Below are 72,089 nucleotides of genomic sequence, written 5' to 3' on the forward strand. Positions count from 1 at the left end.
TGACAGAACGCAATATGCCTTTCCATTATTCTGTAGTAAATGCTTAATCTCAGAAGTGATACTTGATTGTTTCTGAGAACGCATCCCCTGTGAACAACTGTGCGCTGATCTGATTAGCTTAAGTGAGTGTGTAACATCAGAGGTATAATCAAATGAAACAGCCATCTTTGAGTAATTATGTGAGCAAACTGATTCTGAACTGTTTAGAATAATTATAGATAGTATCCAAAACAAACACATTTTAATCTCTTCATTTAACAGGACTCTGAAGATTGACATTTTAGGGAAAGGACTGGAAGTTTGGTTGGGAATGTCGTGGATTCTGAAGAGCTTTCCGGCACTGCTCTTATTGGTGTACTCACGCGCCGCAGAGGACCATGACATTCGAGCGGGTATTGACAGTTTATTAACCCTTTGAGCGATGCATCTGATGTATTAAGAACTAAGAAATAGCCAGTTCATATTTTGAAATAGAATGTTAAATTATTATCAAAAAATGTTTCTATGCATATAATAATTTTTTTATTAATGTGCCCTCGTAATCTTTATTAAAAACATATCCCACCTTCACAATGACTGGGCAATATTCCCTTCTCTCCAGCAGCATGTATTTCGCAAAACGTTCATTTTTTTCCTCGTTTGAGAAGCCGTTTCAAATATAAGCCACAATAGAGGAGAGTGGATTGCAATTCCGGTTTCATGATGACTTTAAGGTTTTCGAAACCTTGTGAGGTGCCAAAATAGGCAGCATTTTAAAGCATCATATTTGAGCAAAGACTCCATATTTGGTCCAAAACTGTAAATGATGCTCCAAAAGAGAGATACTTCGGCAGGGTAGAATGCATGTATTCTTCACAGAGAATCCAATCCATTAATGCATTTCAATGAGCTTAGTAAAATAAATCTATGAAAAATAGTAAACAGATAAAGTGAAACGTGACAATTCTTGTCCTCATCTTGCAGGCTGCAGCACTGCTGTGAATGACCTGGTCTACATCATGGATGGCTCCTGGAGTGTGGGAAGTGACGACTTTGAGACAGCCAAGCTCTGGCTAGTCAATGTCACCAGTGGCTTCGACGTGAGTTCACACTACTCACAGGTGGGTGTAGTACAATACAGCGACACCCCCAGGTTGGAGATCCCTCTCGGTCTCCACAAGACCACTCGAGATCTCATTAAAGCCATTGAGGACATCAGCTATTTAGGTGGCAACACGCAGACGGGCCGTGCCATCAAGTTTGCCGTGGACCACGTCTTTGCATCTTCGCAACGAAGTGACGTGAAGAACCGCATTGCTGTAGTGGTGACTGATGGAAAGTCGCAGGACGATGTTATGGATGCTAGCATTGATGCGCGAGCACAAGGGATTAAAGTGTTTGCGGTGGGTGTCGGGACGGAGATCACCACATCAGAGCTAGTGACCATCGCCAACAAGCCAGAGGGTGAATACGTGCTGTATGCGGAGGACTACACCAATATCGACCGTATCCGTGATGCTATGGAACAGAAGCTGTGTGAGGGTGAGATTTGCATGCGTGTGAGCCTACCCATAAACATTTACCACATTAAAACTAGGTTTTGGCATTACCAGTCCACTCCTGGGCGTGCAGTTCTATCAGTGAACCACCAAAACACCACAGTCCATTCATGCCCAGTGACAGGGAAAGCCACAAAGCTCGTGGGCCAAACCAGCGGCATGATGCCATGGCAGGGAGGAACTGAAGGGGAGTGGTAACAGGAACCAGATGTGGCTTTGCCCAATGTTAACCATAAAGAAGCTGGCAGCTCTGGTTTGGACAGAGAGTTGACACTAGTAGCAGGCGTGTAGTTTCTCTACACAAGTAGAAAAAGCTTTTGAAAAAGTAAAAAAAAAAAGAAAGTTTTCCTGTGAGCAAGCTTATTGTTTGGCTACAGAGGACTTTGACTATAGCATAGCAGACATATGGACTACTTTCTTGGTGCTTTTCTTTTGGAGCAGGACATCTCTTCATACTTACACTTTATACTTTAATTGAATGGAAAAGACCAGGTCAAACAATTTTCAAAATATCTTATTTTGCAATCCACAGAAGAAAGTAGGTCAGTTTGAAGAACTTTCATGTTCAGTCCCTTGGATTATTTTGGCACTTTTTGCTTCGAAATAAGCTTTTAACCATTCCTATGAATTGGGTGGATTATCACATTTAGTGAGGCCACATGAAATATGGATTGAAATAAATGTGAGACAGCATTATTTTATTTTTTATAAATGCTGGTTCTGAAAGCTTAAGATGCAATGTGTGTGGTAATGTTTTTGAAATAGCATCCATGTTGAATGTGTTCTCATGCAGAATCGGTTTGCCCCACTCGTATTCCTGTGGCTTCCCGTGATGAGAAAGGCTTTGAGCTGATATTGGGCATGAAGATCCATCAGAAAGCCAAGAAGATCCAGGGCTCATTAGTGTCGGAGACAGCGTATCTGCTGGACAAGAGCACCGACATCACTGAAAACACCAGGCTGGTTTTAATCTAATCATAAATATTTAACATATGTTTAATAATGCAATTATCTGTGATTCTGCATCTTTTGAATCACTTTCTAGAGCTCCCATAAATGTATGTTTTTTTATTGTGAAAATGTATTCATCTGTTTTAAATGTGTTTTAAAGGGAGATTTTTCCCGAAGGTCTTCCTCCCTCCTATGTGTTTGTGTCGACTCTGAGGCTGAGAGGGTCTTCAAGAAGGGAAAAGCTGGACCTGTGGAGGGTCCTGTCTAAAGACGGACAGATCCAGGCGGCTGTCACACTCAACGGACTGGACAAATCTGTCATCTTCACTTCCACAGACACAGTTAACGAGGAACAGAGAGTTGCTTTTGATGCACAAGACATTGAGGTGAGTGAAATCTACCAGCAACTTGTCGACTGAGTGGAGCATTTGTCATGAATCGTCCTTACACTAATATAACAGATCTATTTAAACAGAAGTTGTCCGTTTAGACAGCAGAATGTAGAAATAAGCTGCTTTATGACAGCTCCTTTCAGATCTGGGACTTGGCTGTATTTGTTCAGTAAAAGCAATTTCCTTTTCAAAATCCCATGTCACTTTTTCCACTAATGCTCCTCACTTATTCACTTAGTACACATTCTCAGAAATGTTTTCACCATCCCTGTTCCAGCAATTATCATCCTGTACCTGTTCCATGTCTTCTTTTGCTCTTAATGCCAACAGTAGTTCTGTGAGCTGTTTTTCTTGCTCAATTGTGTCTTGCCAAGAGCCATTTTCCTCCATCACGGCCCCTCATTCATGTAGAACCGCTTGTTTTGGAAAATTGTCAGACTCCTGTGACATTTACGTTCATGGAAATATTTTTTTTGTACACACCTTTAGACGTTATTTATCTTCTCGGTGCATCTTTAATCAGCACAGACCCATTTCTCAGAGTCTGAAATGTCCTGCAGGCTCTTTTCGATGGAGGCTGGCACCAGCTGAAGGTTCTGGTTAGACCCAGACGTGTCTCCTGTTTTCTGGATGACCAGCAGATCCAGGATGAGGCTCTGGAGACTGTGGTTCCCATCTTCATCAACGGGAAGACTCAGATCTCCAAACGCTCTGGCTCTGACGCCACACTTCCTGTAAGTAGCTTCCTGTAGTGTACCTGAACACTGGATATAGCTGCAGCCAGAGTCATTTCTCAACGGCTGTGGTTGGGCTGCTTTTCTTAGTTTCTCTTTGACCTCCACAGACAGAAATCCAGAAACTGAGGCTTTACTGCGACCCCCAGCAAAGCGAGAGAGAGACGGCATGTGAGATCTACTCTGTGGTGAGAGAACAGAACACAAGGCGGCTTCTGACCAACAAATCCCTATTGAAAACTGAACAATCTGTTAAATATCTGGAAAAATGTGATGGCAAATTAGACACACACACTCCCACACACACGCACACACACACACACACACACACACGCACACAGACACACACGCACACACACTCACGCACGCGCATGCACACGCACACACTCACACACACACTCCCACGCATGCACACACACACACAAACACACACTTTTTTCTTGAATAAATTGCTGTAATGTTTTGATTCATCTCTAATTTGGCTGATGTGGTTCAAGACTCTGTATTAAATAAATGCATAATGCAAAAATACAAAACTACAGAAGCAATGCCCCTGATCAGTGTTTACGAGCGACTGCAAGCTCAAAGACTCGATTGAATCTCCAATCTGCAGACAGATCAGACAAACTAACTCTTCTTATTCTGCTTGTTGTCCTGCAGGATGATGAACGGGTGAGTTAACGTTTGACTCTTACTCTCGTGAATTCACTGTCATTGGAAAGAATGTAAGTGAAAGCAGTTTATGTCGTTGTTTCTAGTGTCCTCTGGATCGTGAGCCCACCGATGAGACTGAAGAGGTGTGCGACTGCAACCACGGCCCGCCGGGGCCAGCAGGACCTCCAGGACCCAGGGTCAGTCCGGATCATTCCTCTTTACATACACACAGTCAGATATTTACAGTCAGGGTCTGATCTCAACAGGGTGTGCGCGGAGAGAGAGGAGGGGAAGGACCTCCGGGCCCAGATGGTACACCTGTGAGTAAAACCCATGTATTCAGGATACGAGTCTTTTCTGGCCAATCTGTGTGAACTGTACGGCTCTGAAATCTGTGTTTTTTTCAATAAAGGGACTCCCAGGTTCAAGAGGAGAGCCAGGAGATCCAGGTATACCTGGAGAGAAGGTGAGATGTTGGGTTTAATACTGTCAAACTGAAGGGCATGTGTGTTCATACACATAAACACATGAACATCTCCAGAACTGCTCTGAGAGTCACTTTATCAGCATTTCTTTTGAGAAAAACTATCACCGTAGCATTCACACAGAGAAACTTAAAGGTCTTCACAGCCACCCGTCAAAATAAAAGTTCAGTTTCAATTTGTGACAGGAATACATTACTAAAGTACAGTACAATGTATATCTTGATGTAATACTAGTCATACTGTGAATAATCACACAGTTTTCTTCCGTGTTTTAATTTTAAACCGTAAACCTCTGTTGTGCAGCACTTGTTTTACAAAAAAGTTATTTAATATTAATTTGATTAAAAACTAAATTAAATGAATGTTTTATTGTCTTCATCTCGTTACCAGAAACACTGATTCAGAAAAAAAAAAAAAAAAAAAAAAATTATATATATATATATATATATATATATATATATATATGTATAATAAAGATTAGGGCCCTATTATTGTAAATAATAATAATAATAATAATAATAATAATATGTTAGATGCCATTACAATGGAATCTAGAAAAAATAAAACTGAAAACAGAATTTGGTACATAAAAAAGGAAATTGATATTAAAAAAGGGGAAAAAAGGGGAGAACTAATTATACTAACTTCTTTTAATACATAACAGACCTGGAAATGTAAAATGACATGAAATAAAATAACTTTCAGAAAAAAATAAATGGGAAACTTTATGATTTCATAGCGCCCATTGCTAAGCATGTGTTTTTATCTCTCTTGAAGAAAATGATTGCTCTGTGTTTTTTGTTCTCCTCTCACTTAGGGCGACCTGGGTCCAGCGGGGCCGAGAGGCCATCCAGGACTTCAAGGGTTAAAAGTAATTTCACACCCTTCCTCACAAAATAATCATCAGATTCTTTGAGATGCTCATCCTCAAATTTAGATGAAACAAGCCTTTGGCAGGAACACAGCCTCTTCTCACTTTAGTGAAGCGTGATGCTCTCATTACCAGCTCTTAGATGCTTTCCTTTCCTTTACTGCGAGTCACATCGGGTCTATTTTATTTCCAGGGTGATCGAGGAGAGCAAGGGCTGCCAGGGAAACCGGGGCCGCCAGGACCCATGGTAAGAGCTGAAAGAACGGTTTCCTCTTTCCAATCCCTCTGACGTCTGACAGAAGTGTGTAGAGAGAACACACACTGGCCAGAGACGAACAACCTGCTTTAAACTAGACAGAGGAAGTGAAGAAGAGCTGGAGACAAACACAAAGACTTGAGGAAAATCTGCTTTGGTGTGCGCTGACATGCACCTGTTATGGTTTGGTGTGCATTTAATCATGCTTCTTGTCTTTTTGTTTCAGGGAGCATCAAAATCAAACATTGGGACAGTTGGACTGCCAGGAAAAAAGGTAATTATATTTATTAATAATATTTCAATTCAAATCAAACAGATTATGGGCAAGCTTTTCTGAAAATTGGTAATACAATGGGAATCAGCATTTAGAATAATACAAGTCGAATGTCAAGATGCATTACAGCCAAGACAAACTGAGAGAAAGTGTTCTTAAAGGGACAGTCCAGCCCAAAATAAAAAATCTGCTAAAAAAGAAGTCAGCAGAAACAAAAACTGTTTGGTTACCAACATTCCTCAAAATATCTTCTACTATGTTCCACAGAATAAAGAGAGGTTTTTCAACGATTTGGCTGGACTATCTCTTTAAATGTACTTTTAAATTATCCAATGTATTAATGTATTATTTCTGTTTTATTTATTTATTTGTAAATGACCATGTACTATATAAAGAAACGAGCAGTGAAAAGGCCTTATTCATAAATTGTTAGTTGTCATAACAAGCTTGATGGAAATAAACTTGACATGTATTTTATTAAACAGGGAGAGAAGGGAGGAAAAGGAGAACAAGGACCTCCTGGAGAGCCTGGTCCAATGGTAATATACTGCTACATGACGGCACAAAATAATAATCCAGAAATTATCTTTGTCCAGCGATGTCCTCTAACAATTAGTCCTTCATCTGCTCTGTTACTTAAAACACAAAAGCAGATATAAAGATATAATGTATTTAAACATGATGCAATGGTAAATCCTCCTGTTAGATTCTTCACTGTGATTAAGATTTAGAAATGTGCACAGAACTGGAGATTAGAGCATGTGCACATAAATACACAATAAAGAGCACGAGAAGTACTGTTCGGCTTCAGACCATCTTCTTACTGAGCATAATCTGTCTTGAGCTGCTGTGATCCGATGTTTCTGTGTTTTTCAGGGAAAACCAGGACTCGCTGGGAATGACGGAGCGACCGGCGCTGCTGGAGCAAAGGTCAGTCAATCCAGAAAGTATATTAACTGCATCCAGCGGTGTAAAGAAACATAAACGTGTGTACTGTCACTCACAGTTCTGTATGATAGTAATTTCCCATCAGCCCATGTCTCGAGACACTGAGATTCGACCCATCGTTACTGTCACAGGCTGATTGAATGCATGTCATGTGATTAATACACAGATGTTTATAGGTCGACAGTAAAGGCATGGACGTTAGGAGAGGTTGGCCATGAATTACAGTTAAAGTCTAAGCGTATAACTACTGTCATGTTCAGTTAATCCACCTGACACTTCTGCGTTATAAAAACAGAGCTTTTCAGCATTAATAAACAGGAAAAACATCAAAGAACAGAGAAAACCTGGCAACAGTGTGACATGCATATCTGTATTTGTGTATATTTATGTTTGTGGCATTTATCCTTTTTTAAACACAGACCAGCATTTAATAAAAAAAATCATCATGCTCTTTTCACAAAACAAGAATGACAATGTTTCAAATTACATTTAAATTCAATGAATACACTTTTAAAAATAAAAACTCAAATATCAGAAAGTATCATTTTTAATGAAAAAAAAAAAAAAACTTTTTAAACTGATTCATTTAACTTGCTAGAGTTTATAAACAAGCTTTTTCACAAGACCGGTGGTTTTTCTGTCTGTTTGGATGCAGATAAAGCAGAATCATCTGCATCTCCTAATATCATACAGGTGAAAACTGGCCAAGAGCTGATCTGATTGGCTCAGATTTCTGCTTAATAACGGAGGATAAGACTTCACCACATACATGACTGTCAAAAGTATTTTGGCACTATTTTTAAAATCAGATTTGAAAAGAAATAAATGAAGAGATTGCCGAAAGCTTTATTTTACCCAAAGGTGGCTGAAACATTTTAGCGAAGGCTGTAAAATGTGCCAGAGCGAACTCTCAGCAAGCGTAATGCTACCCAAAACAGTGACTTCAGACTCTTTACCCTTCTCATTATCTCTCTCAGCGGTCAAGTGTATAAAGACAGATTGTCCTTAACACTCTTCCTGTGTCTGTAATGAGGAGATCGGAAGTGTTTTCAGAGAAGTGCTAGTGCAGTAATAGCTCTCTTTTGTTGAGCTGGAGTTCACAGCTGGTGTTGTTAATGTTAAGCGTGCTAGTTTCTGTTTGTGGGCATTGAAATCATGCCAGCTTTCTGTGCAGCTATACATCAACAGTTGCTTTTTATTCCATAAAGATTTGCCTCCGTTTTTGAGTGTCTAGATTAACCAAAGAGCCCAAGCTTGTTACCCATCATCTGGTCTTGAGGCTCTACTTAGATGCCACTGGGATAATAAATAAAGTGGATTTGCCTTGGTATAGTTTCAAGGAACATTGCAGCGGTTAATAGTTTACAGGAACTACGCAGCTGCTCATGTGTAGAGTCCAAACTGTGTCCACTGCTTGTCTGTAAAGTTATGCAATCTTGATTAAGCAAGACTAATGACCCTCATCTGCAAATTAGACAGAGAGGCCTTAAATCATCAGTGTTTTGTGAAGGAAACAGGAAACATGTATTTCAACTGCTGCAGAACGGAAATAAATAAATAAATAAAATGAAGTGAAAAATGTTCTCCACATGGCACCATTTAGAAATGTATATGAAAATTAATCACTAAACCTAAAGAAATTGTCTGGAAAGCTGTGGAATTTAGACAAAGTCATTCATCATCTTTAGCTTTTTATTTTATATTCTGTCTTGTTTGCCAAAACATATCTCATGTACACTGCTGTTCAAAAGCTGTAAGAAGTTAATACTTTTATTCAGCAATGATACTCTGATCAAAAGTGACAGTAAAGACGTTTATAATTAAATAAAAGGTTTCTATTTCAAATAAAAGCTTTCCTTCTGAACTTTCGGTTCATCTGTGAATCCTGAAAAATTTAATTTATCAGTTTCCACAGAAATATTGAGCAGCACAACTGTGTTCAACATTGATAATAATCAGAAATGTTTCTTGAACAGTAAATCATCATATTATTCTGATTTCTGAAGATCATGTGACACTGAAGACTGGAGGAATGATGCTGAAAATACATCGGAGCATCACAGAAATACATTACACTTTAACACAGATTCACATAGAAGATGGCTATTTGAAATTATAGTAATATTTTATAATTTAAATCATAATTTAAATCACAATTTATTGATCAGAGCAAAAAATAAAAAAAAATAATAAAAAAAATTAAATAAAAACAAACCTTGACCTGATCCCATGGTAGGAAAATACACGATTGAGGAGTTATTAAATCTTTAATGGTTTGCTTTTTTTTTTTTTCAATGTGACATTACTGCTATTATTTTAGGTTAAGTCCGACTACGCCACCCGGAAATAGTCCAGGAACACACAGATTGTCCGGATACACAAAGCACGCAGATACGTAGTGGCTGAGTAAGATAACAGACAACAATGATAATACAAAACTGTCTCAGGTTACGTATGTAACCATAGTTCCCTGAGTAGGGAACGAGACACTGCGTCCTCTAGGGGCTGCTTTGGGGAACACCTCGTCGTGACCCGTGTCTGAAGCATACATTGAAAAAACACCAACTTGTTGGCCAGCGACAGCCTCTGACGTCACCACCGGTGCGACTATAAATAAGCACCGGGAGAGCACGTCATTCACTTCTTCGACTGAAGCTTGTGTCTGAAGCATGGCAGGGAGCTAGAGGATGCAGTTTCTCGTTCCCTACTGGTTACATATGTAATCTGAGACAGTTCCCTTTCGAGGGAACTTCGAACTGCATCCTCTAGGGGCCGCTTTGGGGAACACGCCGCCATGCTGAGGGGAGTGCAGGCCAGAATCATGGCGAGCACTAAGTACCAACTCTACCATTTCCATAGGAGTTGCCCCTGGGACGTTTAGACGGCTGTCTGTGACAGTACCCATTACAGCCAAAAGGCCAAGCTACATACCCAACTTACTTGTTAGGGCCTCAGCCCAGGGTAGAGCTGAAGGCTTGGAATCAGGAAAGATTCCTTTAAAGGAATACGGCTAGGAACCTAGCATTTGTACCAAGTCTTGCCTGTCACACAGGGGCTACCGCTAGCTTTCGCATAAGCTTGCTGAAGAAACTGTCTCAACAGATCCTAGTAGCAATACCCTGTTTAGATAGGTATCCGAGGATACATAGGTGGAGTGGCGCCAAAGATGAACGGGGCTTTACCAACTCAAGAAAGGGCACAAAGCAACCGCGCAAAGCCCTCACAATATAGGATTTTAGAAAGAATGCAGAATAGTAGCGTGCGAACTTACCACAGTGTGGATTTCAGAAAGTGTGCAAAGACTTCACATGCACACTTACCATAGCATGGATTTTCAAATACTGTTCTAAGGAGGGGCTCTCGTGGCACTCTGATAGAGCAGCTCATAGATGGAATGGTGCATCTCAAAACAGTATGATTGAGAGTCATCAACTCAATCTGTGGAAACAATACTGGAGCGATCTGGGGAAAAACAGAGAACTCGGTCTCATATGAAAGGAGAACTCCGAGCTCAGAGTTACGACCGTAGGCGACCGTTTTTTGGAAAAAGGGGAGCGCTGCTAAGTTACCATGAGAATCACCCAAATAGCCCCTCATGTTGAGGGAGGCGATGCTTGAGGTGTATAAACAAATATACACTGGCTGAATGGAGCTCAAAGAACCAAGGTCTAATCATCTCAAGAAAGGGAACGAAGCGGAGCGTGTAACCCTTATTGTACAAGATTTCAGAGTCTTGCGTGCAAACTTACCACTTGTAGATTTTTAGAAAGTGCGCAAAGTGTTCACGTGCACACTGACCACCATGTGGTTTTGAGAAAGTACACAAAGTTTAGCATGTGTACTTAAAGGTTCCTAAGCATTGCAGAGGCGCTGAATCTCACGGGAGAGGCACGCTCAATTTTACAAACCTCGGGAGAGGGGAGCATCACCTGAGGCAGCATATACAAGAAGACTTCTGTAACTGCCACCTCCACTTCCCGCTAGATGCGGCATCACCCCTAAGCAGCCAGGAGACCCCTCGGGGGACCTGGCCAAACATCCATGAAATTCCCTGCAGTGCTGTGCCAGGCCTGATGATCAAGGAGGCTCCCTCAGATACCTGTGATCTCAGCCACCTAATACCGGAACATGAAGCCGGATGGCTGGTGCTGGCGAGGAAACTCACAGAATTTATTAGTAGACACGTAACCACCAGCAATTAAATACACATAAGTATATACAGAGAGGGGTTACATTCACTCACCCACCCTCCTGTGCTGGAGCCCCGCTCAAGGGGCACCTCCTTTTAGTCTGGACCATCAGTCAGGTGGTTGCTATGAACATAGAACCATAAAAACATTATAGGTCCAGCATAGGAGACTGTTATGCAAGAGGTTTCTACCTAACCTCGATCAGGTGGAGAGCTGGTGGTTACAGGGGAATTAGGAAGAGAAGGATAAAAGCAGAAGTTAACCCTCCGAAGTCGATTAACGCATATACGCATTATGAGGCTATTTTTTCCTGATAACCTTTTAGACTCCAGAGGGTTAAAAATCCCCAAAGGGAACGAGTAGATACCTCGGTATCACACTGATTCGGACGAGAACGTAGCCTCGTCTAGATCATACCCCTTAGGTTCTGCTTACCTCCTCGTGACCCACGATTCCTCTAACCCCTGCCCGCACTAGCCTTCTGTGCCCGTCTTTGATCCTCAGATCGAGACAGGCCAGGACCCCTATGTTGTTCGGGCTCAGACCTGGACCTTTGTGGAACTAAGGATCTGAAAGCAGCAGAGTGCGCCTTCGTCTCCCTGAACTTCTCAAATTGCCGTCTCAATGGAAATACCGAAAAGCTCAGAAGGCATTGAGAAGAAAGCATTTTCTTTTCTCCCGATGTCTCCCAGGTTCATCCACAGATGTTTCTCCGCTTTCATCATGGCCGCCATAGTCCTGCCCATGGCGGAGGCAGCCTGCTTGGTAGCACGGAGAGAGATCCGTGGTGCGGCGCATCACCAGCATTGTGCTGTAATAAAGCCACAGCCTGACCTGCTACTGCGTATGCCTTGCCATTTACGCGAGATGATTTTCTGAAGGGGCTTAAAGGGCAAGGAGAGAGATTAAGAGAGGAGGTTTCCCCTGCAGAAAAAAAAAAAAAAATCACAGATAAAAATTATTTATAAATTATTTATAAAAATATTGCTCTTTCTACAGGGGGCATTCCCTCATAGCCACTTTCGCGCATCACTTCGATGTCGGCAGATTCATTTAATGCTGAAACCGATGGATGCGAGAAGAAAACAGCATCTTTCATTTCTTTTAAATCTCTGTATGGAGATCAATCAGAAATAAAAGGCTCACCTGAGCTGGAGGGCTATGGTCAAAAGGTAATTTTCGCTCAATAACCTCCAACAGCTCTACATACGCAGGGCAGGAGAATTGAGAAGGCTCGGCCTCAGCTTTTTCACCATCCTCAAATATCTCCTGCTTTTCCTGGGTAAAAACCCAGCAGAGCACTAACCTCAGTATCAGAAAGTGTTAAAGATATAACATCATCCTCCCACGGCTCTCTCTCATCCACCTCCCTTCTTTCTTTTTTTTTTTCTTTTTTTTACCCCAGAGCGTGAAAGGGAAAGTCCTTCTTTAAACCATTAAGACAGATCCACCTGTATTCTCACGAGCTCATTCTCTTCCAGGCCTCAGCGCAGACATATCCTGAACCGCGGAAAGCAGATGGCTGTCTTTTTTTCCCCTTTTCTTTCAGAAGAAAGACGAACGAGAGCAGAGCTTTTTCCATTGAAAAAATGCTCACAATGCAAGCAAATTGCCTCCTCAAAGACATCACGTGCGTGCTCTTCACCCAAACAAATGACGTTTTTATTAACAAGATTCGGGAGGAGCGCGTCAGATACTTAGCCTAATCGACACAGGTGGACCATAATCAAGTAATCAATCCCATAGTATAAATATCGCTGACTTACCTCTATCCATTCACGGTTTATCAGCATCCCTCCTCCACCCCATCTCCTCACTCTGAGTTCACTTTATGAATAGAGGGGGAAGGGAGATACTTTAGGTTCGGGCAAACTGAGCTCGGAGCCCTTCCCCGGACAGCATGCCAAATATCCGCAGACACGGATGCACACATCGTCTAAACGCTTGCTAGTTGTCGCCATGATAAACAGAGAAAGATCGCCCTTACTGGTTCTTTCAGATGCACGCTTCAAACAAAACAGTCAGTGAAGATGAAGAAGATAATGACGTGCTCTCCCACATGCAATAACAGATAATACTTTTGCTTATTGACAAGCAGATAAACCCAAAATCACAAACAGAAAAAGTACAAAACCCAAACACTCTTCATAACATCCAAACATAAGGGATGACATCCATAGATGTTCGTTGTTGTAAGATTACCCCCCGTCCACCGTCCACCAATCGAGGAACAGCGTCACAGTACCGAGTTTGATGAATCCTGGCAGGCTTTACACCGAGGCGTGTTTTGATCCACTTGGACATCATCTTACCGGATGGAGACCGTCACATTGTAAGTGAAACACCATCTAATCGGTCCATAGTTGTTCAGTGTCAGACGCCGATCAGGTTTAACGTTCAGGAAATAGCACGGGCCGACAGAGTCTTCAAAGCCTCGTAAGTCTGCTAAGCCTGCTCCAACACTTCCACGCCTTGTACCACGGCGATAGATATCTCACACCGCGCAGTGCACTCAAGAACGTGCTAATAAAACGGTTCGCCATGATAAGCTTTCACTCCACGTATTTTTTTTCTAAACCGGTGCCCCATTATGACGTCACTTACCGGAACCGGAATAGCACGCCCTTAGATGCCTGTCGAGTCTCTTTTTATACTCACGGAACGCCATATTTAGGAATTAACCCTATGATGGCTGATTACATCACCACATAATAATTAATCACATAAAGGAATGCTCTAAATGGGACAGTTCTAGTAATTAGTGAGGAATATATCTGAGCAGTAAATTCAGCTGCGGTTGACACTGAAGTGAGTTTGTGGAGCGTGTTTGACTCTGAGACTTCATCAGCGCAGTCATTAATCAGTCTGACTGACAGAGTAAACCTCTGATGCCAGCTGATTCAGCGCCATGCACGCTCCAAACCTGGACTCTTGTCTGGAGTCCATGAATAGATGTATACTTAGACATACCTTGAATTATAAATGATGCTTTTAGATGAAATGAATCGGCCTCTCAGTGCTCAAGTGGATGAGAGCAGTTGGATGGCCATCGAGGGGTCAGAGCATAGACATCTTGTTTAAACAAAAAGCATTCTGTTATTGAGCTCTGAAAGCATTAATGGCTCATGCTCATCTTGTAATCTTCATTCACGGCTACATCCTCGGCCAAACCCATTTCAGCTAAAGTGTTTTACCTAGAGCTGCTGAGCGCCGTCTGTTTTCTGTGTGAGCTTCAGCTGAACTACACGTTCAGGAGTTATGACGTAACGCTGGTGTTTGTTCAGCTCTGAGTGTCCAGCCTGCTGTCCAATCCTGTAGATTTCATATGCACTCGATTGGTAAAAAAAACGAATCTGTCAACACATTTTCCACTGGGCTGACAAATGAATCTAAATATTAGTTCTGCTAGCACAAGCTGGAATGGCTTGGTTAGATGATGCGGAGTGACCTGGTTTTCATTGGGAACGGTTCAAGCACTCGTTTATTCTCTATGTGCAGAATGTCATGTATGTTCTTACAGTCTAAATAACCCACAGACAATACATCATAAGCTCAAGGCTTTTGATGTTTTAAACAACATTATGGATAGATAATTTGTGTCATAGATGTACACTCCATAATGTGACTGTGTTCTGTTGTTGTTTTTTTTTACACTGTTTTAGGTTAACAACCCTAACCCTAACCCTAACCCTAAGCAAGAGTCAACAGTATAATAACAGTAGATTCTATCCATAAACTTCCCAGATTAAGGGTGTTTTTCTTATATAGTATAATAATTATTCATGATGTCAGTTATTTATGATTGTTAGATTTATAACCAGTTTTAACTTAAAAGCAGGTAAAGCTAATTTCAGCTGAAAAGTACCTTTAAAAATCAGACTTTGTTCAGATTTTGAGCTAGTTTCTCAAACAAACCTCTGAGATTTTATTTCTGACCTTCATCTTTTTGATGTTGAACACTTCCAAGATTTTAAGTCTTAAACTCTGTTAAATCTTCCTCAGATGCATGTACAGTAGAAACTATGATGAATGTCATGTTAGGCCACCCTCAATACAATCAAATCTAAATAAACTAAATAGACTTTAGATTCTCCCTTCTGTCCTTTTACTCCTCTTCTTCTGTTCCTGATTAGTTCTTAGAAATATGCAACTTGCTGTTTATGAGACCATTCAAAGAAAACTAAAGTTTACGTACAAATGTCTTTTATGTTCAGTCAGCATCAGCTTGTGTAATTCTGCACGCTGCTATAAAGTTTAACACTCCAGTCTAACAAACACAGGACTTCGCACTTTTTTAGATTTTTAAGAATTATTCTGTGGTGTAACTCTTTAAAACAAGCTCCTAACTTTAGTAGAAGAAATAAAGTCCCCAGATAACCCCAAACTGGGTCAAAAAACCTCCTCTTTTAGGATTTGAGGACTGTTAAAAGACCACAGAAGCCTCCCCAGATCCATATAAAGCGTCAGTCCCTGCGAGGTCCTCTTCTACCGAGCCGCAGATAACCAGTCCTCTCTGCTGACTTTCTTGTGGCCTTTGAGTTTTACTGCAGAGGTTTTACAGTTTCAGAGCGTCTCGAGTCCATTTCAGAATTAAATCACATGCTGCATGTACGCAAACACATGCGTTTATGAGTCGTGAACGTCCACAGCCCTCACACACGCTAAGACCTTATTCTGAAGGACTCGTGTCACAGCAAAACAAATACAAAATAATTTTTTTCTTAATCAGTACTTTTGTCTTGTTTTCTTGTTTGTGGTCCTCAAATTTGATTGGCGGCTTGTCTGTGTTTGTGCATTAGTGATGGGGATTTTTTCACTGACTCTTACTGCAAAACACAAAACTACATTTCTAGAGATTGGCTCCATTAAATGATAGACATGAGCAAATGCTTTTCTCAAACGCCTAACGCTTTATGTTTTCAGTTTTAATGTAAACCCTAGAGCTCTGTAAAGAAGCATCCATCTTGTTTTCCTGCATGGTAAACCATCTTGCTGAATGAAATAACTTTTAGTTAATGCTCTTTATTATGTTCTCAATCTCTTCAATTAAAAGTCACAGACAAGCAGAAGGCTTGAAAGGACCCTGATTTCCAAACCACTGACTGCAGCACTGGCCGAAAACTACAAATAAACAAACAGGATTCCTTAAAGTAGAGAAAGAGCCTTTGTCCAAGGGTGATTTTCCAATTACTGTGGGGGGAAATTAGTTTTAGGGATATGTTTGTCTATGCTTATGAATGGTATTTCTGGCACATACTGTCAGTATTTATTATCCTACAAATAATGTTGACCAGCCCTTCTGTTGAAGAACAGAAAACATGTTTACAGGAATACATTTGCAGGCCACAGGGTGTAAACGGAAACGTGAAGCTTGTTCTTCAGTGAAACGTTTGATTTTTGAGCCTGTAAGTCTTTATTCTGATGTGCGGCTATCCTTTCCAAGGTGGATGAACATCTGGTTATGTGATACAGATGTGATTCCTGTGGGAAACTGTAGTAGTGAACAAGCAAAATCACATCAATGTGAAGCTCAGCCGGTGTTTTACTTCACACTGTCTGCTTCTAGACTGTTTTCAGCAGATTTTTAGAATAGATTTTGCAGTTGTGTATTTTGCACATTATTAGTGATGTTTACTGATGCATATTCAAAACATCTTTTACTGCTATATTGTTTCTAAAATGGTATTTTATTGTAATATAAAAACATTTCTGTCAATTACATTCTGTTTTATATATCCTTTTATATTGTTTATAAAATGGTTATGTTTAGGTTTGGATCTTAATATCTAAGTCATAAAATTATAAATTTGCATCTATACAAATATCTTACATATTTGACCATCTTTAGTTATAAATATGTTATAATGTTATTTTTGTATATGTGCAAATTGTATGCTTCAGCATCAATCAAAACATAAAAATTAATATTTTTTTACGTGTAAATGTTACCTATTAATACCTGTGTAACAGTGAAACCAGACATTTCAACATAGCATAACACCAGCCTCTTATATTTATTTTTGCACCAATTAAAATGACAGATTATTGGTTATTTAAGCCTTATTTTTGTGCAGTTTCTTGCAAAATACTGTGTTATGAGTTCAAAAGACATTTACCATAGTGCATGGTTTATAAACTAATACATTTTGATGTTTGTATCACATAACAGCTCCATATATTTTCTGATGTAGTAAACTTGCTCGGTAGCGCATCCGGTGCAGCACTGAACTTGTGATGTGAAGTAATAACACTTAATAAAACATTGTCACAGATTGATGTTTTCAATTAAAATAAATGTGCCACTCTTTGGCCATCTCATTTTGAAAATGTTGCAAAACGTGCAAAAAGTAACATAATATCATTTTGCAGAAATTTTGCACAGGCACATTTTTCCAAGAAGCCTGTGCTTGAAATGCACGATACCTTAATAGCAGAAAGGCAGTATTTATAGAACATATATAGTTTGGACATTCTGCATGTGTTAAAACTGAACATACATGAGTGAGACGGACTGTGCAGTTTATGTCTGAGACATCTTTTCCACAAACTGTGTGCTTTGAGTGTTTTCTCACCATAGAACATGTTTTATTTAGCCAAACACACCTACAGATGTCAGGCCAGAGTCAGAGTAGTTATTGGGTCCAGCTCCACAGGCCGCCGCAGTCCACATTCATGTTTTCTCTAACAGACTCGCTTCTCTTCTAATGAAAGGTTTGCTTGCTTAGATGTTTATATGTCCTGGAATGCCAAACTTGAAACAAAAAAACCCAACTCTCAGTTTCTCTTTCTCCTGGCCTTTCTTCTTTAAAGTGCTTCACAAAGCTGAAGTGTTAGTGAGTCTGCTTAAAGCTTTCATGGAAGGCAAACATTTGTTCTTTGCTTAAGGCAATGACTCTTGAATGGGACGCCTGCCTCCTCTCCACCTGTGGCTCTGATCAAAGTCTGCTTGAAACTCTTCATCTCACACACTTTTTAGACTCCAGCCCGTTATTGTCTTCTGCTGGATGTATCTCAACACTGCTGGAGCTCCAGTAGTGCCAAGATCTACAAATAAGAGGAAAAAAAGCATATAGTAATTACAATAACTATGTAATAACTAGGAACTAACCCTGAACCTACCCCTAAACCTAACCCTACCCTATGTAGTTACCTTGTGTTACCAGAACTATCTTAGATAAATACACTGTAAGTACACTATAATATAAATAATAATATAAATAAAGTACAACCACAATTTTTATACATGTTGCTGTTTTTGATAATGAACATGAATTTACATCTGCATCCAAACTCAAGCTACTACTGTCAAATGTGTGTTTCTAACAGAAATAAATAAATACATTTTAAAATAACATTATTAATACTGCAGCCTGCTGTGCTGAAGATACTTGTCATCAAACCTGCTTCATGATTTGAAACAATATCAAGAACATGCAGAAACTAAGAAATTAATTCTATTAAGATATTTATTTTTGTCAAGGAAAAGCGAACACCTTTGCTTTTAAACATGAAATAAATACAGATCTGAAATTTTATTGTGATAATTTTTTTCGGCCATACAGCATGCTTTAAGTTCCTCAATAGTGATGGAAAACACATGCTACGTGACCACTCATGCACACTGTAGCATCATGCTACATACGACTTTTTCACTTTTTAAAATGTTTGTAATAACTTCTGATTGCAATCTAATGAGGGATTTGGTCATGTAAATGTTTCAGAAATATGTTATTTGTAGCCCTTTATATCAAGCTAATCGCTACACCTGCTTAGCATTTCTCATGTAAACACCATGTATTATGAAAACAGGCATGATTTCAATCTCCCTTTAAATGTTTTTCTTGTAGACACGGCAGTTATATGTAATGACGTAATATGAGCGACATACGAGCAGCGAATGATTCTTAGTGGCACAATCTGAAGAAGGTGATATGTTGGTCAATCCGTCTGTGTTTGTTTCTCAGGGAGAGAAAGGAGACTCGGGGCTGCCGGGCGCTGACGGACCACGAGGAGTTCCTGTGAGTCACTTCCTCTTTTAATAAAAGATGCATCTGTTAAATATCTGTCAGATGTATGTAAATGCATATCTAAAGTGATCCCACCAGTTTAGTACTACACTTTTAATCTAGACAAACATCATTTGCACATGTTGACTGTAAAACTTTGAAGCTCTTCATAATTAGCCGTGTCAGAAATCTGACAGTCGTCTAGCAAGGGTGTCATGAAGTAAAAACGACTGAATGAAGAATGATCTGCTGTAGACCGCAGGGTTTATAAGTGTACGGGCACGATGAGAGCCAGCATGTCAACAGAAGAATCAGATGTTCCCATCGCTCTCGCTCTACACCTGCCGTCTACAGCAGGGAGCTGTGTTTCCATGTCAAAACATCCTGTGCATGTGACCAAAAAGAAGGAGATTTGATCTAAATCTTTACAATCTGGAGTGTACCACTAAAATCTTTCACTTTCTGAGGCCAGGAGAGGGACGTTCTCACAAGAGCAGTTGTCACTAATTTAATTGGCCTCATGGCCACAGGATTAAAGAGAGAGAAAAAAGTTAATTGCAACTTTTTCTCTCTCACAATTTTTCAATCTGGAATGCATTATATAGAGTCAGAAGCGTGCAACTGAAAATGTTGCAATTCAGTTTTATTTTTCTGCCACAGAATATAAAATATATGTAATACGGTAACTGTCAGTTTTTATTACAATTCAAACAATTCAATTCACTTCAATTATTATTATTTTTTTGCAATTGCATTTGCAAGTTTATATCTCACAATTATAAACTATAAATCTCACATTTCTGAATATATACAATTTTACAATTCTTAGTTTATATTTCATATTTCTCAGTTTATATCTCACAATGCTTAGTTTTTATCTCTTAATTCTGAAAAAAAAGAACTGAGAAATAAACTTGAGTAGCAAGTAGTCAGAAGAGAAATATGAACTGTGAGATAAACTTATTATTCGATTAAAAGTTGCAATTGAATTGTTTTATTCTGTGTTTGACAGAGTTGCATGCACTTGAGTCATATCTATGAACAGAATATCATAGAAACTAGCACAGACAAGAGCCACTCGCTTGTACCTTTATTTACACATTACAGCTGTAATGAATTATCATTAGCTCTGTTTGCCTCCTTGATTGAGAGCACTACACAGTAACAAGAGAAAAATGGATTTCATATTTGATCTACATGTGGGTTAAATCCATACACACAGTCAAGATGAAATAATTGCATTTTCATGAGCTGCTCGTCAAATGAACACGAGTCTCGGTGGAGAACAGAGACTGGCATCCGGACACAAAAATATACAAGTCTGTTCTCCTTCTTAATGTGGCCCACACACTTAAAAACCGAGTCTGAAGGAAGCGCTGCTACTCTCATTCAGGAGTAAGGGTGAATGTCATGGAGAAAACATTAGATCTTTACATGTATGTTTTTATGCCTTTGTTGCAGTGTAATGTTAGTCCTGACATTTTTGTGTTTTTGTGTTTATTTGTAAATTTAGTTAAGGTTTTATTTTTTTTTGCACTAGAAGGTGCTTATTTTTTCCTTTAAAGGTCTATTTTATTCATGCAGTGCTAGTTTGCTAGTTTTTCTAGTCAGGTGTGACTCATTTAATCTTTTAATGTAATTACTTTTACAGTCTCTCTTCCTGCTCTTACATTTCTGCGCTGTTTCCTCTCAAATTAAACCAGGGAAGGCTTTTTCTTTTCGATGTAGTTCAGCTTTTCTGAAAGAAGAAGAGTCTTTGAGTGAAACGCGATCGATGGAGCCACTCACTATAATATGACTCATTAATGCCAGATAATATGCAGGCATCTTCCGCTGGTTCCTACTCTTGTTTCTGTAGTCTCTGAGGATGGTGGAATCGCTGTTTCAGGTGTTTTTCTGCGACACACAGGGGGCTGTGATGCCTCGCTGAAGTCTGTGTCCGGTCGCACGCTTGTTGTTGTTGAGTTCTGAAGCTGCAACAGAAGATGTGTCTCCTGAATGCAAACACTGAGGCAGGTGCTGAGAGATCTGGGTGTAATGCGGGACCCTCGTCTGAGTCCCAGTAACAGACAGACATCAGCACACAGCTGTGGGAACTTATTACTCAGTTTGTGGCAGGAAGGAAGAGGTGTTTGTTCTCACATTTCATATTTGGAGAAAATAGTGGTACTTCATAGTTTACGGTCACTCGGCTGTTAAGATATTTTCATTTTCATTGTACAAATGCACAAAAAGAAGTAATGCAGCATTTTTTAAGGGGAGCAGCTGGTGCATGTTATTTAAACATTTCAGTTTTAATTTTGTTAAGAATCTGTTTATATCTGTAAAATATGACGTATTTTAAAGTTTTCGTGGTCCTGTATTAAAAGGAATTAGCCCCCCCCCCCATTATTTATTTATTGCTAATTCCAGTTATTTTTATGATTCTCTTTATATTATCAAAAATACTGCTAGAGTAATGACTAATAAATAAAATAACAGTTTTTATAAAAATAAAATATTTTAATGAAAAAAATAAATGTATATAAATAATATATTTGAAATAATAATAATAATAATAATAATAAATTCATTATTTTGGAACTTTTTAGATAATTCATATTATTATTATTTTTCATATAAATAATAAAGATCTATACATCATATTTTTTATTTTAAGGTATTAAACCTTGGGGCACTTTTTAGGCAATTTGTATCTTATTACTGTAGTATATTTCTTCTGATAAACACATGAATAAATAATAATAATAATAATGTAATTAAAAGTCTGTGGTATTACTGGCATTAGACTCTTGATGTTAAAACAGAGCAGGATCTAATGCAGTCAGATTTTTGAGGATGTTTGAGATGATGGTGCTAACAGAGCTAGCTAATTTTAACACATTATAATGTTCTTGACTTCTTGTTCTCTCATCACACGGGGTTCATCGCTGCCACGCACCGGAGCCTCAGAGGAAGCAGATGGATGGAGGACGTTTTTAATGGATCTCAATTAAAGTAATTTAGCGGGCTAGAAAAACAGACAGTAGAAATGTGTGAATGTCAGAGAGTCAATTGTGTTCTTTTTCTTGGCAGGCTACTATTTGAGCAATAGGTTTGCCAGAGCGTAGATTAATTGAGTGGCATCCTGGTAATGCTGTAATAACAGTAACCGGAGAAGAAGAACGTGATGAATGATGGAATAACAGCGAGGCCTTGATGTGTGAAACACACTTGTCCCGTCTGTCAGAGTGACCCATGCGAATCACATCTCATGTTCTTTCCAGGGAATGCGTGGTCTTCCCGGTGAGGAGGGAGCGAGCGGAGCGCAGGTATGGACTCACACACACACACACACACACATACTGTAGACTACTACACACTCGGTTAAGTCAGATCCGACTCCTCAGCTCCTGTCCGGTGCAGGGATGTCAGGTCTACTTCTTTTCTTCTTTACTTTACTTTTAAAATCTCATGGATTGAGTTTCCCACATGGGTTACAGGTTTGAAATGTCGCATAAATTAATTTAGCATTCTACCTCTGATGAGGTTTTGTGAAGGAGGGCCACTGGTAGGACGCTTTTTAGCTCGTTTATGATCAATATGCATATCAGTGGCTGTAAAATATGTGTTTTAGGTATGGAGACGGCATATTGGGAGTTTTGAGATTTGCTTGTGCTACTTTAGAAACTACTTTAACCACCAACCAATGCACATACACACACATGCACACACATGCACTCTTACATACTGTACATAAATGTTATTATTATTATTATTACATTTATTTTTGCAGTTTAATAAATAGGTGTGTTTTTTTTGTTAAATATATAATTGTATATTATATTGTATTGAATTTGGATAATAATAATAAAACGTATTTATTTAAAATTAATAATTTCACAACAATTCATGTTAATGGTGCTCAATTTATTTTATTTATGAATGAAATGTGACCAGGTTTTGTGAAGTTCACCCATGTGCAGCCAGATTCAGTCAGTGTAAGATGAGTAAATGAGGTTAAAAACCTACAGTAACACATGCATCATCTTTAATTGTCACATGGCGTATCACAAACCCATGCTATCCGTCTTGTGTTTCATGAGTTTAGGGTGCGAGGGGAGCACCTGGACAGAAAGGATCACCTGGGCCAAGAGGATCTCCTGTGAGTAAACGTCCCTTACCATCTGTGCACTGACCTGTTCAAATGGGACACTTCAGAGAATCTGGACTGGATGGAGTCCCAGGCAGCTGTAGAGCTGGACAGGGGTCAAACACTCACCAGCGCTCGCTCCAGGACGGGGGGAACACAATGTTAGGGTGACCTCTGATGGAGAGAGCCAAACATTGAGTCTGTGTTTGCTGTGGTCTGCTGCCATCTAGTGCTGGATGAGATCTGAACACAGGCTTTCTGGAGCTACATTTAAGACAGGACCATTCAACGACTAAGTGTAAATGGAACAGAATATGTCAGTACGGTCTCTGATGTCTTGCATTCGCAATGCTTCAAAGTTTACAAAGAAAGCTTCCAACTTCAATTACTTTTCTATTATTAAATAATAATAATAGAAATACATGCATACATACAACTTTTACAGTACTCTACCTTCACTGATCACACTGCAAAAAAATGACAAAGATTCCTAAATCAAGATACATTTACTCGAGAAGCGATATAACAAAATAAGATGCTGTGTTTTCTGACAAACTGATCAAAATTAAGTGAGTTGGGCTCAGAAACACCGGCTCAATTCAAAGCTAAAAAGTTTTCCCTTCCCTTGTTATAAACATAAACTCACTTTTTGTTCAATTTCCCAGAATCTTCATATCGTAATTTTGTATCTCCAGTACATGTGCCTCGATGTAAAGATGTTTTAGATAACTGTACTAGAAAACAAGACAAAATAAAAAAAAATGTTAATAATAATAATAAAAATGAGGAAGATAATCTTTTTTTTTTTTTTTTTTTTTTGGCTCATGCAACATTTAATCCCTGCTCTGATTTTGTAGGCCTTTATTTGTCAAAACGTGAATTAAGACATTTTAAGGCCTGCAGAAACCTGTGTATTAAAATCATTTTCAAAAAGTCATTTTTATATCTTTTTTTTTGCACATCATAATTTCTTAAATGTATGTTATTTCTTACTGTGTATTTAGGTTTAAGTTCATTTTCCTATTCTGGTCAAATAAGTATCTCCTGGAGTTTTTCTGAAGCTGTATTTGCAGTGCGCGAGCGAGCCGCTGTGTGTTATCAGCGTCCTGTGTGTTATTCAGGCAGAGTTTAACTCTGAATCCTGTCTGATTGAATCCTTCAGGGCACGCCGGGGCCTTCAGGGCCCTCTGGAGCAGACGGACTCCGTGGACCCAAGGTTGGTCTGCTCCAAACATCACCTTTAGCAATTATGCTAATACCTTGCCTTGAATCAGGTGGGAAAAGCCGTGCTAAGATTACATTTACTCTGTTCCTGGATTTGTGCTCTTATCAAATGGATTATAGAAGCACGCTGAACAAAACCATTTAGATTGCTGGGTTTGCAACAGTATTTCATTTAATATTTAGAGTGATTAATAGTCTTTTTTTATCTGTCTATGGAAACAAATGGCTTCTTCTAGCTAGGTTTTAGTGGAGGAATTATATAAGTGTGTTTCTAAATGTGTTGTGTGTGTTCAGGGTAACGCAGGAGAAAAGGGAGATGCAGGAACTCCTGGAGCCGCAGGTCAAAAGGTAAGAGTCTCGTCTTTTGTAGTTTAGATTTGTGCATTAAGTCACTCAGTTGTGAAGTTCGCCTTCAGAGCTGTGTGGATAAGTGAGGTGAAGAGGTTATTCTCAGAGGTTTGGTGAATCTCTCAGGGTGTCCAGGGTGAGCCGGGATTTCCAGGACTTCAGGGAGCCATGGGCCTTCCTGGATTTAAAGGACACAAGGTGACGCTGCCGTCCTCATTAAACACCTGCATGCCCTAGTGCTCAAAATACAGTCTCTTCTGCTCACCAGGGCCGTGTTTATTTGATCAAAAAATGTTAATATTTTTTGCAATTTAAAACAGCGGTTTTCTGTGTGAATCTGTGTTAAAGTGTAATGTATTTCTGTGATGCTCCGCTGTATTTTCAGCATCATTCCTCCAGTCTTCAGTGTCACATGATCTTCAGAAATCAGAATAATATGATGATTTACTGCTCAAGAAACATTTCTGATTATCATCAATGTTGAACACAGTTGTGCTGCTCAATATTTCTGTGGAAACTGTGATGCATTTTATTTTTCAGGATTCACAGATGAACAGAAAGTTCAGAAGAACAGCTTTTATCTGAAATAGAAATCTACTGTAACATTATAACTGTCTTTACTGTCACTTTTGATCAATTTAATGCATCACTGATGAATCAGAGTTCAGACTTTCTCGTGTTTTAAAACACTTAGCTGTAGTGTCCATCAGGGATGTGCTTGTCTTGAGGTTGAACACGCTACTCACTGTATGTTTTATATGTCTATACATGCATGTTCATTCTGTAAATGCAGTATTAAGATGCATAGAGAAGTGCCAGTGCTGTCTCTGCCATACATCTATTAAGTCACTTTGGATAAAGCATCTGATTGTAAGGAAGATAAGCCTAATCTCCTGGCGTTTCAGCTCATTAAATGTAGTTTTTGATATACTGATATGCTAGAGAACTGAAGGTACAGAAGTGAGTCGATGTTTCTCTTTTATTTTCAGGGAGAGAGAGGAGAACCGGGAGCCAAAGGCATTCAGGTGGATCCCAGTCATTTCCTTCACATTTAAACAATGCTTTTGACTAATACTGTATGATTTATCAAAGGTTTAGATTTGGCTTCAATACAAATTCAGATTCGTTTCTGATCTCAGATGTATCTCTAAACTAGATGTTTGAGTCGTAATGATAAGCTTAGTGCGGAATTAGTGTTAACTTTATCACTCTTAAAACTGATATGTGTCATTTTTTGGAAGATCAAATCAAATCTCATCTCTATAGACCGAGATTAGTAGAAATGAGACATCAGAGGCAGAGCAGACATTGCTGTGTCTGTTTGATGAGCAATGGCCAACGAAACCTGTTTGGAAATATTACTTTTTGAAATTGTGTTTGGTGTTGCTAGTGATGCAAAAATGACACACAAGTCCAAGAAACCAAAATGTTTGAGCTTCAAAAAGAACAGCAAGATGCAATAAAAGAAAGTCATTTTTGTACATGTCTCCTGATGAGATTAATATGATAAACAGATTTAATTTAATGACATTAATACAAGTAAAACATTGCTGAACATCTCGTTTACGTTCGTAACCCTCGTTCCCTGATGGAGAGAACGGAGACGTTATGTCGAACGACATATGGGGTCTCACTTGGGAGTCCAATCATCTCTGAGTTTAAGAGAAAACACCAATTAAAATTGGCTAGTGGATTTAAGATACCTGAGCCACTCCCCGTGCCAACGGGTATAAATAGGGCGATAGGTGCCTCCACTCATTAGGTTTTACGCTGAGGAGCCGTGAACGTGTCCCGGCAACAGCAACCGGTTCAAGGTTGTGGCATGGGGACATAACGTCTCCGTTCCCTCCATCAGGGAACGAGGGTTACGTACGTAAACAAGACGTTCCCTATCTGTCGGTCACTATGAGTTATGTCGAACGACATATGGGGTCTTATCGAAAACGACACAACCTGAACACCGTCACAACCCTGTGGCGCTGCAATTGTCGACAAGCCTGGCGTGCCTCAAAAGATACGCTTAAGGTCGCAACCTTCCCAAAGCCCCAGCACAAATTCACTGACCTTGGTACCGAAGGGGCCAAAGGGAGAGTACATCGCAGCTGGAGGAGGCCATGTTGCTGTTCCGCCCACACAAAGTTAGTGGAAGGGATTTCAACCTTCGGAGAAAGATTGCTTCAAATCTTCCCTATTTGTTCTTTCAGCTTGGCAGGATGATGGGGAAGCGAGCCGTAGGAAAAGGTCGCTACGGAGACCACATCCTACCTGTAGGGAGGTGACATGTGGAGATACTGATATGGACTGGCCTGGGGGCAGTACTACATATGAAATGGGTCTCTGAGGCAGGTCCTACCTTAGAGTAGGGATGGAACAGCTGCCAGAAGAGACTGACAGAGCAGGTCTGTCAAGGGAAGACACAGGTTTGCCAAGAGGGAAACCTTACCGTGGAAGAATACACATATGGGATTGCCTGTAGGGATGTGGATAGCGCGCAGCGACTTGAGACTCCAGAGGAGGAGATGACGGGCGAGTTGAGACATGCGACATGATCATAGACCACCCTGCCGGTTGATGTATGAAACAGCCACAGTGTTGTCCGTGCGGACCAACACGTGCCTGTCTAGCAACAGAGGCCGGAACCACTGTAAGGCTAGATGCACTGCCAGCAACTCCAGACAGTTGATGTGCCAAAGCATTCGAGATCCTGTCCAGGACCCTGAAGCTGCCTGCCCGTTGCATGTCGCGCCCCAGCCCGTGTTGGAGGCATCTGTTGTGACAACAACGTGCCGGGACACTTGTTCTAAGGGCACGCCGGCCTGTAGAAAGGCACAAGAACACACAAAAACACATTTCTTAGAAGACTTCGCGGCCGGGAGTGACACGGGGGGCGACGCTCTCCGGCCTCGAAGAACTCTCAGCACGGGGCGGAGCTGGTGTGGAGGATGCAGGGGGGCACCCACGGTGATGAGCAGGCCGAGGCACTGCCCGCGACGGAATGGTGGCAACCGGAGGATCACGTCGGGGCAAGATGTGCTGGATAGCCTCAGTCTGCTTTTGCACCGCCGAGAACTGCTGGGCAAAGTCCTCGACAGTGTCGCCAAACAGGCCTGCCTGGGAGACGGGAGCATCGAGAAAGCGGGCTTTGTCAACGTCTCTAATCTTGGCCAGGGTCAGCCAGAGATCAACGTGGACATCGCCTTCCCAAGGGACCGCGCCGTGACCTTCGTCGCCCGTAAGTCGAAGTCAGTCGCCGTGCGCAGTTCCTGCATTAACCTCGGGTCGGTACCACCCTCGTGCATGGATTTCAGTGCCTTGGCTTGGAGACGCGGACGATTCCTTCAAGTGGCGGCGTTTTGTGGGCACAGGTGCACCGCAACCGCTCTCTCCACCTGGGGAATGTCCACGTACCCCCTGGCTGCCCCGCCATCGAGGGTGGTGAGGATGGAAGAGGGAGACGAGCGGTTTCTGGCCGTGAAAGGGGCCGTCCACGACTTCGTCACCTCTTCATGCACCTCCGGGAAGAAAGGAACTGGGGCAGAACGAGGTTGTGGGCCGCGCTCCGCACCGAGAAACCAATCATCCAGCCGCTAGGGCTCAGGGCTGGGCGGTGTAGTTACCTCCAGCCCGATACTCACGGCTGCCCGGGCAAGCATGGCCGACAACTCCAAGTCATATTCGGCAGCAGCGACACCCCCTGAGGGGGGCAGCCCCGCCTCATCCTCATCCTCAGAGGTCGATAACCCATCCCCCGATGCAGCAATCGACATCTGATCCTCGGTGGCGCACCAGAAGACACGCTGGGGCCGCTGTAAGACTGCCCAGCAGAATTAATCGGCAGCAGCACGGGACAGGTGCTGCGGGAGGAGATAGAGTTCCGTGGTGCGTGGCCCGGCGGAGAAGCTCTCACTGTAACCCTCAGATCTCCCAGAGCGCCAGCCGGCGGTCCTCTAATAATAATAATAATTTATTACACTTTTATAATAAACTAAATCTACTTTTTTATATTTAAAATAGGGGTGTAACGGTTCACAAAATTCACGGTTCGGTTCGATACGATACACTGATGTCACGGTTCGGTTCGGTTCGGTTCGATACGTTTTAGATACAGCAAAATGTAAAAACATCTCAACTTTTCAGAATGCCGCAAGCGCACCGCGGGTCATGTGACAAGAACCAACCAATCAGCTTCATCCTTTCCCGTAACAACGTTGAGAGCTCAGCCAAGATGAAGGATCAGCTGATCATAGTTGTATATGGATTGCAATTTTGAAATAAATTTAGTAGCAGAGCTACTGCAAGCGATTTTTAGAGCTGCAAATCCATTTATCCTTTGCTGAAATTTCCGCGTCTCATGGAGAGAGCACGTCATTGTTGCTTAGCAAAGACAGACGCCTCATGAGCGCTTCTGCCCGAGCGCTTTGGAAAGGAGGAGAAAGACGTGCTTAGCGTTTTCCACGCGTTTTTAGGCACGATATGTGAACGGCCCCTAAGGCGCTCGCTCACTCAGCACGCGCTGAAGGCTCGTTGCAAAATGTCGAATGCCTTTAACAGACCAGAAATATAAGATCCTAAAATAACCAACAGGTCTGGTGTTTGGGTTGGATTCCCTGTAAGCTATAGTTTCTAAATGCTGCAGGGATAGTTTGCTGCGTGCATGTTTCTCCTTTTTTTTCGTCTTTTCCCAGATAGTACTGACGCATATATCCCAGATATTCCCGCTGGTGTTTTTTTTTATTTTTTTATTTTTTTGTAATCCTGCTGGTGTACCCTGTCATGTTGCAGATGCGACATACCGTTGTTTTTTTATCCACCACTCTCTTGCCATCACCATTATAGCTTAAAGGGAATCCAAAGTGCACCCAAACACCAGACCTGTTGGTTATTGGAGGATCTTCTCATTTCTAGTCTGTTAAACGCATTGGCTATTTTGCAACGAGCCTTCAGCGCGTACTGAGTGAGCGAGCGCCTGCTGAGTAGCCTAACATAAACATACAAGATGGTGTTTTTTTCTTCTTCGGGAGTGTCAGGGGCGTTGCCTGTTACGTTGTTTGGGTTATTGGGCTACCTTGTTGAACGCATATCATTATATTTCTCTCTCTCTCTCTCTTTTTTTTTTTTTTTCAAATATAATTAATTACTCCAATGAACCGTTCGGTATACATAATGCGTACCGCGTACCGAACCGAAAGCGTCGTACCGAACGGTTCAATACGAATACGCGTATCGTTACACCCCTAATTTAAAACTATATTTTGCTCTCCATATATTTACATTAATGACAATACATTCACGTGTGTCACATATGAAGAAAATGTTTGTTTATTTATTACTTGCATGAATATTATAACATATTTGAATCAAAATCAGCAGGAAGATACCTTACAATGTCTTAAAAAAATATTATATTGAAATATATATATATATATGTAAATTATACATGATTACATTATTATAAAGTTTTGATCTCTAGTAGGCAACTCCATCCACATTTTCTTGACTCTGAAATACATTTTGAAATATATTTTGGTATATTAAGGTTGACACTAAATATCCTTTCAATTTAAAAAATATATTCCTTCGAGCTTCACCGTTTACACATATATTCAGTGTATATTTAAAATGGAATTTGTCCCTAACAAATAAAAAAACCTTACTAAATAAAATGTAGTTTGGGTTTATGAAAGCATGGTTGCTAAATCATAAATGTCCTAATATTATAATCAGTAATTTCCAGTGATGGTTCTCATGCTGACACTGCTGCAGTATGATTAGTGTAGTGTACTGCTGCAGTCTCAGTAGGGTACACTAAGTGTTGTTGGCTCAGTGTCTCTCAGTTAAACGGGATGTGACACAGTCTTCTAAAGGTTATAGGGAGCCACCTACTGTTTTGAATGCTAATGATAACCTTTCAGAGTTTGGGACTCCTGCTAACACCGTCTCCTCTCATTCACAGGGTGAAAAAGGCAGCAAAGGCCTCCCAGGATTCCCTGGTTTTCCAGTAAGTGTACAATCTCCTCTCACCCAGCAGGGGGCGTGTCTTCTTACAGCGCCGCACCTCAACATCGACCACCATTATTGATGCATTGACTCCGCATTGATGTTTTCTTTTTCCGTAATATTTTGGATGAATATTTTAGCTGCGCTGCATATTGCTCTGGTGGTTTACTGCTAATTTACGGTCTCTGTTTTACGATTTAAATCCCACAGCAACAGTAATATACTGATTTGTGTCAAAAATAATATTGACAGCTTGTAAAATCAAAACAAGACTTCACACCTGTCATGAAACAGCAATTTCCATTTAGGAAAATTGTCATTTGAAGTAAAAACATATATGATACCTATTTGAAATGGCAATAATGTTATTTGTGTGTTTGTGTTATACATGTCTGGACACGTCATTTATATCCATCTATAAACTCGTTAATACATGTTGATATTATAGAAATAAATATAAAAGTGGTTTGTTAAAATAAAATTTCTCTCTCTATATACATATATTGTCAACATACTGTGTATATACTATATATAATACAATATAAAAAACATTAAATATATTATAATTTATGCACATATACAGATTTAACTATACAGTTTTATTATGTATATAGGAGGGTATGTCTTTTCAAATATATAAATGTGTTTATATAGCTTATATCTACAATTAGAACACAAAAGATGCATACAAAATAAATGGTGAGAAAGATCAACAGGGTTTTGTAACGCTTTGCTTCACTGTTTGATTGTATGAACTCGTACACATTATTGTAGTCTGAACCGTCCGATGCGCAGACACTGAAATGTTCATATTTTTGGACGTGACTCAGTGTGCAAAACACATGCAGGGCTTGAGAATCATTTCGTGGGGTTTCCCTGAGCTTTTCCTCCTGTCGTCTGCTGTGAAAACTGAGCTTGTCTTTGTGTTTAATAACAGATCTCTCTCTGATTTCATCACAAACGTTTCCTCTTTCTCATTCCTCCTGAATCAGGGCGAAGTGGGACCCAGAGGCAGCAAAGGAGAGGTTTGTAAATTTACACGAGTCAGTCACCTTTAAACAAATCCTGCCTATTACACAAGAAACCCGATGGTGTCCGCCTCCTAACAAGGAAGTCACATGGGACAGCAGAGCACTTCGGAGCGCTTTCAGGCGTTTACATTCGACAGCTTGAGAGTTAGACTAAGCTGCTTTCAGCGTGCTGTCAGAACAGCTAAAGGAAATATCCCATGTATATTTATTATTTTGTGTTTTGTTTATTTATTATATTAAATCAGTAGCAGTCATATGCAAATCAGTCGCTTCCTTTAAAAGAATGTAAAGAAATTGAGCATGTTTATTAAATATTTCTGTACTGTAGGTTAGCTCCACACTAGAGCTGCACATTTTTTCCAGAATATAATATTGTGATTATTTGATATGAAAAAGTTTAACTTTACATATTGCTGCTCAACTAAAGTTAAAATGTAACTTATTTATTTGTTATTTTTCAGTCTACTTGAATATGGTGACATATTATCAGGGCTATTATTGTTGACTATTTTTTGTTAATTAAAATATTTGAAAAATTTCAATTTAAATGAAAATGTCAAAAGTTGCCTTGGCTACTAATTGAAAATAGGTTTGTTAAATTACCTTTAATTTCTAATTAATATATGAATAAATACTAATAAAAAGTATATAAGTAATGCAAGTATGCGTGTACAGTAGGCTTTAAGAGCGGTGTTTTTAATCTACTAGAAAGGTACGCCGGGTGAAACTGGGGTCAAAGGTCGTGACGGACAGAAGGGAGACACGGGACACATGGGTGTAGTCGGACCGCGTGGATTCCCCGGTCAGGATGGTTTGCCAGGGCTTCCCGGCGCTCCGGGCTTTCCAGGGAAGCCTGTGAGTATTCTCACATTTCTCACAACTACATGATAGCAATTACAATTTTGTTACAGCCACCAGGTTTTCCTTTCGTAAGAAATAGACACATTGTAAACAAAGTAGGGCATGGGCTGGAGCAATGTCAGGACGCATCATTTGAACTGATTCATGAAAGAAACAACAAGGCCCGAGGTCAAGACTGTGTAATTGAGTCTCTTCCTGTATTATCTGTGAAGACTTCTCATCTCTATGTGTTTTTCATGTAGCGACGCCATCTAATGAGTGACTCAATGTGTGTTTCAGGGTAAGCCTCCCTCAGAGGAGTCCTTAATAAAACTCTGTGGGGACATTTTGAGAAGTGAGTATCCAACCTTGTTCAAGGTCATTATTCTCTTGAGAACAAAGAGCACAAGGAACGCTTTCTTTTCCCTTTTATAATACGAACAAGCCTGATATGTAAAGAGCCGAGAATAGCATGGGGCTTCCAATTAAAGCTGTTAGATAAAAGCAAAGTTCACTAGAAAGGAGCTTTTGTTACGGAAACTTGCTGAGCTATAAGAGTTTTCCAGTTTGCCTTGAATTAAAGTATAGTACAATCTGTTATCATTTTACTTTTTCCCCTGTGGTCCACTTACAAACCTAGTGAGCTGCCTCACTTCATAGTGTCTACATGTGGCCTTACCATCACAGAGACTTAAAACTGACTGATCTGAAATGATCTACTGTACTTTGACAGAAACTCCAGGGAGTTTTTTTTCTCTCCACTGGAATCAACAGTCAACTTGAATCACTGATGCCTTGACAACCAACCATTTTTTTGCCTTGATATCATTGATTTGTGTTATAGTTTAATTGTTTGTGGATACCACAAAATGAACTACAAATGCCTTAAACTGAATCCTAGCTCTCATCAAATTATTTGCTACTTCTGTTATATGGAGTAAACTCCCAAAATAGATCAACCCAAAATGAATGTTTAATGGTCAAGCTGAAGACTAGCCGATGTTACAAATCTGTTACAAATAGACTCGATGGGAAAAATGATGCATTTTTGCAAAACCCCAAAAACGTACCTATACATACAATTCACTCCTGTTTCTAGCTGAAAAGAGAGTTAGTGGCAGTAAAACACCAACAACCTTTTTGACCAACAATCTTTTTTTTGGATTTTGATGGTTTCATGGTTTATCAGGTTTTTTTAAATTTATTTTTTGTTTTTTATTTTTCCTGACTGTGCCTTTATGCGAATCGTAATGCATGACACAGTTGCAGAACTACTGCACTTTAATCACGATCCAAACATAAATACTACATGTAGCATGGGCAGTTTTTTGAAGTAAATTAGATTGAATATTTTCACAATCTGAATACGAACAACAGAATGGTCTGACCATAGCTTTGTGAAATGCTGCTATATAAAACATATCTGCACAAAACAGAAGCAGCAGACGGACTGAATAAGCCCTTTCACACACTAAATTACCGGTAAATTGCCGTAAAGAGATCATGTGTGAACAGGATCTTTTCAAAAATACCGTTAAATTTGTTCCGGCAATTTACTGGCATGAGAAGTTGTAACATTACCAGTAAATTGCCTGAATTCTGCTGTGTGTGAACGCAGAAGGAAAATTACCGGTATGAGCACCGGTGACGTAAGACGTCTACTCCGGGCTAATCATAACAATGTGACACATTCATGCACTGTTTAATAAAATAAAATAAATGTCATCCAACTGAAGCGACAGTGAAATTAAAGCGCTTCTCCTTATCTGGGTGGATGAAGAAATTTGTCGTCATCTGAGAGGAACTGTTAGTGATGCAATAACTTCTTCTTGCAATGCATTCACAGGACAAAGTCAGGTTATCAAAATAAACTGAAAACATTGTGTCTTAATATCTAAAAAATAAATGACCATCCCAAACGAAGTAGTAGTGGAAGTATTTCTTGTTCCTATTATGACTTTTGTCGATCTATTTGTGGATCCTGCTAGCCGGCCAGCACAGAGTGAGAGAGTTGATCTATGTTTGATCAGTTTAGCCTTCTCAAATCATCTAAAATAAAATCTAAAGATATAAAACAGCTCAAGCATGTAACGATGTGTTAACTTTAAACCCAGATACATATTGAATATTTTGTGCGGAGAGTGAAAGATAAAGCAAACAACAAAAAAATCTCAATACAATCATAATCCGTTTAGGAAGCGCGTCTAATGAGGAGATGACGAGTCAGGCAACTTCATCCTTTGCACACAGACTCAGAAAACACTAGTTTATTATTAAATAATTCAAATATATTTTTACTATTTCCCTCTGTCACATTCGTGGTAATTACATTTTTCCGGTGCGTTGCGATATCTTTTGAACTCAATTTGAACGCAGAACTGTTTATCTGCGCTGATAGACTATTTGATATGAATTTGGATCAGCATAGTCTACATTTGTGAACGCACCTTTTCTGCGATGTCGTGCGTCTTACCGACTGCAATTTACAATCGCAACTTCATTGTGCTGTTACTGCTTTCAAGACGAATTTCACTAAATTGGTCAGCTCCCGACAGCATCAGGTGTTTTATTAATGGTGAGTATAATTATTTAAACCATTCGTCTATTACGATGTCTCCATAACAAAAGCAGTTGCACGAATACTAAAGTTTGAAACAAAAATGAAACCATCAACAGAAATACTGATCACGTATTACCCTCCATGTTTATTGAGTATAGAGTTTATTGATGTCACAGAATTTACTGGTATTTTGGAATGGATGTGTGAATGGTGCTTTTCCGGAAAAAAGACTGAATGTCATTGACTGTGTGAACAGCGGATATTTGAATTTACTGGTAAAGTCGTTCCGGTAATTTTACGGCAATTTACTGGTATTACTGTGTGAAAGAGACTAATGAGACACAGATTCACTCTGTGACAGCAGGTGGCGCTTCTGGAACAGCAGCATTGCAGAGTTTCCCTGGTTACTGCTGTAAACAAAGCAGCACTGTGGTTTAAATGCTACATTAATATGCATTATATATGGAAGTAAGATGAAGCACCTAAAGAATTAGTTGTGTTATAAATAGTTCTAAAAGTAGTCTAACCATGCAGATAACCGAGACCTCCTTGTTAAAATGTAAGCAGGTTCACTAACTGGACTTTTCCAAGTTTCCATTTCAAGTGTTACAATTCATGCAAGCAGCAACATATCATTCAGTAGAAATGTTGCACAGGCACATTTTTCAAATGACCATGGGATTAAAAAAATTAACCCATTTTTTCGGTGAACCCATTTTTAGTGATCCTTCAATATTGACTAATTTACAGTATATTTTATTATCAACTTTTTTATGTTGCCTTGTCCACCATCCTGGATTTATTTTTTACTTCACATGACTTGGAAAACAGCAACATTAGTCATGCTTCTTTTTTGTGCCTCATGAGTTTCCTTATGACCATTTTCTTCCTGTTTTCCAACTCTTAAGCTGTGTCTGAAATCGCTCACTCATTCACTCATTCACTAATCCCTACATAGTGTATGGCAGTTTAGTTCACTATATCAAGAAGGAGTGAACAAAAAAATATTGTATTATTGTATGTAAATGTGGTGGTATATTGATGAATTTGATGCTAAATAAGTGATGTAACAGAAATAGTGATAAACTCAATATTGCCTATTACAGTATGTCTCCATTAAGGGGATTAGTGGAAAAAAAAGAACCAAAAAAAGAAAAAAAAAGTAGGGTGTCATTCTCTCCACCGATTGTTGGTTGGATAGAGGATGATCTAAATGCAAGTCCTGCACACATCACAAGAGAGTCCGTTGTTTCTGACATTTTAGTGCAATACGATGCATGTGAGAACAGACTGAGTAAATACTTGACTGGGTCAAGTAATTTCTCAAAATTCTCATCATATGACCCCTTGTGCTTCAGTCATCTCTACTATAATGCATCTCTCTCAGATCAGCTGCCGCAGCTACTGCAGATGATGAATCCTCAGCGCTGTGAACACTGTGAGACCATTAAGGGACCGCAGGGACCCCCTGGAGCTCCAGGGCCTAAAGGGTCCAGCGGGTCCCCTGGGTATCCCGGCAGACATGGTGCTCAGGGCTACCCAGGACCTCCGGGCATTCAAGGACCTCCGGGAGTCAAAGGTAACAGAGGCGTCTGGCTGTAACACTTCCAGATTATGTAAATGGATTTTGCTTTGGGTTTTTATTTTAATTGCATAACATGTTTGCCACTCTGTTAGGGGACATGGGCACAAGGGGATTTAAGGGCAATAAAGGAGAGAGCAGACCAGGATACCCAGGGCCTCCTGGAGACACAGGTACAATCGCATCACTACATTATTAACCCTCACAACACATTCAGGTCCTTTTCTACACAGAGGAAAACATCTGTAGTTTTTAGCTTTTAGGGGACAAACTTTGCAAAATGCATAATTCATTCGTCAGATTTTTTTTAAGATGTATTACCATTTAAACAAAAATGTTAATTATTCATGTTCTGGTAATTTTGGACCTGTGTCAAAAATACTTTTCACAAAATAATTTATAAAGTTATGTTAATGTAAAAAATAATAATAAATAAATAAAATAAAAATAACCTTTGCATATTTATCTTGTTGATGTTTTGTTAGAAATACATATACAGATTATATACAGATGTGAACTTTTTGAGCCACCAAGAAATATTAATTCAAATGAACACACACACACACACACACACACACACACACACACACACACACACACAGTGGAGATCAAAATTAGAGAATAATCTACACATTTCAGAAATATTGTTATTCTTCATCGGTCAAAATGTGTAGGAATATAAGCTGTAGGTAAACCACTGTTACACTAATATGTTTGACAAAATACTGTAACAAAGCATTTCAACAAAAACATTATTTTGTGAGAAAACACATTGATTTAAAATTAGAGAACATTAACCACCAACACACGAAAGATTACAACAAAATTGTAAATTCAGTAATAAGATAGTAATAACATGTTCACATGTAAACTGTTTGGACATTTACTCTTAACTTACAATATCAGATCAAGTATATTGTTTCATGTGAAAAATATTGCATTATGACTTTTATAAATGTCTTTGGGTCCAAATAGACCTAAGCTGTGAAAATAGTCAATAGATACTGAATGCATCAAGAGGGTTAATGTAATAATGTCTGATTCATCATGTGACTGTAATATACGGCACAAACGCGCAGCAGTTGGGAAGGAATCTTGTGTAACTGTCAGATTGTGTATTCCCTCAACACAACAGGGATTCAGGGTCCTCGCGGCAGTGATGGCATTGGCATTCCGGGCCCTCCGGGAATCACAGGTAAATCCGGGGCTCCGGGCGTTCCAGGGAAGCAAGGTCCCCCCGGGCCGGCCGGAGTGTGCGACATGTCCATCTGCTACCAATCATATGACCTCAGGGAGGAGCGCTACAGTAAAGGGCCCGATTTCTAACACACGCGCTTGAGTGAACACATGGGCTCAACTCTCAGACGGACAAAAGCCAAATCCAGAGGAATTTACCGACATGGCTTTGGACGTTGTCTGTGCATTGCTATGGTGCAAGGAAACATCAGGAGCTTGTAGAAGAACAACGGTCATTAGAGAGAAATTTAAAGACATGAAACCTGCCTTTTGATGCACAAAGAGTGGATCAGTAAACATCATTAGCACAATAGTACATACATGAGGTAATTTGCAAAACAATACTGCAAATATATTAATGTGGATAGATGTCAATGTCATGAACATTAGTTTAATTAATTATGAGGCAAATGGCTATTTTGTTTGCAACATGTTATGAGATGCAGTAATAAAAGCATTAGCTCGTTTGTGTTCTAGTACTAATGAAGACTTCAGGGACAGATATTAATAATAAAGTGGATAAGCTTCATGTTTAAGTTTGTGTTTGGCAAAAATATGTTTTTAATCTTGACTTCAACAATACTTGACTTGGGATGTTGGATTGGACAGCTTTTTAAGACACAGCTGCCATCATATTTTCATATTTAATTGAATTACTAACTGCTTAACATTGTTGGCTAGGTTGATTTAAACAAAGAGCAATTGTTGTTTTATATTATTTACATACTTGTGTACTTTTTTATTCTTGGCACTGCCTGAAGGGAAGGTAAATACACACTAACCTCACTGAATATTAAATAAAAGGAACACAAACCTTTATAATCAAAGCTATTCAGTTCTGTGTATTTTATTCTTCTCTTTTGGCAGTAAAGTGTTTCAGCTGTGTAAGGTTTGGCAGATGTAATTATTTTAAATACTGTTTTTGTAAGTCCATGCAAAGTGCTTGTTACATAAATATTGTCTTCCAGTGAAATCTTGGATATCTCAATTTTCTCTTCTATAATCTTTTTCTATCGAACATTCAATTCTTATCTGTTGTTTTATTCATATTTTTAAATGATGCAAATCTAATCTGTCAAGAATGACTTTGTGTGAATAAAATGTAATGGACACTTTGTGATTGGTCTGTGGTTTCTTGAGATGATGTATGTTGTCAAGGTTTTAAACACATGTCGAGTCTTGAGAAAATTCTGACATCACATAAAAAGGAAGTAGAGGAAGATTTCCAAGATATGATTCAGATTTGTGCAGCTGTAGACAGACACACATCCACATTAGAAGACTGCAGTTTCTATTAATGAACCGACAGTAACGCAGTACTTTGGGGTAAGTCTACAATCTGACTTATTTATCCAGCTTTTCATTTGAATAAACTGGCTCAATCCTGCAGGTTGTTGGTAGCCACCAAGATGGAAACGCCTAACACAACACCAGACGTTTATGAAGACTATTCGCTGATGACCGGTAGAACGGTTCAGTGCAACACCATCGCCATCAACAACTTCTGCCAACATTTTCTTCCACCCTTCTACTACATCATCTTCATCGTCAGCGTACTGGGCAACGGAGTGGTTCTGCTCGTCCTCTACAAGTTCGAAAAGCTCAACACGGTCACAAACATATTCCTCATCAACCTGCTGGCTTCCAATGCCATCTTCACCCTCACACTCCCGTTTCAAGCCGTTCATCATTCGGACCAGTGGATCTTCGGAGAAGCTCTGTGTAAGCTGGTCAATGTCGCAGACTATCTGGGCTTCTACAGCTCCATCCTCTTCCTCACCCTCATGACGTTCGACCGCTATCTGGCCGTGGTGCATTGTGTGGTCGCCAACAAACAGCGCAGAAGCTGCTACGCTGTGGTGCTTTCTGCAGTCGTCTGGATCATTAGCCTCCTCGCTAGCCTCGAACCCTTCCTCCACTTCACCGTTGAAGAGTATCCGATGGAAGGACTGGTGTGTGAAGACTCCAGCGACGCTCAGTGGAAAGTCTTCAGTCTCTATAATCAGTTCGTGTTGTTTTTTATCCTGCCGTTGACTGTATTCGTCTACTGCTACTTCAGGATAACGCTGACCGTCCTGGCCACGAGGATGACAGGCAAACACCGCACCGTGTGGCTCATTTTCATCATCGTCCTGATGTTTTTCACATTCTGGAGCCCGTATAACATTATACTGATAATAAACGATAATCAAGATCCCAAGCAGTGTAATAGCAGCCTCTTGTATGCGCAGTACGTCACCAGTAACATCGCCCGCTTGTATTTCTGCATTAACCCTTTATTTTACACCTTTCTGGGAAGGAAGTTTCAGAATCATGTGCGAGGCATGTTAGTGAATCAGGTCCCGTGTTTATCAGACCGGATCAGTGTCAGCGCAAGCAGCAGAACATTAGCGAAAGACTGAGTGATTACTGCAAGCGTTGAGCTTTCGTCAACATTCACGCTTTTATTCTACGTGCCTTTATAGAAAAAATTGCAATGAACTAGCAAATGATTTGTAGATGAACTTGATTGATGTTTATACACAGTATAATAAACTGCTGTGACTTCAGAAATAATCATAAAGATTTGTGTTTCTCGCTGAATTACTGATGTGTTTCTTTTATGTGATTCAGGGTTATTATAGTTAACTAAAACCAACAACTTAAATATTTTGTTTCTTAAGTTAAAATAAACTAAAAAAAAAAAAAAAAAAAAAAAAAAAATGTTGTTCAACACGTTGCCAAGGAAACATTTCTTATTTTCCTTTATCTTGATGCACTAAAATGACTAAAACTGTGATTACAATGAATAAATGTAATGTAATGTAAAAAAATATAATTTATAAATATAATTTAAAATATAAAGAATGAAAACTAAACATTAATAAAAACTATATTATATAGTATCTCAATGATTCATCAAAAAGTATTTTAAACAGTATTACATTGTTTAAGTATTACATTGTTTAAGTATTAAGTAATTAAAAAAAGTTACATTTTTAGATTTTATTTTATTTTGACCTTAACATTAAACACACACACACACACACACACACACACACACACACACACACACACACACACACACACACACACACACACACACACACACACACACACCAGGCTTAATATAAGAACTAGAGAGTGTTTGTGAGTTGTAATAATGTAAAGAGTCAAACACACATAAACAATATTTGCCATATCAGTCTGGCCATTAACCAACAGCGGAAAATGTTAACATGGACATGCGTTGTTTAATTATTGAAATATTAACGTCCTCAAAGACATTTCAATAAACATTCAAAATAAACATTATTAAACATGAAAATAAATTGCTTGAGAAGTGCTTTTTCTGCATCACTGAGATTTTATTATTGAATAATTGTATTTATAAACTTTCTGTTTTCATTTAAATTTGTTAAAGTTTTACCATTTTAGCTGCCATTTTAATCTTTATGTCTCTATTTATTTCTTTATTTATTAGTTTAGTACTTCAAATTATTTTTTATTATCACTTTTGTACCTGTTTTATAAAATGTCAACACCAACATTTAAATAATACCTATTTCCGTTTTGTATTAAAACCTACGACATATTTAGTATTTAGAAGAGATTCACTTCATGGCAGGTGTTAACCCCAAAGCACTGTAAACAGGAGCAGATCCCTCGTCCAGCAGCACCTGTAATGCAGTCGCTGTTCAAGGAAATACTGTGATTAGTGCTGGACTCCTGAGGGGCCTCCCACCCACAGAGCTGCACACGGGCCCCGAGGAGCCTCCACCTGTTTGTCCAGATCCTTGTTCCTCAGCGGGAGAGCCACAGCATGCTGGGAACGCAGTGGAAAGCAGAAGGTAGGGTGAGTCACGGGTCAGAATAGTGAAGTTTGGGTTAATGACACACAGTCATGTCCTGAATGAGGCGTCTTCGCTGGGAAACAGTGCAGGGTGGGGAAAGAACAGCTTGCTTTTCCAGAAAAACAATGCAAAAAGAATATATTTCAAGGTGTTTGCACTAAAACAGGCCTATAAAAGTATGACCAGTGGCTCAGTTTGCCCTAAAAACCAAACTGGCGAATCAAACACCACAAACACACTGCATTGTTTGCTTTGAAACCCAAGCTCTCAATGCTTTCCTCCTGCAGATTCTTGACCCAGTCGCTCTTAGATTTCTCAATCAATGCAATTTCATGCATGCAGTCACACAGTTCATTAAAAACCAAGACACAGAAATATCTAGACCACTTCTCATCTTCCTCTTTCCTTAGAAATTGTTTTCTTCTTGTGTAATTTTGCAATATTTTGATCAGAGTCACTTGCTTAAAAAAACTAAATCAAATTGTTACACTGACCATGCTGAAAAACTACTTCTTACACATGCAAAAAAAGAAAAAAAAGAAAACATAGTTAAATAAATATAAATAAACACAATATAATAAAAATAAAATATAAATAAATAATAAAATTAATTGTAATTAAATAAATACAATTTAAAAAATAAACACTAAATATGTTTTTAGGGGTAACAGTTGGGCTGATTGTGATGACAATGTGATGATGAAAGTTTAGTGCATGCCTTTTAATTAGGTATTATAAAACTAAAATGTCTAAACTAATTTAAAATAGCTCATAAAGTGGCTATTTTTTGTTTAAAAACAAACCAGTGACATTTACTGTGATACATTTAGTGTATTAATTCATAGACGAACCTTAAAAAATGACTTGTTGGTAATTGTCATAATGGCTTCCAGTAATTATTGAAGTCGTTATGATGCCAAAATGAATTGCCCCGATGATGTCATAATGCTCTTTATAATGCCATAACAGCTATTATGATATTATAATGACTTCCAGCAATGATTAAAATGATAAATTGCAGCTTCAGATCGGCCCTCATTAACATAGAGACATATTCAAGACTAATTGCATGAGAATATCTGGAGATGCTTCCTCTGTAAATATGCAAACTCTTTCACTGGTGGCTTGGTCACAGCAAATAACAGTTTCTTAGTTGGAGAGGAAGGCTCACGTAACGCCACTCAAGAGAGAAGCGAGGATCTTAAATTAATTTAGATATTTGAAAAGCACTTCCAATTACCAGCCGCGTGTTTTTGGGAGTCAGAAGCCTGATGTGCTCACAACAGATAAAGAGAGGCCAGAAGGGCCAAGAAACCAATCCTTTTATTAAGCAAAGTATTAAAAAAATATTCAAGGACAGGATCTACAAAATACAACTTTGTACCAAAATGCATAACCCAAGCTCATGGACTAACTAATTAGATTTGTAATCAGAAGTCAAAGTTTTGTAGATTTCCAAACAAAACACGTTTCATGAAACTAATGTACCGACAAACCAAAGTGATTCTTCAGCTATTGTTTGCATTCCTCCAGACATCTATATCAAGAGAAAAATGAGTGAACAAATGCTTAAACAAGCAGTGTAATGTTCCTCTGGTGTGCTCTATTTTATATTTAATATAATCAACAAATTGAGTTCCTTTGCTCTAAATTTGAGTTGAATTTTTCTTAATTATGGGATTACGGCAGCGTGCACCTTAAGTTTACCGTGGCCTCTGGCACAGTGATTGCCAGTGTTTCTTAAACTCTCTCTCCCGCTTGCCTCTTGATTTGGATGTCTTTCCCTCTGAGCTGTTTTTCATTCAGAGGATTTTTAAAAAAGATTGGGTTCTTGACTTTTAAACATGACTGTGAAATAAGCATGCACCTTGGGGTTTAAAAGCAATTTCCGGGCTGTTGCCTCTGTGAGCGGTGTATACTGCAATTGATGCACGAGTCTGCATGCATCTTCCTCATCGCCGGCCTGAACCTCTCTCACCTCTTCAGTGTCTCATGTGATTTGGCAGTTGTGTGACTTCCTTTTTTTTTTGCACAAAATATGTCTCATAATGATGGAAAAATGGTTTGCTTTGTCATTCAGCAACACTGACGCTCTCTAGAAGCAAAGCAAGCAGCATGTTACACGTACTTACTATAGCAATAACAGAAAATTAGGCATAATTACAGGACACGCAGGTCCTAGGAATATTGAGTAACTTGGTAGCACTTTATTTTACAGTCCTGTTCCTCATGTACATACTATATACTTATTATAGTAATAACAATAACTATGTAATAACTATGTAATAACTAGGTACTAACCCTGAACCTACCCCTAAACCTAACCCCATGTAGTTACCTTGTGTTACCAGAACTATCTTAGATAAATACACTGTAAATACACTATAAGTACATGTAAGTACACGTACTGTAAAATAAAGTGCAACCAGTAACTTATAAAGATACAATTTGGCCATTACCTTAATAAATGCATCATTATGCAAACATATGAGGAGAGTTCTTGACATTAAAGACCAGGGCCGGGTTTCCCGATAACGATGTATCTTAGCTCTTAAGAGCGTTTTCTACGTGCAAACTTACGAACGCTCGCAGCAATTCCACGAGCGTTTCCCAAAAATGCACTTAACGAGAACGCGCTCTACGTGCTACTTAGGAGTCGCTGTCCATTCGCGAAGTGCTAAAATGTAACCTTATATGGAATCGTATTCTGAACGTTTAACCTAATTGTCATCTGTTTTGGATTACCAATCAATACAATCAAGTCTATATAAAGCACCTACATACAGGCGGAGACACTGACAAAATGGCTGAAAAAAAAAAAAGAAAAGATACCTTTCAAAAGGATGAAATTAATGTCCTCTTAGAGGAGATAAGAGAAAAACAAAGATGTGTTTTTTTTTTTTATCTTGTTTTCCCCTTTTTATTTATTTCATTTATAAATTCATGTAAACAATAAACGAGTACAATAAAGGGTACAATAAAGTACAATCAAAATATTATTATATTACTCGCGTTGCAGTGTGTTAAATCTAGATAAAAGTGTAATCTGCCGGTTTTCCTGCAGGTGTCCTCATAAATCTGTCTTCTTACAATGCACTTGGGGATGTACGATTACTCCAGAGCACTCGTAGATCTACGAAGATTTTCAAGTGCTACTTAAGCTACGATGCTTTTGGGAAACAGACCGTAATATTAAGATCAATCGTACGATCGTTTTTACGATCAACTTAGGCTTACGATGCTTTTGGGAAACGCAGCCCAGGAACTGGCAGATCAAATGCCTCTTCATTTATCTCTGATGCAGCATGTAATTAAATGAAAATAAATGCAATGCATGTAACCGAGCAACAGAGGAGTTCATTAACCATGGTTTTACTAAAGATAAAACAAACAAACAAAATAAAACCACGGTTGCTATAGTTAAATCCTGGTAACCATACATTAACCATGGTTTTGCTACACTAACCATAGTTTAACCATGGTGTTTGCAGTAACATGGTAATTAATATGACAAAAAACATGGTTACTACCCTTTTACTATAATACAACTATGGTTAATTTTCATAACTACATGTCCCAAAGCTACTATTCTGCTACACATTAAAAAGTATGAACTTTTTCCTCACAAAAAATATTTTAGGTTGTAATATAAGTGGGAGAATTTGGATGCAGCAAGCATAGAACACACTTTTTTTATTAATTGCGCTACTTTTACATTGATTTCTATGTAAACGCACTTGACTGACGTGTTTGACCATTGCACTCTCATCTTGCATACTATGCATGATACAGTTGTAAAAACGCAATGCTCAAGTTAAAATAACTTCAACGTGCATCTCAAATTTTTTTATTTTTTTTTACCATTTTTTTTTTTCTGAGCAGTGATCAGTTGTCTCACTTCTAAATTAATCAGCATTTTTTTTTTTAAGCTATCGGCTAACAATCGACTTGATAACAAAGACCTCCTACTGGCATAACAACGTAACGTGCAGAAATGGTCACTGAAAAACAACTAATAGCCACAAAAACTGGCAGTTTGTCTGGAGCATGCAAACACTGACACGGTTTTAAAACCAAGCAGTTTACTATATTTTCATAATATACTGTAAATTTTATAAAAATCCCTCTTAATCGAAAAAAGAAAAAAATCTATTCTTGCAATAAAAACAACAACAAACAGCCTGTGTAATTCTGAGAAAGGGTGCAAAGTGGTCATGATCTCTTGACCTACAGGTGAACATCTGAAATGATAAAAAATGTATGAAACAATTGCTTTAAGGAAGACTACTGTATATTATTAAAGCCCAACACGTTCTTAATAGATTTATATGAGGCCCACATAATGTACCGTCAAACTCATTCTGACACAAGATATGCTGAAACATCTTCTTTAACAGCACATTTAGCACTAAAAATCCAGTTCTATCCTCCCAAGACAAACCCCCTTGCCTCGTCTCTCCCGCGGCATGTTGATGGTGCAGCAGGCGCCCCGCAGTGCTTTTGTCAGCCAACGTCTTGCCCTCTAGACACGAGCGTCTGGCTTTTCTCCAGGCTGTATGTTGTCAGCGCTAGCAGACATGCTAGATCCTCAGGCAAAGCAATTATTGGCTGGTTTCATTGTTGAGTGCACTGCTGCCGGGGCCCCGAGAGACAGAGAGACAACTCCTCGGGAAAAAGTTTTCTTCAAATTGGCCACCAGCTGCCTTCCAGTCTCATGTAGATTCCCTCAGTAGTGCAAACAGAGCAGACTAAATTAGAACAAGCTTCCAGTCTACAGGCCTAGGATGAAAATGAAAGCGAAAAAGGAGGAGAAAATGCACCACCCATTCATTCGCAATTTGTTTTGTTTTTTTCTACCTCGGCATTCACCAATGCATTTAATCAAGTGGTACTCGTCTAAATCTTCAGCGTAATCAAAACCAAGCTGTGCATTAATAATGCAGAACTACAGAACACCTTGTGGAAGAGCAGTTGTAAACACATGCATTGTCATTTCTTCATCAGTCCCTCAGCAAAAATGTTCATTTCCATATGGTCCTTCATCTGTTAATGGAAACATCATTAGTGAAATTATTTATTTTATTTTGATAGTCCACTTTAGACATTCTCTTAACTGAAAGCATATTTGAAACTACATTAGAGCATTTGTAGACTGTTAAGAAACGGTTAGTAAAATAAGTTGTCATTCTTGCAAAGTTACACACAGTCAGCAGAACGACTGTTGAGTGACCATCAAGATAAAGTTGGTAGATACAGTATTAAGCAGACAGTCTACCAATACTCACTAAGTATCACAATAAAATAATGACTGCTAGTTGCAAAGTTATTCATAGGTAGCGTAATGTCTGAAGTGGACTGTCAAACTAAAGTAATTTTTAATTAGATATTGAATGGTATCTTTCACCTTATGATTGGTTTTGAGAATTTCTGTTAAAGATCTGAGAAACCATGCAATAGACAATGATTTATTACACATAATTTGATGTTTAGAGCTGTGTTGCACTCTGTTTTTTTCTCTTTCAATTCCTCTGATTTGCTCAAGTCTTCCACCAAAATTATTCTAAAACTTTATTTATAGGTTGTGTGCAGGCGTAAGCAATAAGTTACTTATTGAACAAATACATATTTGCCCAACAATTGTTTCCAAATTTTGAGTTGGAATTTTATTAAGTGTATTTCTGATTTGTAAAGTTCAAGGCACATTTGCATTTCTGTCACGTTTCACAGGGATCGAGGAGCAAGGAGACGCTGGAGATTTCTTCAACATGGTATTTTAATTCAAGGACCTGGAAAACACAGTTCTATGTTAAAAGACTTGTATTATTATTATAAAACTGCAGGGGGATTGTGAGTCAAGGAAAAGCTAATAATTTGTCATAAAAAATTTACAATTAAATAAATGTTATTATATGAGATGAAATTGTATTTACAGCAGAAAACAGCAAATGTGATTGTGTGGTTGAATTAATGAATTATTAACTTCTTAGTGGAATCTTTGAAGGACAAGAACATATTTAAGAGTTCGGCTGACAAAAAAAGTTCTTGTTTTATCAAAAGTGTATTAATTTGTTCCACCTCTTACATCACAAAAACCTCTTACTTTTCAAACCCTCTCTTCTAGCAACATCTCTGCTTACTGGTATGTTATGCCCATTTTTCATGAGCCAATCAATTCCAGATGGATAAAATCAAGTCCCACCCTGCATGTTTTCTCATTAAATATCTAGTTTCACACAGAAATGCATCAGGACACAGAAGTAAAATGTGTCGATGCCAAGCATAAAAAACAAGCAAAAGGCCGGTTGAGATTCACAGGTTGAGATATTTCAGCAGTAACTGTTGCTGATTTACAAGACAGAAGAGTTCATCGTTAACTGCAATTGAAATGACCCTGGAGAGTTTCTCAATGATAGAACACTCTCCTCTCCTCTCCTCTCATAATATGATTTACAGTCACATTTATATATATATATATATATATATATATATATATATATATATATATATATATATATATATATATTTTTTTTTTACGGGAGCCCCGAGTCGTATTTCTCATTGTCCGTGCTTGTATTTATAAGCGTGGGTATATTTTGTACTGTTGCTCATTTGTTAATTGAGGCCTGACACACACCAACACATTTTGCTTGCTTTCACGAAAGGTCAAAGCTCATCTATAGAGCACTTTTATAAATTAGCTTCTTAATTTACGAAGTGTAGTTTCTGCTTTAATAATGCTTACTGCACATTTCCATAATGGACTGAAGTCTATGCAAAGTCGTTTGAAAAAGTTAAAAATCACTAAAACTGCATAACAGACAACAGTCTTGATAGATTTCCTTCCCGTTATGTTAATATCTTCCTTCATTAATTTATATTCTTCCTTAATTGTGTTAATTGTGTGCCACCGACAGAGCTAAAATAAATATTCCCTGCTAAGCCTTATATAATGTATAGACTTAATTATATGCATACATTGAATATTAATAAACACAACAGTGTTGCAGCAACTTTAATCTGAATAAATATCTTTAATTTAATCATAACATATTTAACTTCAGGAAACAAGAACTACCAAACTTATCAAGTCACCCAAATTCTAGCCCACCCAAAAAATAATTGGGGGTAAATGAGGGCACATCTAACATAATACATTAACTTAACTTAGGATACAACATTAATCACAGACAAAGAGGAACTCAAAAGACAGGGTATTTAAACACGAGGGAGAAATCAGGTGAATGGAGACAGGTGGGGATTAATCAATTAACCAAACAAGAAAAGGAAGATGACCAAATAAGGAAACAGAAAGTCACTGAACGTAACAATACTAGAGATCAAAGGTAGAGAACAAATCAAGTCTAGGTAAACAGGTTGGGAACAAGACACAGGTAAACAGGCTGAAACATAAAATATATAAATACAACTTGACTATAACTAGAAATTGGGAACTAAAGGAATTGGATTCGCAGAGCTGCTGACACTAAACAATACTCAGTACTGAAGTGTGGCTTGAGTGTGGCTTTTATAGTGTATCCCTGTGTCTCAGTTTTCATACTGTCCATCCTAATAGCATGTGAGATTAGAATAAGTATGTCCCAAAGCATACTATGTTGAAAAGAGTTTGCCAAAAGTCCCGGGATGGTCTACTTTTTCTTGCACGCTCTAATGGCTAAACTTGCCCACAATCAATGCTCTCTGGCAAATAATTCGGTCCAGGACTACAAACACGAACACAATGCGATAGAAAAACTACAAATTTGGCAGATGCGCGTGATGGATGGTTCGGTAGGGAGGTTTACAAAAAAAGTTTGAGTTACTAATAATCAACATTTAACCTAGTAAAAATATTGTTTTTTAATTATCCGTGTTATATTTCATCTGCAACAGCTATGTGAACTTTTATTAACATCCATTTGGTCCTTAACATTTAATTGCTCATTATGCAGAAAATTTCTCAGCATGTTCTTAGCATGCAAAAGATCTCAGCATGAAAGACACTACTTCTTTTCTCTCTAGTATGGTAGGAAGTTAAATGAAATGAAATCTGGAGGATGTTAACTGTGAGAAGATGATTGACAGGCCAGTTTACAGCGACAGGGTGCATGTAAGAGGTGCGACAGAGCGGTCCTTTAAAGACACAATATTATGATGTGATAGTATGTCCCAAAGCTTGCCTACTCTTCTGCATGATTTAGCAAATCGAGGAAACAAATGATTAAATTGTTTGCACAATTTATAAATCGAGGGAACGGAATGGTAAATCATGCACCCAATTTAGCCTACTATTGTTTTCCTGCATGCTGTGTAACCATCATTATACAAACTGTTTCACCTCTCTCTGGACTGCATTTCCCAGAACCCATTGCACTATACTGATTACGGACTCACCTGGATTCAATTACAATAGCATGGACTGAATTTGTGTCATATACATTTGATTTATATAAAAAAATCGAAATGGCCAAAAATATATTGGTAGAAAATATTTTTATGTAAATACATTCTGAAACATATTTTAGCAAATATACATTTCCATTTTTTTGTGAGTGTACTGTGTGTATATATATATATATATATATATATATATATATATATATATATATATATACACACACACATAAATGTACATGTGTGTGTGTTGTTTGTTTTGATAAATATATTTGAAAATATATATTTTTGATGTACAGGACATGCTACAGCGTTATTTTACCCACAAACATCAGAAAGTGGACGGTCACTTAAGGGATGCTCTGCTCAGCAGTGAAACCTAAATCTAACATGTTTTTAACGCACTGGTTTCCCGAGGTCATCTCGTAGTGGTGTCTGTGTGAGAGCAGCGGTTTCTCATAACTCATGCTGTTCTCCACACACTACTTGAGCTCTACAACAAGAGTATGAATGCACTTTCAACTCCCAGGTTTACACTTCAAGTTCAATTTCAACACACTGGTGCATCCGTCTCTTAGCTTTTGTGGCACTTTACCACATTTCTGAGCTTTCATTTTCTGACTCACAAAAGTGAATGGATTTTCTTGCGAGGGGCAGAGAAGCTGAGTTTTAAGTTAAATCAGCAATAAATGCATCCATCCATGGACGCGACTATTTTAAAAACACTTCTGGTACATTTCTGTTTTATTATTGACATGCACTTGAATGATTCGAGAAACATTATAATTTGTTTTTGTGTGTCAGGAAAACTGCATTAAAAGTGTCAGTAATGACATTTATAATGTTGCAGAAGATTTCTATGTCATATAAATGTTCTTCTGAACTTTCTGTTCATCTGTGAATCCTGAAAAATAAAATGTATCACAGTTTCCACAGAAATATTGAGCAGCACAACTGTGTTCAACATTGCTAATAATCAGAAATGTTTCTTGAGCAGTAAATCATCATATTATTCTGATTTCTGAAGATCATGTGACACTGAAGACTGGAGGAATGATGCTGAAAATACAGCGGAGCATCACAGAAATAAATGACACTTTAACACAGATTCACACAGAAAACATCGGTTTGGAATTTGAATAATATTTGACATCTTTACAGTTTTTTGTGTGTGTTTGTTTGTTTTGTCAATTAAATGCAACATTGGTGTGCACAATTTTTCACAAACCCCCTTTCAATCTGACATTATACACATAACCACAGTCCACACATTTAAACAGATTAAAGCAGTGATTTAATGAACCGGGACCTATTAGTAGCAGTTTCAAAAGGCTGGACGATGCATTTGAATGTACGTTAGCTATTTCCAGAACATGAAAATGGGTTGAGATAAAAGAAAAACATCAGCTTAACGAGATGTAACAAAAGCGTTTGTTTCTTAATTTCTTTGCTGATTGTGTTTGTTCAGGTATTTGTTCTCTGATGAGCTGATGAACAAACAGCTGCTGAATGAAAGCAGAACTCATGATTATAAAGAAAAACACATTTCATCACTCTTGCACCATTAAAGATCTTTCACATTATCATTAAGTACATCCCAATTAGTTTCTTTGGTATTGTCACATTTTTTATAAAAGGAAAATGAAGTAATGTGTTAGATGTTTCATATGCTTGTTCGTCACTTACAGTGTGTAGTTTCAATCTCAGTGTCAGGGAAAAAAGCAAACAGAAGACTTTAATCTAAATTGAGTCTACACCTATGCCTGATGTTCACCGAGGCTGTTCTGTCTGTCAAGCTGTTTAGAACGTCTTGGTTACATATGTAACACTTGTTCCCTGAAGTAGGGAATGGAGAACCCAATCACCTTTGAGTGGTAACAAAACGAGTCAGTGGTACACAGTGTACCTTGGTCTGCGGGATTTGCATCGTGAGCTCCGCCCTGCTGTGTGGGTATATAATGAGCAGCGCAAGCAACTCGCATTCAAGTCTTCGCTGATGAGCCGAGCCAGTGACCCAGCCGTTCAGCGGAACAGCGATGTGGCAAAGGGACGTAACATCTCTGTTCCCTCCTTCAGGGAATGAGGGTTACATACGTAACCTAGACATTCCCTTTCAGTCATTCACATTCGACATAACATCAGAAAGAGACTGACAAATTGGTTCCCTTACAAAATCCTGTCTTTCAGCGACACTTGTGAGTGATAGCACCCTGGCATGAGGCCAGCATGAGTGAGGGCCTATATCTGACACAGAATGCACTGGGTAGGATATTCCAGCTGGGCGTATGCATGGGATTGCCCAGAAAAAGGGGAATCACAACACATGGAGGCATCTAGTCCAACACAGGGCTGACCGGTGGGGCAAGTGCTAGACATCAACAGTGCTGGAAGAACCCAGGGTTCTAAACTGAGGAACTCACCTGAGGGGAATAGCGCATGCATCCAGTCCGTGGAGTTAAATGGCGCAGCAAGCAGATTGAAGGCAGATTAGGTGTCGCCCAGCCCGCAGCTCTACAGATGTCTGTTAGCTAGGCACCATGCGCCAGCACCCAGGAGGAGGATACACTCCTAGTTGAGTAAGCTCTTAACCCTAGGGGACATGGCAGGTCTTGAGACTCATAAGCCATGACAATAGCATTCACTATCCAGTGAGACAACCTCTGCTTGGAGACAGCCTTTCCCTTCTGCTGGCCTCTGTAACAAACAAAGAGCTGGTCTGAAGTCCTAAGGCACTGAGTTCTGTCTATGTAAGTGCAGAGCACACGTACTGGACAGAGCAGCACCAGGGCTGGGTCTACCTCCTCCAGGGGCAGCGCTTGCAAGTTCACCACCTGATCTCTAAAAGGAGTGGTGGAAACTTTGTATCCAGGCTGGGGTCTCAAGATAATGTGAGAGTTGGCTGGCCCGATTCCAGGCAGCTTCGTCAACTGAAAATGCTTGCAGGTCCCCAACCATTTTAACCAAAGCCAAAGCCGCCAGGAGCGCAGTTTTCAATGATAAAAACTTTAGCTCTACTGAGAGTAAGGGTTCGAAGGAAGCCCTCTGCAGTGCAGATAGAACCACTGTGAGGTCCCAAGAGGAAATCTGATGAGGGCGAGGCAGAATGAGCCTCCTGGCCCCTCTCAAGAACGTGATGACCAGATCATGCTTCCCAAGAGACTTACCATCAACAGTGTCATGGTAATCCAAAATGGCGGTCACATAGACCTTCAGGGTGGAAGGAGACAGCCTTTGTTCCAACCCCTCCTGAAGAAAGGAAAGCACTTACTTGATCGGGCATCTCCAGGGGTCTTCACAATTTGCAGGTCTGTCTTAGCATCTCCGAAGAGTTCCCAAATCAGCAGAACCGCATGGGGGTAGAGTGTATTGTCTGATTCAGTATGTCTCTGACAAAGTATATATTAAAAAAAACAAAAAACAAAACAAAAAAACATGCAAGTCTTACCATTTTCTCCCAGTTTTGGCCTTCAAATGTAGTGGTATTTTTCATAATGTTGTAAAATATTACAATGTCGACAGAACCACATTGTTAGAGTTGCGGTTTTAGAGGCCTACACCATCACAGACCCCACAATGGTGCATCTCGCCCACAATGGAGGTGACACAAGCGTCATGAGAGGAAGCAGAAGAGGGGTAAGCGTGGAGGTATCCAGGCTAGGCTAATGGCTAACCCATATAAGCCATCTATCCCCACCATCGCATTAGCTAACGTACACTCTTTGGACAATAAACTGGACTACATCCGACTACAACGTTCAACTCAGAGGACTGTAAGAGACTGTTGTGTTATTGTGTTCACGGAAACATGGCTTAGCAACAGCGATCCAGGCGGCGCTATTCAGCTTGACCAGCTGACGTGCTTTTGAGCGGACAGAGCTCTCGTCACAGCGTGCTTTGTGTTTACATCAATGATGCATGGTGCCGTGATGCTGTTGTTGTCTGCAAACACTGCTCAGCCCTGGTGGTTTTTATGATTATTAAGTGCCAGCCATTCTATCTGCCGAGGGAATATACTGCCATACTGTTTGTTGCTGTTTACATTCCTCTGAACTCCAACAACAACAACAGGAACGATGCACTAAATTTACTGGACCAGCACAACAGTGAGCAGCAGACAGCACACCCTAACGCTTTTCTCATCAAGGCTGGGGATTTCAACCATGCAGACATAAAGAGTGTGTTTCCAAAAATACACCAACACATTAACTTTCCAACACGAGGTAATACAATTTTAGACTTTGTTTACACCACACAGAGGTGAGCCTACAAAGCAGCAGAGACAACATCCCAGGGCATGTACTGAGAGATTTTGCAGTGGAACTAACTGATGTCTTCACAGACATTTTCAACATTTCGCTTATTCAGGCTGTTGTTCCCACATGTTTCAAACCTACCACCATCATTCATTTTCACCACCCTCTGCAGTGCCTTGTGGTCAGCCACTGAGCAGTTCCCAGACCAGTTGCATCACAGTCTGGTATGGGAACTGCTCAGTGGCTGACCGCAAGGCACTGCAGAGGGTGGTGAAAACTGCCCAACGAATCACAGGGACACCACTTCCTGCTCTTGAGGACATCCAGAGGAAACGCTGTCTACGTCGAGCTTGCAGCATTCTCAAGGACTCCTCTCACCCTGACCACGAACTGTTTAACCTCCTCCCCTCCGGGAGGCGTTTCAGGAGCCTCCGGACAAGGACCAGCAGACTCAGGAACAGCTTTTTCCTTAAAGCTGTCTCCTTGCTGAACTCTTCCCTCTGACACCCCTCAACACCCCCCACACCACACATAGACTCCTCCCCCTCTTCAACACTCTGATTTATTTATTTATTCACAACAAGCAAAAAACAGTAACTTGTTATTACTTGCACTACTGTCTGTTCATCCAGGAACACTGTATAATCCATTTGCACATTGAAATATTATTTTTTTTTCTATGCACTTTACTGTCCATTGCAATACTGTAAATTATGTTCATAGTTCTGCCTATAGTGTACATACACTTTTACATAGCCCATCTGTATAGTATGTTCATAGTACACCTATCTGTATATTGTGCTTATAGTATTTAATATCTGTAAATTATGTCCATAATACTTACCTGTATAGTTATTGTACATATTATAGACCTTTATTCTGTACTTACTGCTTATTGCACTTCTGGTTAGATGCTAACTGCATTTCGTTGCCTTGTACCTACCTGTGCAGTGACAATAAAGTTGAATCTAATCTAATCTAATCTAATCATTCCAGTCCGGAAGAAGCCATCTCCATCCTGCTTCAATGACTACTGTCCTGTTGCACTTACTCCCATCCTCATGAAGTGCTTTGAATGGCTAGTCATGCACCACATTAAGGCTGAGTGGCTCTCATTAGCAACAAAGATGAGACAAACTACAGGAGTGAGGTGAGCCACCTGGCCAGGTGATGCAGTGACAAAATCTCTCTCTGAACTTGGAGAAGACAAAGGAGAATGTTGTTGACTTCAGGAGAGCACACACTCAGCACGTTCTTCTGACCATCAATGGTGTGACTGTGGAGAGAGTGAGCAGCACCAAGTTCCTGGGTGTGCACATCACAGAGTTTCTCCATTCTGTCGTTCGGTTCCCTGCCGCCGTCACCTCTGGCTTGCTTAGTTGGGGTCACTTCATCTACAGCGATATCATTGACTTGATTGCAAATAAATGCACAGACACTATTTAAACTTAGCAGAGATGACAATGAATTCAATGATGAACTGCCTTTAACTGTCATTTTGCATTATTGACACACTGTTTTCCTAATGAATGTTGTTCAGTGCTTTGACGCAATGTATTTTGTTTAAAGTGCTGTATAAATAAAGGTGACTTGACTTGACAGAGGACCTCTCCTGGACTGACAACACTGCAGCACTGGCCAAGAGATCACAGCAGCATCTCTACTTCCTCCACAAACTGAGAAGAGCTAGAGCCCCACCCCCCATCATCTGCACCTTCTACAGAGGCACCATCGAGAGCATCCTGACGAGCTGCATCACTGTGTGGAGACTGAATACGCTTTTTTTTTGCACTAAAATCTTTTTATCTGCACTGTTTGTTCACGTCTCTGGTTTGCACTCTATCTGCCATGTGCCTTGGGCTGCTTTATTTAACTTTATTTTTATTATACGTCTTTTTTTACTTACCCTTGTTGTATAGTTGTATCTTATATTTTATATTTGATCTAGATTTTTAGGCTCTACTGTTAATGTAATCTGTATGCACCGAGGGTCTGAGAGTAACAGAATTTCGATTCTCATGTACTGTACATGTGGAAGATTTGACAATAAAGCAGAACTGACTTGACTTGACTATATATACATAAAATTACATAGCTCACATTGAGTATAAGCCTTTGCCACACAACTAAAAAAAAGTCTAAATTGTGATAAAAAGTCACTTTTTTAAATTTTATTCTGTCAAAAAAAAAAAGACTCATAAGCTTAAGCAACAATTATGTTGCAGATAACAAGTGGAAATGCTTAAGCAACGATGACGTTAGTGTTTGGATAAGCAACCTCTATACTTCCATACTGTGTGTCTAACTTACAAACATGTTACTGAAACTGGATAAGCTTTAAGCACAGATTGATTGATTTAAACACAGTATGTTGGCAGATAAGCTTAAAGAGACAAGCATACTTCCAATAACCATATGAGCCTTAAACAACAGCTTTAAGAAAAACACATCTTGCTGGTATCTAGATAGATTTGGTAAATAGGTAAACAGAAAAACCACAACATTTCACAATAACAACAAAAGTAACCAAACCAACATCTAAAGCAACAAGCATGTTACTGAAATGCATGGAGGGTGAAATACAACCAGCTGCTATGTGCATGCTTGATCCCCTTCTTGACGTCCTTCTTCATGCTGGGCAGAATTAGCTCTTTAGTCACATTAGTATCTTCAGTGATGATTTGTGCACAGAGTCAAGAATACAGCAGAGTAGGGAATCAATGCTTACTCAAGTCATGAGGTTCATGAGAGAAGGTTACATGACTTTACAAAAATCTGACATATTAAATCAATATCATTCAGTGTCTGTTTCAATGTACAGAAGCTTTTTTGACTAACTCTAATGCTCTTTTCGCATAATTAAATTAGAGCAATGAAATTAACATCTGACTTCTACTCAACCAACAACAAGAATGACACAAAAACAACGAAGAACAGATAAAGAGGAGATGGCCACAATACCAGGCATTGGAAGAATATTACAATCCAAAAGGAAAAATAATATTTATTTGTAGAAAAAAAGATGACCATATAAATTGAACAGCTGTGTTTGTTACGGCATATTTTTTTCAAACTACTCTTTCATCTGGCATCCTTCCATTCCATACATTGATCAGCATCACCTTTATTGGGTTTGTGCTCAGACAACTACACAAATATAATAAGAAAGAGCGTGAGAGTGAGACACACTTTCCTCAACCTTCTGCATACAGCAACCTTACTTATATGCTCTGTTCTTAGGTTTGACAAATCTCCCATTCTGAAATGGATAACCCAGAGCTTCCATTAATTTCTGGGTTAACCTTCTCAGAGTTCCACAGTAACACAATTAGAACCTTTAGCTGTGTGCATGTCATTTTATCAAGGACTGCTTCACTAATCTTGGCTTTTATCTTTGTTGGCTTCCAATCTTCTTAATTTGTACTAAAAAGGTCTCCGAACCACAATCTGTAAGCACGATTGATACGTTATGTGTACATTGAGTACATGAGTGCTCCAAAAAATCAGGATTGTTTTGTGCTAATATGTGATGTATACCTAAGTGCAGCTTAAGGTTTCCAGGTAAAGCACCATATACCGTCTTACTAAAGAAGTTCTGATAGTAGCTGTAAACCTACGATATCCTAAGAATGTGTTGATTAATGTAGACTGATGTTGTTATAATTACTTTGTTAAATAATAAAGAATGTAGTGTAGCACACAGACTTTATAATAATTGTGAAACTGCTGTTTATTTTGCTGCACCGACCGTTGTAGGGTTAATGCGGGAGACGAGTGAGTTAGTTATACATCTGTGATAGACTGTAGCCGTTCTGCGTTCTGATTAAAAGTTAAGACAGAGTGTCTTTTCTCTATCGTCCTTCAAACATTACAGTAGACACATATTGGTTTACAAACTATCCTTTTATCTGTAAGTCATGTTAGCACAGTGGCTAATGTACCCATCATTATTGTTTTAAGTGTTTACAGTTTAGCAGCTAGACTTTAGCTGTGGGTACGATTTGCTTGCATAAGTTTTTGTGTATTTTATGTCATTATTATAAGAATGGATTGGCACATAATATTATTGTTTTATGTAAAGGTGCTTTGTCAGTGGAAGTGCAGGCTAACTGGCTCAAGGACTTCTCTCTGTGCCAATCACAACAGGCTGGGCCAGCTGACCAATCAGAGCAGAGTAGGTTTGTGAAAGTGAGGGGTTTGCTCCAAACTTGCTTGGATCGAATCATTTCCTAATCATTGGCAAATTACTCTAATATTAAATGTATATTCTGAGAAAATGTTTTCTTATCTGTTTGTAGGGGACTCAACACAATATTAGGAAACTTTAAAATACCATATGACCTGCTCTTTAACAGCTGATAGAAAACAAAGTATCAATACCAACATAAAAACCAAAACAAGATGAGATTCTCTCTGTGTCTCTCTGTGTAGTTTGAGTTATGCAACACAATGGCAATATATCATGACCTAGAGATCATTCCCATTTGATCTCCGCAGCGCTTTTCATGTGCAGTCAAACCTGAAGTGTGAAGCCCTGATGCAAGTCATGTGAAAGGCCATTGAGAAGTGAAGTATCATTGGGGTTTTGGGCACTTTTGTGGCCATTATTTATGATCTCAAAAAAAAAAAAGAAAAAAAAAAGACATATCTTTTTTTTACTCTGTAGATTTCCACTGCACAAAAGAGGCTGTTCAGAAAGAATCTAACGCTCCTGTTAAATATATGTGACCATAAACAGGCATCCAGAGGACACATCTCACCCTGCAACAAAATGCAGTTCAGTTATGCCTCCAATCTTAATGGAATTATGTTTAGCATATTTCTCTGCTTTATGATATCTCACAATTCACTCTGATCAGTGCAATGAAAATGAAGGATAATTGAAGACATAAATCAGTGCATGCAGTGTAAGGCACTTTCTCTTGCTTTGGTCTGGATGCTTTCGTTCAAAGAAAAATTTATTTTTTTATGCAGCTTAAAGTCAACGTGAAATGCATTGGTGAACTAACGAGAGGATTTTATTTGATATAATATTTAAAGAAAAGCTTTTTTGCTAAATAAAATGTGTATTATTTAATAGTAAATCATACACAAATGTAATCTACATTTCCATCAATTAAATATAGTGTCATGTTAATTAAAATCATAAATGAAACCTATTTGAAATTGGAAAAATGTTATGTTAACATACATATCTAATCAATTCAAATATGTATGTTTTTGTTTGCATAATGTTGATGACATGTTGATTTTATATAAGTAAATATAAAATATAGACATGCATTTATTATAACATGTATTACAAAAACAAATAGACATACATATTTTTGTATATATGTCAATAAAGTTGTATATATATATATATATATATATATATATATATATATATATATATATATATATATATATATATATATATATATATATATATATGAAGAGATTTGTCTCAAAACGCAATAAATCAATTTTCACAATGAATCCAAGTGCCAAGTGGCAAGATGAAAACCACTATTTTATGTTTCAAACTTTCACATATCATCTTAAGGTGAAAAAATTCAAATCCAGGCATTGATTTTTAAAGATTAATTATAAAAAGTTATCATTTTTTAACCCAAAATGCAATAAATCCATGACACTTTATTTTTCTTTCAAAATGCAATAAATCCATTGTATCAATGTGAAAGTGCATTCATCTTTGTCATGTTACATTCTTTTAGCTGACACGCATCCAACCTTTAATTGACGACAGTAATAATGTTAGGGCCCTAGATACGGCTTTGGATGCGTCTAGCTCAGGGATTCCTGTACATTGTTCGGTTCCAGCAGAGCCCCTGCAGCAGGGCAACTTGGTGACAGTGAGGCTGCGTAGTCGTGGGTCAAAACACCGCTCTTCTGTTCCGATCAAAACATTAAACAGATTCTCCCCGATCAGTGATGCACCCACTGAGAAACCTGATGAAAGTGCTCTAGTTATTGGCGATTCTATTGTACGGAACGTGAATATAGAACCACCAGCCACCATAGTCAAATGTTTACCGGGAGCCAGAGCGCCTGACATCTTGGCAAATTTAAAAGTGCTGGCTAATGCTAAGCGTAAATACAGTAAGATTGTTATTCATGCCGGTGCTAATGATGTTCGACTTCGCCAGTCCGAGATCACTAAAAATAACTTTAAAGAGGTGTGTGAACTTGCAAGCACGATGTCAGACACTGTAATATGCTCTGGTCCCCTCCCTGCTTACCGTGGTGACGAGATGCATAGCAGATTGTCATCACTCAATGGCTGGATGTCTAAGTGGTGCCCACTGAATAACATAGGTTTCATAGACAATTGAACGAGCTTTTGGGGCAGACCTGACCTGTTGAAAAGAGATGGTCTTCATCCCTCCTCTCTAAAAATATGGCAAATAGTTTTAGGGTTTATACTTGACTAACTGGGGCCCAGGTCAGGAAGCAGACAGACTGGCTAAACCGACCGTCTGCTAGCTGCCTCCCATCACAGAGGTCAGCTAATCCTCAGCACATAGAGACTCTTTCAGCTAGATATCACGCTATAGAGGCTGTGTCTGTCCCCGAAAAAACGTCCAAACCAAGTTAAGATTAACAATTTAATTGAGGCTCAACAAATAAAAAACAGATGCAATATGGATAAACAAATGATAAAGCTTGGCTTATTGAATATCAGATCCCTTTCTACGAAAACACTTTTTGTAAATAATATGATCACTGATCATAATAGAGATGTGCTCTGTTTGACATAAACCTGGCTAAAACCTGATGATTACATTATTTTAAATGAGTCCACCCCCCAAGATTAATGTTATAAACATGAGCAGCGTCTAAAAGGCAAAGGGGGAGGTGTTGCTTCAATTTATAACAACGTTTTCAGGATTTCTCAGAGGGCAGGCTTCAAGTATAACTCATTTGAAGTAATTGTGCTTCATATAACATTATCCAGAGAAACAAATGTTAATGATAAATCCCCAGTTATGTTTGTACTGGCTACTGTATACAGGCCACCAGGGCACCATACAGACTTTATTAAAGAGTTTGGTGATTTTACATCCGAGTTAGCTCTGGCTGCAGATAAAGTTTTAATAGTTGTTGATTTCAATATCCATGTTGATAATGAAAAAGATGCATTGGGATCAGCATTTATAGTCTTTCTGAACTCTATTGGTGTTAGACAACACGTTTCAGGACCTACTCATTGTCGAAATCATACTCTAGATTTAATACTGTCACATGGAATTGATGTTGATAGTGTTGAAAGTATGCAGCCAAGTGATGATATCTCAGATCATTATTTAGTTTTGTACAAACTTCATATAGCCAAAATTGTAAATTCTACTTCTTGTTACAAGTATCGAAGAACCATCACTTCTACCAGAAAGACTGCTTTTTGAGTTATCTTCCTGATGTATCCAAATTCCTTAGTATATCCAAAACCTCAAAACCACTTGATGATGTAACAAAAACTATGGAATCTCTCTTTTCTAGCACTTTAAATACAGTTGCTCCTTTACGCTTAAGGAAGGTTAAGGAAAACAGTTTGACACCATGGCATAATGAGCATACTTGCACACTAAAGAGAGCAGCCTGAAAAATGGAGCGCAGCTGGAGGAAAACAAAACTGGAGATATTTCGTATTGCTTGGCGGGAAAGTAACCTATCCTACAGAAAAACATTAAAAACTGCTAGATCCGATTACTTTTTGTCTCTTTCAGAAGAAAACAAACATAACCCCAGGTATTTATTCAATGCAGTGGCTTAATTAACGAAAAATAAAGCCTCAACAAGTGTTGACATTTCCCAACACCACAGCAGTAATGACTTTATGAACTACTTTACTTCTAAAATTGATACTATTAGAGATAAAATTGCAACCATTCAGCCCTCAGCTACAGTATTGCATCAGACAGTGCACTATAGACCCCCTGAGGAACAGTTTCACTCATTCTCTACTATAGGAGAGGACGAATTGTATAGACTTGTTAAATCATCTAAACCAACAACATGTATGTTAGACCCTATACCATCTAAGCTCCTAAAAGAGGTGCTTCCAGAAGTCATAGATCCTCTTTTGACTACTATAAATTCCTCATTGTCAATCTCGAATCTCCCTTTTCTGTCCAAGATACTAGAAAAGGTGGTATCCTCACAATTATATTCCTTCTTAGAGAAAAATGGTATATGTGAGGATTTCCAGTCAGGATTTAGACCGTATCATAGTACTGAGACTGCTCTCCTTAGAGTTACAAATGATCTGCTCTTATCATCTGATCGTGGGTGTATCTCTCTGTTAGTTTTATTGGATCTTAGTGCTGCGTTTGACACAATTGACCACACCATTATTTTGCATAGACTTGAACGCTTTGTTGGCATTAATGGAAGTGCATTAACATGGTTTAAATCGTACTTATATGACCGCCATCAGTTCGTAGCAGTGAATGAAGATGTATCATATCGATAACAAGTGCAGTATGGAGTACATCAAGGCTCAGTACTAGGGCCGCTACTCTTCACGCTTTATATGTTACCCCTGGAAGATCTCATCAGGGAACATGGTGTTAGCTTTCACGGTTATGCTGATGATGCTCAGCTCTATATTTCTTCGTGGCCCGGTGAAACACACCAATTTGAAAAACTAATGGAATGCATAGTTTATATAAAAAAACTGGATGACAAGTAATTTCTTACTGCTAAATTCTGAAAGAAACAGCGGTGTTAATTATAGGACCTAAAAACTCTGCTTGTAATAACCTAGAACACTGTCTAAGACTTGATGGTTGCTCTGTCAATTCTTCATCATCAGTTAGGAACATAGGTTTGCTATTTCGATCGCAATCTTTCCTTAGAAAGCCACGTTTCTAGCATTTGTAAAACTGCATTTTTCCATCTCAAAAATATATCTAAATTACGGCCTATGCTCTCATTGTCAAATACAGGAATGTTAATCCATGTATTTATGACCTCAAGGTCAGATTATTGTAATGCTTTATTGGGTGGTTGTTCTGCACGCTTAGTAAACAAACTACAGCTGATATAAAATGCAGCAGCAAGAGTTCTTACTAGAACCAGGAAGTATGACCATATTAGACCGGTCCGGTCAACACTTCACTGGTGTTACGTGCTTCCCTGGTCTAGGGTCAGGGATGGCAGAAACAAGGAAACTTTTAAACAAGGTAGAAAACAACTTTTCTACCACCACTTGGAGACCTTCTCTCCTGTCCCAGCATGCCACAGAAAACCAAACAGACTTGTCACGGTCTAGAATTTTGGTTTATTTAACAAACTCAAAGAAAGATGCTTAGCATGGAGCAAAATAAAGTTCAGGAGGGGACCAGGCCAAAATAACAAACATAACAGATCTAACTTACAAAAAGGAGTACTTTCTAATCTCTCAAAAAAAACAAAATCCAAAAATAAACAACAAAGAGTCTTACCTTACTCCCTTTCTAGCCAAAAACAGGTGAAAAAATGGACAATAAAAGAAATGGCTTCCTCCTCCCTATGGCTCCAAAATTAATTAAACTTTCACCTTAAGGTCTAATCTTGGGAGCTTACTTGTACAAAAATAAATAAACCACACAACAACAACAACAACAACAACAACAACAACAACAACAACAACAACAACAACAACAACAACAACAACAACAACAACAACAACAACCAGCACACATGCTATGGTCTGGGGCAGGTGAAAAGTCTCCAAAAGCAGTAAAGGCCAAGAAGGGGACACTTCAGATGGAATCTTCAGCTTTTATCCACAAGCTTTCCCTCCAGCAGCCAATCAGAGCAACCAGGTGATTGATGACAACCAGAACCAGCTGATCTTCATTAAACTTTTTGGATGGCATAGAGAGAATAGAGAGACAAAACACTGCCAAAACAAACTGTAATCAACATAGTGGCAATAATTAAATACTGCACAAAAAACACCTTAAAGGGGGGGTGAAATGCTATTTCATGCATACTGAGTTTTTTACACTGTTAAAGAGTTGGATTCCCATGCTAAACATGGACAAAGTTTCAAAAATTAAGTTGTATGTTTGAAGGAGTATTTCTGTTCCAAAAATACTACTTCCGGTTTGTCACAAGTTTCTGAAAGTTTTTTTTCGAGGATGGCTCTGTGTGACGTTAGATGGTGCGGAATTTCCTTATATGGGTCCTGAGGCACGTCTGCCGGAAGAGCGCGCTCCCGTATAGCAGAGCACTGAGAGCACAACAGACTTCACTGATCAGAGCGAGAGCGTCACCAAATGTCACAAAAGAAGTGTGTTTTTGGACAACCCTGCACAGATTACCAAAAGAGAAACAGCATTAAGGGACCAGTGGATGGAGTTTATTTTTACAGAGCATCAACGGAGTTGTGCAAGTGTTTGTGTTTGTTCCCTGCATTTCGAAGATGCTTGTTTTACAAACAAGGTCCAGTTTCACGCCGGATTTGCACATCGTTTATTTCTTAAGGATAATGCAGTCCCAACGAAAAAGGGTCACAATCGTGTGTTGGAACCGCATGCGGTGAGTAAAACTGCTTCAAATATCTCTGTGTTATTAACTTAGCTATCGGCGTGTAAGCACATCAAGTAAACAACATGCGATGTTGCCATCAAACTGCACTTTCCACATGTACAGCTTAAAAAAAAAAAAAAGACGACAAAGTGGAACTTAGTCATTTTCCAAAACCGCTAAGCAAATACAGTTTCAGTACATACCACATAGAGACTGATTGCTGATGCTGCTCTTGTTCAATTTCAGCCTCTGGATCTGATTCTGGATCATAAATATACACTGAATCTGACTGTTAGCCATGGTTTGTTTTGGTTGGTTTTGTCCTCACGGTGTCACAGCTTCCAGACGCGCTCAACGCAAAAGCCTACTCGCGCTCGTGATTCTTTAGCTCCGCCCACATGTCACGCCTCTAGCCACTCGTGTTTTTTACCGGGAAAAATCGGTACAGAATATCTTTCTCTTATGAATATGATAAAACTAAAGGATTTTTGGAGTTATGAAGGATGCAGTACTACTCTATAGGTACTCAAGATTAACAGGATATTGAGTGAAAACCAGCATTTCACCCCCCTTTAAACAAATTACGCCCAAGGATGTAACACTGGCTCCCTATCAAACATCGTATAGTTTTAAAAATATTGCTTATTACTTATAAAGCCCTGAATGGTATAGCACCTCAGTATTTGAATGAGCTCCTTTTACATTATAATCCTCTTCGTTCACTACGTTCTCAAAACTCAGGCAATTTGATAATACCTAGAATATCAAAATCAACTGCGGGCGGCAGATCCTTTTCCCATTTGGCGCCTAAACCCTGGAATAACCTACCTAACATTGTTCGGGAGGCAGACACTCTTGCAGTTTAAATCTAGATTAAAGACCCATCTCTTTAACCTGGTTTACACATAACATACTTATATGCACCTAGAAATGACCTCTACATCCGTGAAAGACAGGACAACTAGAGCCCCAGATACAGATCCCCTGTAAAGACCTTGTCTCAGAGCAGCACCAGGACAAGACCACAGGAAACAGATGATTCTTCTGCACAATCTGACTTTGCTGCAGTCTGGAATTGAACTACTGGTTTCGTCTGGTCAGAGGAGAACTGACCCCCAACTGAGCCTGGTTTCTCCCAAGGTTTTTTTCTCCATTCTGTCACGGATGGAGTTTCGGTTCCTTGCCGCTGTCGCCTCTGGCTTGCTTAGTTGTGGTCACTTCATCTACAGCGATATCGTTGACTTGATTGCAAATAAATGCACAGACACTATTTAACTGAACAGAGACGACAACTGTATTCAATGATGAACTGCCTTTAACCCTCTGGAGTCCATTAACGCATATATGCGTTTTGAGTCATTATCTCCGGATAACCCCGAAAAGAACTTAAATTACACTCTCAGTTTTAATCGTACAGATAAGAGCAATACATCAATCGAATCAGTAAAGGGTCTACTTTTTTGGATACAGACATAATAACAAAACACCTTTGTGCACTTATAAAATAAAGATAACAAACAAGGTATGCTGTCTGCAGCCTTTGTAAGCTCTGATCTTCATTTACAAACAAATCATTAAAATGAACTGTAACTCTGTGAATACTCAACGAAGAGACATGAGAGAGATGTCTATAGAAAGCCTGAAATGTCTACTTTTAAACTAAACCAGTGCTTCATCTTTAGAGGAATGGCATCTACGCTAATATTTGTCTGCTTCTCTCTTATTCGAAGGTCAACGTAGGCACCAGATCCAGTCTGTATCCAGATCAGAGGGTCACTGCAGTCGCCCGGATCCAGTACGTATCCAGACCAGATGGTGGATCAGCACCTAGAAAGGACCTCTACTGCCCTGAAAGACAGCGGAGACCAGGACAACTAGAGCCCCAGATACAGATCCTCTGTAAAGACCTTGTCTCAGAGGACCACCAGGTCAAGACCACAGGAAACAGATGATTCTTCTGCACAATCTGACTTTGCTGCAGTCTGGAATTGAACTACTGGTTTTCGTCTGGTCAGAGGAGAACTGAGCCTGGTTTCTCCCAAGGTTTTTTTCTCAATTCTGTCACCGATGGATTTTCAGTTCCTTGCCGCTGTCGCCTCTGGCTTGCTTAGTTGGGGTCACTTCATCTACAACGATATCGTTGACTTGATTGCAAATAAATGCACAGACACTATTTAACTGAACAGAGATGACATAACTGAATTCAATGATGAATTGCCTTTAACTATCATTTTGCATTATTGACACACTGTTTTCCTAATGAATGTTGTTCAGTTGCTTTGACGCAATGTATTTTGTTTAAAGCACTATATAAATAAAGGTGACTTGACTTGACTTGACTAGTGCTATGTGCTGTATTAACAAAAACATAAATAGCATTAATAAAAACACTAACACTGACAAGCCACACTATATCACATACATAATCGAATGTGATTCATCTAATGAACTCGATATAGCAAAGCCTGTCAGTGATCTACAGTTCTGTGTATTACAGTAAATGCATCCAAATAATTTCCAACTGAAGGCACGTGATGCAGATTTACCAGTACTATTAATCACAGAACCGGCTTTACTGACGAGATGCGGATGACAATCACACATGGCCGCGGGAAGTGGGGGTGCTGGGGGTGCTGCAGCACCCCCTAGTGACGAGAGGGAGATAAAAAAAATGTAGGCCTATTAAAATATTTTGCACAATTTATAAATTCCTTATGAATATTTTAGAAAATGATTTTGACACACGCAGTCTATTACGTATATTTTGGATTTTAATTTCATATTTTGAGGCCTAATCAACACAGGTTCGGAAGTTACGTTGTCAACGTCAGGCAGGCAGGTTTGGTCGCCGAGTAACGAGGTTTCCCGCTCGTTCCACGCAGAATACATCCATCTTTATATAATACAGCGCACCTCGACATTTGGACACCTGTAACCAGGGCACCCCGCCTGCATGTAGCTCAGGTAAGAGCATTGTGCTGCCGCGCTTGTAACATTTAAGTGTGGGATCAGCTTTGACTAGCCAAGCAATTGTAAGTAGTATACTATAGTATTTTTGGAAGGTGGTGGGGATATTATTTCGTTTGTGTGTTCTTTGCGTAATGGTTGTGGAGAACTGTTAAATAACGTTTAAATAGTCGGAGATTATTTCCTTGTGGTTTGTGTAAAAAGGTTGAAGATGGAGACAGAAAGCTTTATACTGTGCGTTTGTTTTTTGCGTAATGGATGTGGAGAACTGTTCAATAAACAAATTGCTTAAATAGTCAGAGATTATTTCCTTGTGGTGTGCGTAAAAAGATTTTGGAGTTAATAGAGTTGCGTGTGACATAAACGTGCAATGACTCAAGCCAGCTGCCCAAATCGATTGCATTGTTTTAGCGTTATTGTGAAGTTTGATTAATATTATATTTTGTTGTAATATTATTTGTTGTATCTAAATAAGTTGCATGTATGTATAGGCTATCTGAAATTGTAATGAAAGTAATTATTTTGTTTTCTTTCGATTATTAAACTATTATTTCTGATTCTGCTTCTGCTTCAGATTAATAAGGCATTGCGCATATCTGAGAACTGATGTCTGTGTGTTTCAGACCCTGTGCATTGAAGTGTATATGACAATAAAGTAGTAAATCTCAATGTATTTATTTTTTAAATGTATTTTAAATAGGCCTATAGGCTCATAGGTTTTTTGTCAAAAAAAAAAAAAAAAAAAAAATTCACTGCACCCCCTGTTCAAAATTACTTCCCGCGGCCCTGCAATCACATGTGATTTATCATACTGCCCTTGTTTGTTGATCACACAGTACAAAGTAGAGGTGTAAAACTACGATTTGGAGGGTATTAAAAGCAGCAGCATTACTGTCTAGAGTGCGTGGGATGGTGCAGTGTGATTGGTTGAGCGGATATATCGCATTCTGAAAAAAGGGAAGATGGCATTTTTCGTAGTTTGGAACAAAAGGGACAAAACATGACCCAATAACTCTATCATTTTGCATACAATTCAAAATTTACTTTTCAATACTGACCAGATACAATACTGACAAAAGTATTATACAAATTTTCATATAGATAATATTATAATATATGCATGTAAAAAGTTTACTCTGGAGATTTTATATATATGTTATAAAGTTATATCTTTATTTGACTGGAGAATGTACAAAATGTAAAGATTACGTATGGCCTTACAGATAACATATATACCAGTATTTAGGTCATATATTACATTTCCGTATTCACAGTGGGGTATACAGTAAAATTTAATGCTAACTTTACCAGAAAATAAAATAAAATAATAACAATAATAATAATAATAATAATAATAATAATAATAATAATAATAATAATAATAATTTGTTTCTTTTTAAGCATTGCCTTATTTTCTGAATGAGACTTGAGTGAATTTCTTTCTACATTATGTACAATGAAACATTTACCTCAGCTTGAAGGTAATGATAAGCACTGCTGTTCCTTTGGCTTCTGTGAAACAAGGAGGGCATTAGCTGTGATGTCTGTTTTGAGAAACTTTCATGGCCTAATACGTTTGGCTCAGTGTATCTTTTCATAGCTTGAGAAGCAAACAGCGAATCAAACAGAGCCCTCTTTGCACCTCAGCTCCTCACTCAACACTCCTGCAGACTGTGAGAGATGAAAATGTCACATGGAAGTAAACTCCATCTTACTGCTAAAGGTTAGCTCTTGAATATCAATGAAAATCCACGATGAGCCAAAACAAGTGACAAAACTTTCTTGGTGTGTCATTTGCGTGCCGTCAACAGCAATAAATCAAGGTCATCATTAGGATCCTAACAAATGAGAAGATTCCAATGGCTCCGTTTCTGCCATTAGCTAATCGATCATTTTTTTTCTGCTTTCGCGATCAGCGTGCTTCGACTCAAACCCACACGGCTGCGCTTTTTGACAATATGATGAAGAGAGCAGCTTTGAATTAAAGTGAAGATTGATCACCTTCAGGTTCTGTTGCTTTCCACCAGTAATGCATCATAGCTGTCGCACCTCTTGTTTTTAGAGTGCTAATCTACAGCAGCATCTCTCAACTCCTATTTATTTACTTTTCTCTCTGATTATTCTTTCAGACTCAATTTCAAGCCTGTGCAGCTGTAGGTACATGGTGGACACTATTCTGTGGCATATAATATCACTAGGAGGTAGAATCAGTAGGTTGACATTAGATCGGGATGGATCAGGTCACTGAGATAGGAAGGGGCCTGGTTATGGAGGGTTTTGTGTGTGAGGAGAAGGATTTTGTATTGAATTTGTTGTAGGACAATGGAGGTTCCTGAGGACAGGGTTGATGTGGTCACAGGTGCGGGTGTGGGTGAGCGGACGAGCAGCAGAGTTCTGGATGTATTGGAGTTTATTTAAGGTTTTAGATGTTATGCCGTACTGGATGCTACTGGAGTAGTCGATTCTGGAGGTGATGAAGGTGTGGATAAGGGTTTCTTCCGCAGAGAAGGAGAGTGATGGATGGAGTCAGGCGATGTTTTTGAGGTGAAGGAAGGCAGTTCTGGTGATTTGTTTTATGTGATGTTCAAAGGAGAGGTAATTGTCAAAGATTGGTGTGCATCCAGGATTTAATGTCAGTGAGGCAGTTAGTGATAGTGGAGCAGGTGGCAGAGGTGATAGATTTAGTGGAGATATAGAGCTGAACATCACTGGCATTGCAGTGAAAGTTGAGACCATGGTGGCGAATTATATTGACAAGGGGAAGCAGGTATAGTATGAATAGGAGAGGACCAAGCACCAAACCCTGTGGGACACCTTGGGGCAGCGAAGCAGTGGAGGAGGTGCGGTTGTTAATATGGATGAATTGTTGTCTGTCAGTGAGATTAGATTGGAGCCAGGAGAGGGCAGTGCCGGTGATACTGAGGGAAGATTCAAGGCGGGAGATAAGAATGATGTTGTTGATAGTGTCAAAAGATGCAGTTAGATCAAGGAAGATGAGGATGGTGAGGTGACCAGTGTCTGCAGAGAGGAGGATGTCTCAGTACTACGTTGTATTTGAAAACCAGATTGAAATGGTTCAAAAAGGTCATTTAAGCAGAGGTGAGTTTTAAGTTGTTTGGCAACAGTGCGTCCCAGTATCTTAGACAAAAAGGGAAGATTGGAGATGGGCCGAAAGTTTGACATGATGTTTGGGTTGAGTCCAGGTTTTTTGAGAAAGGGGGTGACAGCAGCCAGTTTGACAATTCCTGGAAGCGGAAAACAGCCCTGTTCTTGAATGGCCAGCATACTAACGAGACATGTCACTCATTGAGCATATTTGGGCTGCTCTGGATCGGCAATATAACAGCGTGTTCCAGTTCCTGCCAATATCCAGCAACTTCACACAGGCACTGAAGAGGAGTGGACCAACATCCTACAGGCCACAGTCAACAACCTGATCAACTGTATGTGAAAGAGATCTGTTGCACTGCGTGAGCCAAATGGAGGTCACACCAGATACTGACTGGGTTTTGGACCCCCCCAATACAGTAAAACTGCACATTCTAGAGTGTCCTTTTATTGTGGCCAGCCTAAGGCACACCTGTGCAATAATCACACTGTCTAATCAGCATCTTGATATGCCACACCTGTGAGGTGGATGGATTATTTCGGCAAAGGAGAAGTGCTCACAAAAATAGATTTAGACAGATTTGTGAACAATATTTGAGAGCCATAGGCCTTTTGTGTACAAAGAAAAGGTCTTAGATCTTTGAGTTAGCTCGTGAAAAATGGGGGAAAAAACAAAAAAAAAGTGTTGTGTTTATAATTTTGTTCATTGTATATAGATAGATAGATAGATAGATAGACAGACAGACAAATGGACGAATGGATGGATATAT

The 72,089-nt window shown here is 39.0% G+C and overlaps 2 protein-coding genes across 2 annotated transcripts; both read left to right on the forward strand.

The window, feature by feature from the left end:
• Window positions 1-272: 272 nt before the first annotated feature.
• Window positions 273-39,364, forward strand: LOC113066357 (collagen alpha-1(XXI) chain-like). The gene is made up of 29 exons (XM_026238276.1): window positions 273-392; window positions 964-1,521; window positions 2,332-2,497; window positions 2,650-2,875; window positions 3,442-3,615; window positions 3,726-3,803; window positions 4,276-4,287; window positions 4,374-4,466; window positions 4,536-4,589; window positions 4,682-4,735; window positions 5,572-5,625; window positions 5,819-5,872; window positions 6,108-6,155; window positions 6,641-6,694; window positions 7,032-7,085; window positions 19,258-19,311; window positions 22,566-22,610; window positions 23,390-23,443; window positions 24,594-24,647; window positions 24,950-25,003; window positions 25,130-25,201; window positions 25,993-26,028; window positions 30,957-31,001; window positions 31,993-32,025; window positions 32,740-32,886; window positions 33,172-33,226; window positions 36,819-37,010; window positions 37,109-37,186; window positions 38,149-39,364. Exons 1-29 carry the CDS (start codon window positions 311-313, stop codon window positions 38,337-38,339), a joined length of 2,871 nt encoding a protein of 956 aa, XP_026094061.1. The 5' UTR covers window positions 273-310; the 3' UTR covers window positions 38,340-39,364.
• Window positions 39,365-39,503: 139 nt separating this feature from the next.
• On the forward strand, window positions 39,504-40,807 carry LOC113065968 (C-C chemokine receptor type 1-like). Its single transcript, XM_026237499.1, has 2 exons — window positions 39,504-39,575; window positions 39,640-40,807. The coding sequence occupies exon 2, from the start codon at window positions 39,659-39,661 to the stop codon at window positions 40,649-40,651; it is 993 nt and encodes a 330-aa protein (XP_026093284.1). The 5' UTR covers window positions 39,504-39,575; window positions 39,640-39,658; the 3' UTR covers window positions 40,652-40,807.
• Window positions 40,808-72,089: the final 31,282 nt, after the last annotated feature.

Source organism: Carassius auratus, chromosome 49, assembly GCF_003368295.1.
Source record: "Carassius auratus strain Wakin chromosome 49, ASM336829v1, whole genome shotgun sequence".
Classification (NCBI taxonomy): Eukaryota; Metazoa; Chordata; class Actinopteri; order Cypriniformes; family Cyprinidae; genus Carassius; species Carassius auratus.

What these genes read in the sequence shown, in the direction of transcription:
- LOC113065968 (XM_026237499.1), top strand. Translation starts at nt 39,659, where the DNA reads ATGGAAACGCCTAACACAACACCAGACGTTTATGAAGACTATTCGCTG.
- LOC113066357 (XM_026238276.1), top strand. Translation starts at nt 311, where the DNA reads ATGTCGTGGATTCTGAAGAGCTTTCCGGCACTGCTCTTATTGGTGTAC. An exon ending in CCGGCGCTGCTGGAGCAAAG is followed by an intron (nt 7,086 to 19,257) that starts GTCAGTCAATCC and finishes TTTGTTTCTCAG; the next exon opens with GGAGAGAAAGGAGACTCGGG. An exon ending in CGGGCTTTCCAGGGAAGCCT is followed by an intron (nt 32,887 to 33,171) that starts GTGAGTATTCTC and finishes TGTGTGTTTCAG; the next exon opens with GGTAAGCCTCCCTCAGAGGA.